We start from the raw sequence: 72,089 nt of genomic DNA, 5'->3' as shown, positions 1-72,089 counted from the left end.
AGCAGTGACCACAGGTGCCTGCATACCACCAATCATACCAGAGTAGGAGTGTAAGGAGTTCTATATTTCATGGGGTTCAAACTAACATATCTGCTTGCTATATGCGTTTTTCCCTTTTCTTTTTCTGAAATGCTAAATGTTACTCACTTACAGCTTCACTGCCCTGGCCTTTGAGGCCAAGGTGGTTTTATGACTGTGGTATATTATGCTTTACATTTACTTTCCTGGTTCCCCTGGGAAGGAAGACATATTATTTTTTCCCAGGAGGAAGTGTTTGATCAGGATGGTACATAAGCTGGAGTAGTCAATAGGTGGCCTGCAGGTCAAATCCGGACCGCCAGACGCTTTTGCCAGTCGCAGCAATTCCTGGTTATTAGCCAATAGGATATTACGTATTAATATGGGCTGTCCTATATAGAGCTAGCGTTGCCTTTAGTTAGTTCGTGAATTGATTGGTCGCAGATTCCCTGTCTGGGCGTCTCAGTACATTTTGTGGACTGGGGCAAGAGCGAGACTTTGTACTCCTCAAAAAACAAAAAAACAAAACAGGTCTTGCCTCACCCAGGATCACAGAAGAGGGAGGACATGGTCCCTCTCCCTGTCCGGGTACTCCCTCCCCTCCAGATTCCACTGCTGGGTAGGGCAGTATCTCAGGCAGTGGTAGTGCCCCCTCAGGGCACAATAGCAGCAACTACACCAGTACTACATCCCTGGGCAGCGGCAGCAGGCTGTCGGACCCGGGCGGTGAGGGCACGTCATCCCTGGGCTGCAGCAGCAGACTGGCGGCCCCAGGCGGTGCGCACACGTCATCTCCGGGCGGCAGCAGCAGCAGCAGCCTGACGACCCCGGGCGTTGCGGGCGCGTCCTCCCCGGGCCAGCTCCTCCCCCTCTGGCTCTCGGGACGGCACCCACCCCATATCCTCCGCCAGGTACTGCAGCACCATGAGGGCAGTCTGCTCGATGGACCCTGGGTGGTGGCATTGTTCCCAGGTATCCCACCTCCCCCAATCTCTGCATGACAGCGTGTTGATGGCTAGGGGAAGGTCATCAAAAAAATTACCCTCAGGGTGTACAAACCAGTCCCAGATCTCCCGGGATGATGGAGAACTGGGTCGTGGCGGAATAAGAGAGGGGGCTACTGGCCGTTCTTTTCTGGCTTGATTATGGGGGCATCCTTTCCAGCTTTGGCCGTCCACCTCACAGCGACCACACCAGTCCACCAGTGGCTGGTCAGGACAGGATGGCCAGCGGTGGTCCAACTCCCCACACCAGGAGCACCAGGGAAAGAGGCTAGCTGGATCCTCCAGAGGTGGGGGTGACAGCTGCTATTGCTGCCTATGCAGCCGTCGCTGTCTGCTCTGCTTTCCCATTTTTTTTTTTTTTAATTAAACCGGTGGTACTGCTCCAAGCCTCCTGGTGGTGCTATCCCACTGCTAACACCACGTGTGGCGGGGTGGCCAGCAATGGAGACTCGGAGACAGACCACAGGTAAACAAAACAAGACTTATTAAATAAACAACATACTCTGGCATGAGGGCCAACCAAAAAGATACACCGAACTCAAAGAATAATACACAGGATGGACCTGGTCTTCACTGTGCAAGAAGAACAAACATTCACGCTCAAACAACACACACATAACACTGGACAGGTTTCCTCCCACACCCAACTCTCGATCCCTCCTTTTCTAATGGGAGGCTGAGGCCTCCTTATATACCAGGTGGCTGGGGTTGATTGACCTTAATTGATCAATCACCCCAGCCACCTGCAGTCCATGAGCTGGCAGGGACAATTAACCCCCTCCCTGCCACATAGCTATCTTTTGCACCTGTATTGTAGTAACGACAGCGACTGTTTGTTAGTAAATTAGCAACTGACTTAACACACTTTGTCCTTAAATTGACGCACAGTTTCTGTAAATCAGAAGCGGTTCCCTCTATTCCACTCTCTTGACGCCTGTGGAACTGCCACTCCAACATAGAGGATTCATCTCTGCCTTTGCCTCCCACCACTCTCTGGATTTCCTTGCTCTCAGAAACATGGATCTCCTCTGAGAACTCAACCACCCCTGCTGCCCTATGCTCTCTGTTCGTCCTGTCCCACTCCCACCGTCTTACTGGGCAGGGAGGAGGAACAGGACTCTCCACTTCTCTCCTCTATCATGACAAACAGCTTTGAATTCCAAGCAGTAGAACTCACCTATCCCTCTCACCTCTTCCTTCTAGTTCTCTACCATCCTCCCGGCCCATTCGCCTCCTTCCTGGATGAACTTGACTTTCTGGAGTCTTCTCTCCTCCCTCCCCTCACTATCCTCACCTACCATCCTCCTGGGAGACTTCAACATCCACCTCTCCAACCCCTCCCACTCTGCAGGATTTCTTCCTCTCCTTCACTCCTTTAACTTCTCTCACTCCACGTTTCCCCCAACTCACAGGCCAGGCCGCCAGCTTCTCTAGCTTCTTCTCTAGAGCCTGCTCCACTTCAACACTCTCCATGACACCCATGGACATCTTAGACCACCACTTCATCTCCTTTCTCTCCCCTCTCTCCCCACCCCACCTACTCCCTCTGTCACCTTCCACCGTAATCTCTGGTGCATCTCCCCCTTCACCCTTGCCTGCACTGCTCTTACTCTCTTACCTTCTATTGACTGTTTTTCCCATCTGTCCGTCAACTGCGCTACCTCCTCTTTGTTCTCCTCCCTCACCTCCTCCCTTGACTCTCTCTGTCCTCTCACATCTCATCCTGTCCGTCCCTCCACTCCTCAGCCTTGGATCTCTTCCATCCTCCACTCAACCTGAACAAGTCTGCGTGCCGCTGAACAGAAGAGGAAAAGGTTCAAACTCCGAGCTACCCTCGAACTCTACTGCTCTCTACTGTTCACATTCTCCTCCTCACTCACCTCAGCCAAGAAGTCTTGCTTCCAATCACTCTTTGAATCCACCGCCAACAAGCCCCGCAAACTCTACTCGACCTTCTCCTCCCTCTTTGCCCCCCCTCCCCCTCTTCCTCCCTCATCTCTCACTGCAGATGATTTTACCTCCTTCTTCTCCTCCAAGATCAGATATCCGCAAGGTCTTCAACAGTCCCCCCTCCTTTCCTATCCCGCCCAAGTCTCCCACCGACCAAGCTTCCTTTTTTCATTCTCACCTCTCTCGGACTCTGAACTTTCCGCTCTCCCCCTAGGTCACAAACCTACAACGTGTGCCCTGGACCCTCTCCCTACTCGCCTCCTCCAAGCGACTGCTCCTGATCTACTCCCCTTCATCTCGTCCCTCCTCAGCTCCTCACTCCTCTCTGGCTGTTTCCCCTCGGCATTTAAACAAGCTGCTGTCACCCCACTCCTCAAGAAACCTACCCTTGACCTCACCTTTCCTCAGAACTACCGCCCCATCTCCATACTCTCCTTCCTTTCAAAGACCCTTGAGTGTGTTGTCCACCATCAGCTCTCTACATTTCTTTTCCATCACTCACTCCTGGATCCTCTGCAATCTGGCTTCCGCATAGCTCATTCAACTGAGACTGCTCTCCTGGCAGTCACTGACTCTCTCAGCTGTGCTCGGGTGGCCTCCCTCTCCTCAGTCCACATCCTCCTTGATCTCTCTGCAATATTTGACACTGTCAATCACTCCATCCTCCTCTCCTGCCTCGATGACCTTGGAATCTCTGGAACTGCTCTCACCTGGTTCTCCTCCTACTTCAGCGACCAGACCTACCAAGTGACATGGCGAGGTTCTTCATCCATCCCCCAACCTCTCCTTAGAGGCATACCCCAAGGCTCTGTCCTGGGCCCCCTCCTGTTCTCTCTCTACACTCGCTCCCTGGGCCCCCACATCGCATCCCATGGTTTCTCCTACCACTTCTATGTAGATGATGACCAGATCTTCCTGTCTTTTCCCTCTTCTGACCCTCTCATCCCCTCTCGCATCTCTTCCTGCTTGTCCGCCTGGATGCACTCGTATCACCTCAAGCTCAACCTCTCCAAATCGACCACACTGCACCAATCTACCTTCAGTCCCTCATCTCTCCATACATCCCCTCCAGACCACTGCAGTCTTCTGGTGCCAGAAGACTAACTCTGCCTCCTCTCCACTCCCCTTCGTCGAGAGCCACTCCTTCTCATCCCTGACCCCTAAGTGGTGGAACAACCAAAACAGCAGAGTCCTTGACCTCCTTCCAGCACTTATTCAAGACACATCTTTTCCAACAGTACTTGTAATATTAGTCCTTTTATCACAGCTAGATAGCACTTCACAGTTTTATTATGCTTCTTGTGTTTTTGATTGTTTTCCTCCTTGCTCCCTTTCCCGTAGCCCTTGACTGTGACCCTACATCTTGACAGCTTTTACAATCCAGGATGTAAGACCTCATATATTGTATACACTTCTGTAAATTGGAATTTGTAAAATGTATTATGCTTTGAGTTGCACTTGTGGCAGTGTGAGAGGCAAGGCTGTGGTCAGGGCGGTCTTTCAATGGAGGAGACTACAAAACATCTCCTCCAGGACTCCAAACCCCAGAAGCCAGCAGGGCTCCTGATGGCCATAGCCCCGCCCACCACTTCCCCTATAAAAGGAAGCAGGAAGCGAACCTGTGTGTGCATGCTTGGCTGGGGTAGCAAGGTGCACAGGAGGGCGAGGGCGAGGGCGAGGGCGAGGGCGAGGGCGAGGGCGAGGGCGAGGGCGAGGGCGAGGGCGAGGGCGAGGGCGAGGAGGGATAAGTTCACAGTTGACGGATTCACTGGCTTTTTCTGGACCTGGACCATTCTCCCTCTTAAACCCCGGACTGTCTGACAACCTCCCACTGGTAACGAACTTTGATTACGGACTGTGACTACGAACCTGCCTTGCCCCTGTCGTGCTTCTGTTTGCCCGGTGTTCAGCTCCATGGACCCGGGCATTTACTCTTATTGTTATTGTTTGTTTTGTAGTTCGGGATTATTTACGTTTAGTTAGTGCTCAGACAGAGCTAGGTTTTGTTTTGCTTTTTGACACTGTGCCTGCCATTTAGGGAAGCAAAAAAACAACAGCAAGCCTGTTTTGTACCCTTTGCCTGCCTTCCTACTGTGTGTTTCAAGAACAGACCCCGCCTACATACAGCCCTTTCTTGTGACGGGCCCCCCAACCCATTACACACTATATTAGCTCTTTGCTTTAGTTTTAGCTCCAAGAGCTATGTTTCTTTCTATTTCCCTCTTTGCTTTCCTGATCCCTTTCTTAAGATCTCTTTGCAGTTCAACATATTCTTTGGATTTTGTTTAGTCTCTATCCCTTTTGTATGCACTATACAACAATTTCTTTATCTTGATGTTTTTGGCATACTTCTATTAAACTATTTTGGCCAATGTTTTTTGGTACAAATTTCTCCTGAGCCTCAAGTAGTATATTCTTAAAATATAACCATCCATTTTCAACTGAATCTGTATCCAGTGTGCTCCAGTCTAAGTGCCGCCTCATACCTTTTCTAAAATTGTAGACCATTGTTTTAGACTTGGTCCTTGTTTTTTGAAAGTATGCCTCAAAGCTAACCATATTGTTATCACAGTTTGCCATTGGTTCTCTAACTATTGTCTCTCCAACTATATCTTGGTCATTTGAAAATATCAAGTCAATGCACGTGCTCTCCCTGGCCGGTTCCCTGACAAATTGAGTTAGAAAGCAGTCATTTACCATCTCGACTGTTTCTGCTTCTGTAGTCCCGACTGGGCTTTCCCAGTCTATCTTTGGGAAATTGAAATCCCCCATTTTAACAGCCACATCCTTGCTACATGCAGTCCTGATTACACTGTACAATGCTATTCAACAACTTATTCCAGGTCTGAAGGGAATGTCCTTTCAACTTGTATTCATCCCCATAATTTTCTTAATCCATGTTTCTGTCACTTCTACAACATCATAGTCACACGCCAGCACTGTGGCTTCTAGGTCTAACATCTTGTTCCTTATACTCCTGGCATTGAGGCAGAGCCGGGCGGCCCTATACGCAAATTATACAAGAGCCCCGCCTCCCCCTCTTGTCAAAGCGGGTGTCAGTGATTGGATGAGTTCATCCTGGAAGGCAATCATTCTGCAAACTTGACACTATAGTGGCCACATGCTTCTAAATGTTACAGTTCTTTTATTCTCTTGGTTCCCGTTCCCCAGTCAACTGCTGAACTTTTTGTGACTGAGAAACAGTGCAGCTCTTTCTCAACAGCTGCTTTAAGTAGCTTTTGTCCATCTGCCACCAATTCACACCTAACTGGCCCCACCTGGCTCCTCCTGGAATAGAATTCCTGTTAGTCCTTGGCTTGTCTACTTGATTAGTAGGGAAAGTCAACAACCATATCCGAGTTTAGTGGAGTTGGTTAGTTGAGGTCTAGAACACGTTGTCTTGCACATAAAAGATCCACAGTGTTCTTTCAGTCAATTCAGAACTCTTGAGACTGAGTCTACTGAGAGTTTACTAACATTCAGACTGGGGAGGAAGCTGCACTAATACCAATTACCGTAAAACATATAAAAGTATGTGTCTACACCTGCCGTATAAATAAACCTCAGCACTGAAGTTCAGAAATGAAAATAACACAACTATTGTATTGTCATCTTAAGCATGTGGTTGCTCTCTCCTTTTTTAAATGTTCTTTATACTGAAACATTCACATTTTGATAATTATGATGGAATACTAAAAATGAAAAGCTCAGTCCTAGTTACTGTCCTAATTCCTACTATTTTACATATAATATTTATACAGTCTTGCATATATGACAAGGTTTATATGTATTAACCTACTTTTTTCCTTATAATGTTTTAAATTATTAATTTTTCATATTTTGAAGGAATAAAGATGGAGCAAAGTATAGGTAAATACTAGAGGATCTGTTTCATTCAGCTAAAGATTAAACTGAGTGCAAAGTCACCTTTCAGCAGGACAGTGATCCAACGCATGAGGCCAAAGTTACACAGGAGTGGCTAAAGAATAGGAAAGTGAATGTCCATGCATGTCATGAATTGAATCCTATGGCGAATCTTTGTAAAGACTTGAAAACTGCTGTCCGAGTTCTTAAGCTATCCCCAAGCAACTTGAAAAAGTGTGCAATGTTGGAAGAGACTTGCCGGCTCCAAAATTTGTCTGGGCCGGAGTTTATCTGCTGTAGGGGAAGAGCATAATGATTTAACTCTGTTACACGCTTGCATAGTATGACATGCTTTTTTTGTGTGTAATCCCTTGAAGCAAAATAACAACAATGCATCCAGCAACCCATGTTGTGTTTTTCTTTTTAATTTACTTTATTTCACCATACTCAAACACCAGAAAAAAAAAGAAAAAAAATGTCATTCAATTAGGAACATTTGGTGTTGGTGGTAGGTGTGGCAGGCTTTCGGCGAGTTCTCCAGTCATCTTAATTATTTGTCCTTGTCAGCCCAGTCGTCATCTTAAGAACCAGTCACAACCTGGAAGATACAAAGGTTTCTTGCCCCTTAGACACTTATTGTATATCATGTAGATTCTGCTCTTACTTAATGTTGAACAATTTGGCTTTTAGAACTTTTTGAGATTGTCACACTGGATTGACATATATTTAAATCTGGCCAACTGCTTATGTGGATAGGACTGAAACTAATTTACATGCTGTTCATCAGGTACAAATAAATGCTACAATAATAATAAACCCCCCATGTAGGTGAACCACTATCTCTAAACACTCGCACTGTACTAAACTGATTACTAAGGAGCTGCTGCCAAGTTTAAGGAGCATTTTAAATTACACGTGCACCATTTGGAGGCAGTTAAATGTACATTTGAGGCTTAGAAATCGAAGATAGGAAGTGGGCAGTTACAATTTGGCATTATCTGGTTCATGGATCATAGGAGAGAAGTATATGATTTTTTTTTTCTTATCCTGGACAGATGATTATGTTCTTTACTAATGAGAACTAATTTAAAGTCTATATTTTATCATCAGCTTCAAAGGTTGTGTAGGCAGGTGTTAGAATAGAGTTACTAAATGTACTAAATGTGTTACTCATTAATTGAATCCTATGGCGAATCTTTGTAAAGACTTGAAAACTGCTGTAAATGTTACAATTGATACTGAATGCAATGCGTTTGACCTTGGAATGAGAATGGCAAGGAAACAGAAAGCCATTGATAGTCAGTTTTACACTGAAATGGTCACATTTCAATGAAAGTGCAATGCAAAAATCTTAATTAACAGACCTTTGAACCTGTTGTATTTCGCAAGTGCAACTTGAGACAGCTGAAAAGAAAGTGCTGATGTAGCATTAAGCATAGTGCCCATGATTTGCACCTCATACAGAATAGCTCCATTCTGTATAGGTTACTTTGACAGTCAACAATTGTTTTTGGCTCATCGTGTAAACGAGAGGGAACTAAAAAGCATACCATACAGTTCAATAGTATGAGAGTAACTTCTGATAAATGAAAGATAAAAAACATAAAATGTAATATCTCCTCAATTATAAATTATCAACACCATACAGTTAGGATGCCACCCCCAATGACATTTCATTAATATATTTAATGTAATGCCTCAGTTTACGAGTCCGCTGTTTTTATTTTATCTGTTTTTCATTAAAGCCCCTATGTACTGTAATGTGGGAATTTGATTTCAAAAAATGTAAGTGAAGTAGTTTTTTTTGCTAGTTTGCAAAAGTTGTATTTTGTAGTAGGAAGCTGTTCTTAGTATGTGATAATCAGTTGCTGACGTTATTAGTCAGGTCAGAGGAATGAAAGGAACTTACCCTGTAAGCATGACTCCATGACCCCTTTCCAAGCATGTTCTGTGACCGAACTGTAAAGATGTACTGGGCATTGGGATTCAGACACTCTGCTTTGTAGAAGCATTTCTCTATACCAGAGACCAGCTTGCCTTGATCCTGTGGTATATCCATGGTGGAATTGAGAGAAACTACTTCTTGGAAATGAACATCAAAAGAATTAACACCCTCTCCAAGGGGAAACATCCAATTGATCTGAGAGAGGAAAACACAAAGCACATTGGCAGTAGCTGAACAATCATTCGAATCACTGTAGACATGTAGACATTTTCTAAATGACGCATAGATGTAATTGAAATCATCAGCATCATCAGGTGTGACTTAAGTATTAATTATTATTTTTTAATTATAGGAAACACTTCTATACATTTGAAACATAAACATCTATATGTATATATATTTATAATGACTATGCATCTGCTGTATAGTGGAAACACCATCATCAATCACTCCAATACATCAGCGGTGCAATATACAGTTTTGCACTCCAGATGAAAAAGCTGAAGACCTAAATCTAATAAGGGCATACTTATCTTTTAATGAGGGCTAACTGTCTTTTTACAGATCTAGAGAGGGATTAATGTACTATGAATGCAAACATAGGGGAATTTTTTTTTTTTTTTTTGTACATTACCTGGACTGAGACTCCATTCACAGTGTGCCGGTAGATGAATGGTTGTTTGGGCAGCTGTATGTCATCCTTGATTTCACAGACTAGATTGCTCAAACCATCCTTGATACTTTTAAAGTCTACCGTTATTTTTTTAAGTGGTTCTTGTTTTAAAGTCTCACAGGACTGGTAATTCCTCTCTAAAACCTTGCCGATCTGGAAGATGGTATTATCAACGCCCTGCAGGAACACTGTTTCGTTCTTCTCCTTCAGGGACTCTTCAGAGAACTGAACCAGACCCTCCAGGATAGAAACATATTTAGAGGAATCGCTGATGAACTGCTCAGCATCTTCTTCAGTTTCCTTGTACAACTTCTCAATAGCTCCTTTTATCTCCTCCTCTTTTTCTTTGAGCTTCTTGTGCAAGTCCTTGAATCCTTCAGTCACCCTTCTGTTCAGCTCCTTCACTTGTGGCTTAAGTCTGGATTTTAAAAATCCAATATCTCTGATGTCAGATTGACACAGTTCTTTTGCTGCAGAAAAGGAAACACTGATTTATTGTAGGGAACCCCATGTTTAATTTTGTTTATGCTGAACCTCTACACTTTCTTTAAAAAAACATGCTACTGCTTATATGAGTGCTGTATCTGTATCCTACTGGTTTACTGTGAATTGTGATTACTACAAAGCAGTTAATCACCTAAATTTAAGATCTTCACTTAAATGAATTCAGGACATGTTAAATACAAATACATAATCAGAAACATGGATTTAAAAATATTCAGGCTCCTGTGTCACAGATGTTCCATGAAATATCCATTGTAAGTTTAGTTTTTTAGTTATTCCAAATGGGAATTAATTTAGCTGTTGACATAGTGTTGCATACGAGTGAAAATGGCAGTTCATAGGATTAAACTGACATACCTTTCATTGCTTGATCTAGAGCTGCATGTAAGCCTCTTGATTTGTTGACATAAGCCTCGGAAATCACTGGAGTGTCAGAGGTGACATTCATGCACTCTTCACAAATGGTTCTTCCATCAGTAAAGCTGTAGTGCGTCAAGATCTTTCCAGGGTGGCAGAAGCATGCTAATTCACCCGGGTTTTTAACAGGTTTGATCAAGGTGTGAGACTGAAAAGCAGAGTTGCTGTGAAGTTTCCTCAGACAATTCTTGCAGAAATTGAGCTTGCAGGTTTTACAAAACCTTTCGGAAGGCTTCTTGTCCTTCAGGCATAGCTCACAGTTGACAAACTGTTCAGCTGCCAGAGGCTGCTTCCTTTTAAAGCAATTGATTTTTGACTGAACTTGCTCTTCACAGTGTCTTCTCACAATATTCCCCAGAACATAGTTTTCCGGGAAATCAAGTGTGCCGTTTTGCGAACAGTGGTGTTCTACGCTGCAGACTGGACACCTCACAGTCTTTGCTTTGCTTCCATCGCGGGAAGCCTTTTTCTTCATAACTCCCATGCAGTGCTTGCACACACTGTGATTACATGGCAGAATGTAAGGCTGGGAAAAAAGTTTCTTGCAGGAGGGACAAATAAGGTGTTGGTAGATGGATCCCTTCACCCTGTTCACTCCCATGGCAGAACTGTGTGGAAAAGATATAGCATGAAAGCAAAGGTGCAATGCAAGATTACACTAATGTGCTGCTGCCAAATGAAGGGATTCTGAATTACATGTGGTCCCTTATGTACTGTTACAGTATCAACTTATCCCTAGCTGAGCTTCAATAGTTTAATCTCCAGGGTTTTACCTTTCCAGCATTAGCTCTTGAAAGAAATAACCCTTACCTTCACTGGTAGCTTCCTTTATTTGACTCAATTCATGTATTTTCATAAGAAAAATGGCTACAAAACAATATTTATTGGAAACAGGTTTTCTGGTTCTGCTTAGTTATGTATTGTTAGAGCTTCTATTCTTGTATTGCAACTTCTCCTATGCCTTCCCCTCCCTTTAGCTCATATATGTATATCCGCACTTGTTAGCTCATCATACTAGGATGTTTGCTAACTGATTTTATTACTGCACTTTTGTACTACTTTAAAAATGTTTATTGTAACTAAATCGCTAATACATAAATAACAATTTGATAACCGAGATCAGACTAGAAGTACATGCATTATTGTTATTCATTATTGTGCAAACCTTGTGAACTAATATTACATATAACTTACATATTACATCACCGTCGAGGGTAGTGCGTTTAGGGAATTATGCGAAAGCATATGCCCTCGACTACACCACTGAACATCGAGATTTACTGTTTTAAAGTATACTATATTTACATATAAGTAACCCCATAAAACGAAATAAATTATAACTCACCCTTTTTCCGATTTCTCGCTCGGTTGGGCAAACTGATATTAGACTGACGTTTAATAGCGTTTCTAAATAAGTCCTGCTGCAATTCATACAGAGAATAAGAATGTTCACCTACTCCCTGACATGAAACAACACGCGTTCCGAGTTCGGTGATTGTGACGTCTTTGCCGCTGCAGTAATGACAATCATCACAATAGCCTGAGCTTAGACATGTTACATAAATAAATACATTACATTAAATAATGGAATTTAAAGTTGATTTGAGCTTACACTTGTTTACAATCTGAAACCACAATACTTGGCCGAAGTCATCCTTGTAGAATTTTCACCGTCAACCCTCTGCAAGGCGCATCGATAATGTATACATGAATTAAAACCATAACACAATAAAAGAAAACCATTCGCAGATGATAAGGTTCCTGTATAATGTGATTTCTATAATTATCTGATACTAGTTTTGCATTTTCTCTTCTCTGCAGAGCTAGGTACTGGTGATGCTGTAACGGATGTGCAATGGATGTATTGTTTATTTGTTTGAATGTAATAAGATGTGTGTGTGCTTATAATGTGTAGCTATAAAATACCTGTTAACTGTTGATTGCACACTTGCACTTTATCAACTTGTGTATTAAATAAAGTAGCAGCTATTGGAGTGAGCATTATGTATTTTTTGGTTGTATTTTTTTTCTATGCAAATCACTGATTTATTAGTTAAAGTGTGTTATTTTCTCGGTTGGGATTGATTGTGGAAGTCATTATTTGCTTTGGAGGCTGTTATTTAAAAGTGTTATTGTGTTGTGAATTATCTTTTTATTTAGAAGTGGGGGGGTGACAGTATTTACTTTAATGTATCCCAGTGCTTAGGGTCTAATGGGATCGCTCTTGGTTAAAAATCTGCTGCAATAGTTTAATAGTTTTAAAAAGTCTTGTTGTTTTTATACTTGGTTGTCCTCACTTCACACACTGTGCTGTCTTGATTTTTAAGGAATCTGTTATTTATTTGGAGTTATATTAGCTTTAAATTTGCGTAGTCATTAATTCTACTTAATTGGTTGTTTAAGATAGTCAATTTAATTATAGGGATAACGAGGGGGTTATCCTTGGCTTCCATCTGCCAGGAGATGTTTTTAAAAAGGGAGGGTCCAGTTCTGATGCTCACGTGCCCATTGTAGGCGCTTTCGGCAGTGGACAGGAGTCAGCATGTGCACCCTGACTGGTCTGCGGCTACGCAACCCCATACGCAACAAACTGCGATGCACTGTGTGTTCTGACACCTTTCTATCAGAACCAGCATGAATTTTTCTGCAATTTGAGCTACAGTAGCTCATCTGTTGGATCGGACCACACGGGCCAGCCTTCGCTCCCCATGTGCATCAATGAGCCTTGGCCGCCCATGACCATGACATTATTGTCGCCGGTTCACCACTTTTCCTTCCTTGGACCACTTTTGATAGGTACTGACCACTGCAGACCGGGAACACCCCACAAGAGCTGCAGTTTTGGAGATACTCTGACCCAGTCATCTAGCCATCACAATTTGGCACTCAGATCCTTATGCTTGCCCATTTTCCTGCTTCTAACACATCAACTTTGAGGACAAAATGTTCACTTGCTGCCTAATATATCCCACCCACTCACAGGTGCCATTATAACGAGATTATCAGTGTTATTCACTTCACCTGTCAGTGGTCATAATGTTATGGCTGATTGGTGTATATATATCGTGTGGAAGCAGGAACATTCATGCCGCCTCCGCACAGCATCCAACTCAACTGAATAGTACAGTGGAAGAGCTCCATTGTCCTGACAATTAGCCGTCATACAAATTAACTGTATACACCATGGGTAGCAGGAGCCAGCTCGTGTGCCACATGTGGGACATCAAAGCGGTGGCCGCTTGCTCCACTAGCACAGCTAAGAGTGAGGTTGAACCAGCTCTATAATGTCATCACAAACGAACTACAGTGAGGGAAAAAAGTATTTGATCCCCTGCTGATTTTGTACGTTTGCCCACTGACAAAGAAATGATCAGTCTATAATTTTAATGGTAGGTGTATTTTAACAGTGAGAGACAGAATAACAACAACAAAATCCAGAAAAACGCATTTCAAAAAAGTTATGAATTGATTTGCATGTTAATGAGGGAAATAAGTATTTGACCCCTTCGACTTAGTACTTGGTGGCAAAACCCTTGTTGGCAATCACAGAGGTCAGACGTTTCTTTTAGTTGGCCACCAGGTTTGCACACATCTCAGGAGGGATTTTGTCCCACTCCTCTTTGCAGATCCTCTCCAAGTCATTAAGGTTTCAAGGCTGACGTTTGGCAACTCGAACCTTCAGCTCCCTCCACAGATTTTCTATGGGATTAAGGTCTGGAGACTGACTAGGCCACTCCAGGACCTTAATGTGCTTCTTCTTGAGCCACTCCTTTGTTGCCTTGGCTGTGTGTTTTGGGTCATTGTCATGCTGGAATACCCATCCACGACCCTTTTTCAATGCCCTGGCTGAGGGAAGGAGGTTCTCACCCAAGATTTTACGGTACATGGCCCCGTCCATCGTCCCTTTGATGCGGTGCAGTTGTCCTGTCCCCTTAGCAGAAAAACACCCCCAAAGCATAATGTTTCCACCTCCATGATTGACGGTGGGGATGGTGTTCTTGGGGTCATTCCTCCTCCTCCAAACACGGCAAGTTGAGTTGATGCCAAAGAGCTCGATTTTGGTCTCATCTGACCACAACACTTTCACCCAGTTCTCCTCTGAATCATTCAGATGTTCATTGGCAAACTTCAGACGGGCCTGTACATGTGCTTTCTTGAGCAGGGGGACCTTGCGGGCACTGCAGGATTTCTGTCCTTCACGGCGTAGTGTGTTACCAATTGTTTTCTTGGTGACTATGGTCCCAGCTGCCTTGAGATCATTAACAAGATCCTCCCGTGTAGTTCTGGGCTGATTCCTCACCGTTCTCATGATCATTGAAACTCCATGAGGTGAGATCTTGCATGGAGCTTGAGACAGAGGGAGACTGACAGTTATTTTGTGTTTCTTCCATTTGCAAATAATCGCACCAACTGTTGTCACCTTCTCACCAAGCTGCTTGGCGATGGTCTTGAAGCCCATTCCAGCCTTGTGTAGGTCTACAATCTTGTCCCTGACATCCTTGGACAGCTCTTTGGTCTTGGCCATGGTGGAGAGTTTGGAATCTGATTGATTGATTACTTCTGTGGACAGGTGTCTTTTATACAGGTAACGAGCTGAGATTAGGAGCACTCCAGTATACCTGTATAAAAGACACCTGGGAGCCAGAAATCTTGCTGATTGATAGGGGATCAAATACTTATTTCACTCATTAACATGCAAATCAATTTATAACTTTTTTGAAATGCATTTTTCTGGATTTTTTTGTTGTTATTCTGTCTCTCACTGTTAAAATACACCTACCATTAATATTATAGACTGATCATTTCTTTGTCAGTGGGCAAACGTACAAAATCAGCAGGGGATCAAATACTTTTTTCCCTCACTGTATATTGTTGTTCATTTGTACAACATTGTAGATCTGGTGTGGCCTCACTCCTAGCTGGGCTAGTGGAGCAAGCCATGTTATGTGAAGAGTGCATGAACGGTTTCCTGCATACTGCAAAGTTATGGTTTGATTGTCCTGGTAGAGCCTGCTGTTGTCTTGAACCAGCTCCGCTAATAGGTGACAACTGCTCCCGTGTTACGTGGTAGTGCATGAACTGCTTCCTGCAACCCGTGATGTGTATAGTTGTTATGACAGCACAGTGGAGCTGGATGCTCTGTACCGTTCAGTGAACGTGAGTTTTCCTGCATGAATATTCCTGCTGCCATGCTGTTTATAATGTTATGTCCAGCCGTGGTTTATAATGTTATGTCCAGCCGTGGCTACCCAATTGACTAGCCAGTTGTGTGTTATTCAGTAGTCTGTTGCCCAGCTGTGCAGGATGACGGGTTCACTGACACGTTAATGCGTGGAAGGTGCACAAGTTGCTTGATTGCCCGATTGAATTATTTTAATTGATTATTGAAATTGTTCATGAATTCCACAGTAACACACAATTACTCTTACTCCCTTTGGGTGTTTTCATTGTTTCAAATAACTGGGGTTGCAATTGCAACCTTTCAATGAACTAAAATAAATAGTTATTTATTCACTTGTTAAAATCCATTACATCTCAGTGTTGATTAGGCATTTGTTTTGCATGTGCTGGAAGCAGGTTAATATATTTGCAATTGACATTAATTTCTTTGCTTGAATTTTTTTTTGCAAGATCACATACCGTTAAAAAAATTCCACTATACAAATTAAACACTGCATTACACAGAATTAAACGATGTGTCTCACTTCTGTTTCCGCTGTATACTCTGATACTATTTCATGGTAGTCTTAAGACTGATATTTAATTAATTTATTTAATTCATTCATTTTCATGAAAACATACAATGGAAATTATGTGGAACATGTAATATGTAAGATAAATTCTCCAGGCAGGGCTAGACAAACAACAGTTAATAAATAAACAATCCACTTTATTATCCTAATGTTTTGTTACAGTAATGCCTACTCTTATAAAAATGATGTGACAAACCTACTTATTAACATTCTCAGACAATTCCCAGTTACCTGCCCAGAGTATTAGTTTTGTGGCAATTATAATAAAGTGAATACAGAACAATATAACATTGTAGCCTCATATTGTAAAACATTATAAAATTGCATTTATATAACAAATGACAATATACCGGCAATTTAAACATTCATGAATTCCACTATAGCTAATAAATAATAAAATTATGTCTGATAAGCTATGTATTGCAATGTCAAAAATGGACCTGGATAAAGCATTTCTGCAACAAACAATCTTTCTGAAATCATGTTTGTCAAAACCAAAATACAACCAAACTACAACCTGAACGTTCCTGTAATGAATTGTATTACCTGGGTCAGCATTAACTTTGGTAAGATGAGGACCCCCCATCAAGCACCACTCCACCAATCATCATGGTGTGGATCAAGTTGTGAACCATCAGAGCTGCAGACTATAGAGGTGGAACTGGATTCAGGAGCCTGCAGACTGAGGGGTCTGTGTTGCTCTCCGTCACAGTGTTTAAACAGCTGAGTTTCTTATGAGCCTTTCTAAATATTTTATTCTCTCTGTGGTTTGTTTAAATGAGAAGGAAGTACAAGACATGGTTTGGCAAGGTGAAAATGTATACTCTTTCCAGGTCATCACAAGACAATACAAAGGTGAGATGAGCTTTTCTTTTTACTTTTGATCTACACAAATTGCAATACATTTTAGTTTCCTTAAACATTGGTAGGTGGAGGGGCAGACGAGGTGTCTGCTCCAAACATCACAGTAAATTGTTCATGTCAAAAGAACAGTGGGCTCAACTGAATATTATGACCCAATCCAAACAGAATGAAATCTGCCTGGACTCCCGTCACCCTAGTTCATGTTTAAGTCCTGTCTTCCTGCTTGGATATTCTGTGGTTGTGTTGAATCCTTTTTGCCAAGTGCATTGTGGCTCTTGTTTATGATGAAAAACACTGTTTGAGTGCAGTCTGGTTTTAGTCTAAAGGAAGAGTGAATGAATCATATGAAGTCGGATCCCCAGTCATGATCGATTAATCAGTATATAAATACATTTATATATACAATGGCTAGGATTAAATCAAAATTTGAACCACCCACTAATAGAAAACTACAGAACTGTACTCAGTTGCGGCTTCATTTTCAGTTAGATGCCACTTTCTTCTAATCATAAATGTAACCACTATGATGTAAAGGTTTGTAGTTTGCTATTAGTGGGTGGATCAAAGTTTTGTTTAAATCCGACCCGATATATAGAAATTTGATTTTGCTTATCTGATGTACTTACTGATGTAGCACTACAATAAACACAATGTATGTTTTTATACTTATTTTATTCTAGGCTGAAACAGATTTACAAAGTTATGGGTTACAGTGAACAATCTGCAGATATATGAAGATTTTTAAATTAAGTTTCTATCGCTTGGAAAGCATTTTCGCTTAAAAGCCTACACTGCTTTTTATTAAATCTACTTAAAAAAAAATAGTTTTAAAAATGTAAAAAAATGTAATGCTTTTAAATGGCTGTTTTTAATTGATTGAATGTATTGAGTGCACACCTGTAAATATCTAAAAAACAAATAAATGTCATCCATAGGAATATTCTGAAACTTTAAAGAAGCTTCCAAAGATTACCTGTTTCCATCAGGTATAAAAAGACACAAAACACACAGAAGCGATCCTTTTGTAGTCAAAGCTGTCCCAGAATTGTAGAAAAAGGTCATACACAAAGTTATGAGTTATAATGAACAACTTGCAAAGATAAAATGATTTCAGTTTTTTGTTTAAAATATTATTTGTAAAACTATGTGATCTTTCTCTGTGTAGTTTTGTTAGTATTAAAATAGTACCTATTTTCATTTGAGAAAAGCACTTGCATTTCTTCTGTTAAATCATTATTTTGTTAACATGCATCAAGGGTACATTTGTCCACACACAGGAATACATAGAAAATTCACATTGACTTTGGTACAATGCAAATGGTGTAATATGTTTATTTTTTAGAAGAAAATAAAGATTCAGGAAGCCAACTCCCAGCTAACAGGCTACATGGAGATAAGGCATCAACTTAAGCACAATAAAACAGTAACGTGAAAGGGTGGCAGTTAACCAACAGGAACACCAGAAATCAAATCAAACCAGGGGTCCGGGGCCACAGTGTCAAGCTCTACTGGAACATGGAAACAACAAACCAAATGGAAAGCAGGGACCACAGGTGCCTGCATACCACCAATCATACCAAAGTAGGAGTGTAAGGAGTTCTATATTTTATGGGGTTAAAATTTACATATCTGCTTGCTATATGTGTTTTCCCTTTTCTTTTTCTGAAATGCTAAATTGTACTCACTTACAACTTCATTGCCCTGGCCTTTGAGGCCAAGATGGTTTTATGACTATGTGGTATATTATGCTTTACATTTAGTTTCCTGGTTCCCATGGGAAGGAAGACATATTATTTTTTCCCAGGAGGAAGTGCATGGAGTCCTTGATCAGGATGGTATATAGGGTGTATTGAGAAGAGTCATCTTTGAGAATTGCTTCAGATCCATCTATGTAAGTTGAATAAGACTGTATTTGGCAATTAACTGCAGTGTGTCTTTGAAATATGTATGTATAAAGTAGAACTAGAGGAGGAGTTACAATACTTTTAAAACTTTAAAATTTTAAATAAATATAAATCGCAAAATCATTATTATTCCATATTCCTATCAGGCCAGTGTTGACCTTGTCTGTGCTTCATTTGGGGGTCGCACAAATTTACCAATGTCTAAATGGGGTCGAGCTGGGAAGCCTGCACTCCCCCTGTACACATGTACATCCCCTCCCTAGTGCTCCTGTATACATTATACATCCTGTATGCAGTAATAAAGTGACAATTAAGCTTATCCCAGCTGTGCTTTGCTGCTCTCCTCCTCTCATTTAGTACTGGCTCTCAAGGCACAGATGAACGAGAGTTTACCGTCACATGACAGGTCATTCCAGCTTCCGTTGGCACCATCTGAAAGAGCACAGTAGACAGATTAGACTGAACTCTGCATCACAGAACTGACTATAGCACTGCAGATAGTCTGTACAGTCACTGTCAAAAGCTTTCTCCAAGTCAAAACGTATCATGTTGTCCGCTTTAAATGATCTATGATCCGGTTGCTTGCTCAAAGAAATCTAGCAAGCTGGTAAAGCATAATCTACTTTATCTAAATCCGCGGAGGATATTTCTATTATCAATATTTTGATAATATGATCTTCTCCATGTTTTTGCAAGTAATAGAGCCGGCGGGTGATTGGTCTGTAATTCTATGGTTTCGTTTTTTCCCCTTTCTTGTTGACATTTTCCAATCAGTAGGTACCAACACTGTTTTGATACTCAGTTTGAATATTTTAGTCAGAGGTCTATGACTATCTTCCCTAATTTCCTTGTGTACAATTTGGAATATGCTACCTGACCCAGGTGATCTGTTTGTTTTAAATTGTCCTAACTAACTTGAGGCCTGTTAAGGTTTCAGAAGCTAGAGTTCCTCAGCCACTGTGCCATTTCTGCAACCCTGCCACTTCCTCGATATTGTGTCTCTCCTGAACATTGTGAAACCATTTAATCTGTATCATCCACATCAATCTCTGTAAGTCACATTTCTATGACTCCTTCAATTGTACAGAGCTGATCTATGTGTTTCAGAGGTGACTCGAATTTGTCCAGAGCATGTGCATGCAGTTTTCTGAGTTTAAGTCATTGGGTTCTCCAGCGTTCCACTTGGTAAAATCCCATTTGGTCCCGACACTCCAGCGCCACAGGATGTCCTGCACAGACAAGCAGAGAGGAGAGAGGGAGGAGAGACACAGCAGTGGAATATCTCCACATGTATAAAACCCTGGCTGACACTGTACCATCAGTGGGCAATGTTGGGTGTATGTTTTGAGTAATTATTGAGTAGTAATTATACTTATATAATTCCAGTGTATTTCCAGTGCAGTTACTAATAGTAACAATGTATACAATGTGTAATTGTCAGCAAGCTAACAATGTGTATGTGCTGACCCAGGGGAAAAAGTACTACAGTAATCAGCCTAGTATACTGTAGTAAACAGTAGTAAGCCATGATACATTAATTTGTTTAATTTTATTATGATACTGTGGTATATTACCTGGGTTTATTGTGGTCTTTAGCAAAAACAAATGTTAAATGTTGCAATACATTTACTCCGAATATGCAATACATCCATCCATCCATTTTCAAAATTGCTTATCCTGGTGAGTGTTGTGGGGATGCCGGAGCCGATCCCGGCAGGCATAGGGCGCAAGGCAGGAATACACCCAGGATGGGACGCCATCGCTGGGCAACACACACACACAATAACTACAGGGCAATTTAGCATGGCCAATAAACCTATCCTGCATGTCTGGATGGTGGGAGGAAACCCACATGGACATGTAGAGAACATGCAACCTCCACACAGACAGGTACCCCAAGCTGGGACTCAAACCCAGGACCCCTGGAGCTATGAGGCAGCAGCACTAACCTCCGTACCTCCCAATATGCAATACAGTTGTATCTAATATATTTTATTATGGTAATGTGATCTACGTATAATGTTTCATTTTTTAATAAGGTAAATATTGTAGAACAAGGTTGTGTACCATAGTAATGCACAATTCACATTCATTCATTTTCAAAGCTTCATCCAGTACAGGGTCACAGTGAGCTGGAGCCTAACCCAAATGCAAAGGGTGCCGGCAGGGCACACCTCAGACAGGACGCCAGCTTATCACAGTATTGTTAGCACCACATCACTGTATTTCAATGAATGGGTAAACACCCAAATATTTTACCATTTAAAAACTTTATCACTCACAATTGTGTTGGAGTAAATATAATAAGATTTTTGCAAGACATTCATTCTATACTATGGTGATAGTGTAGTGATTAAAGTATATTGTTTTGACTACTACCACAGTAAACTGTGTAAGTATTATGAAATACTTCTGTTAAAATCCCATAATACTGACTACAATACCAGGGTGTTTTCCATGGTACCCTTTCACCTGGGTACATATGCAGATTTACAATAATGTATCAATAAGTACACACAGTAACACATTACCCACATTGTAATTCTGTGTAGTTGCATGGTACCTTATATACACCAGGCCTTTCTCCTAGTGGGCAGCATGCTGCTCCTGTCAGTAAACACACTGCTGAGACTCAGGCTGCCTGCAGTGAGAAGGACAATACCTTCTGGCAATCACTCCCACCGATCTAGATGTTTCTCTATTGGGCTACTGCTCTTGACCAGCTGCAGGAGGAAAATGTGCTCTTGTGCACTATGCACACTTCTAAAGCAGAATTTAACCAACGCATTGCACTGCCATTCAGCATGGACCCCCAGCTCTGCAAACAATGTCCTCAGTGCAGAGACAAGGGGCAAGGGTATGTGACACCCCTGGGGAATATTGGGGAAATGTGGCACCCCCACATACACAACTGCCCACTCCCAGGGTAGGGATGGGCGAAAGGTCACAGCACTTCTGTGTCTGACAGTGTCAGTCTGTGGTTTCCACTGCACTGCAGCACTCCCTGGCTGGACTGCACACCTGTCCACTGAGGAACTCAGCATAGTGTACAGCTGTTTGGCTGCTGAGGGGGTGGAGGTCAGAGTCAGTCCTGATTCTGTATCCCTTAAACATTGTCTCATACCTACAAAGGCTGCTTTCCTAAAATTTTAAACCATTGTTTTAGACTCAGTCTTTGTATCTCAAAACACAGCTTTGGAACGAACCAATAATATGCTCACAATTTACCATTGATTCCCTAACTTCTATTCTTCTGACTCCGTATTAGTCAATAGGGAAAAAAAATAGATCAATACAGGAGGATTTTTGGAGAATGAGAGGAACCGCCCTCTGGGACAGCTGCTCTATGTGTTTCAGCACAGAGAGGACCTGGACCCTGGACGCTAATGTTTTACAGGAAGCAGCACTGTGTTTCTGAGCATGGGGACTCGTCTTACTTGACCAGTGCATGCAGTTTTCTGCTTTTAACCATTGGGCTATAAAGCGTTCCACTTGGTAAAGTCCCTTTTGTTTCCGTCACTCCAGCCCTACAAGCTGTCCTGCAGAGACAAGGAGAGGGAGGAGAGACACACAACACAGCAATGAGCAGTTCTGTGAGAGACCGCTGTGTACAAAAACCTGGCTGACACTGTACCTTCATGGGGCAATGTTGGGTGTAAGTATTGAATAATTAATCAGTACTGAGTAATTATACTCAATATTTAAAAAGAAGTTACTACATATATATGTAGGACCAAATGGACCCCACGTGTGGCATATAGTAATATGTGAGTATTTGCATACATATAAATCTTTATAATATCTCTACTTCTGAAAAAGTTATACACAGTGTTTTAATAAAGGAAAATTCAGAGAAGCCAAACCTGCTACTGCAAATACATCTATTGCATTTATGACCAAGTGACATTGCTTTTCTCCTTAATGTGTACTGATTTGTGTTAAATTCATGTAAGTTACTACTAATACTTATATTTCAGTACTATATATGAACAACCATACCAGCAATGGTGTAGTATGTGAAGTGAAAGAAACACAGCAAAGCATCTTTTCTCTTACTCTGGGACACAGCTGAGGTTCAGAGCTACAGCTTGCTCTGGGGGGCAGCATTCTGTTATTGAATTACAATTTAATTTGAATGTTAAATGTGAAATGTCCTTTATGTATCCTGTTCCCGTTGTTACATGGTAGACATATCACCTAAGGTACACAGTTTCACACATTTACGATAATCTGAATATGCTTGTTTTATTATGGTAGAAGTAGATTTAATTTGACTTTCACAAAATCAGAATCAAAAAGCTTTAATGATTACCACAGGATTAAAACATAAATACCTCATGCACATCATCTGAGTTCTTATGTTGAGCATATGACCCTAACCCTTACCCTAGCCTTAAACCTAACCATTCCTAACCCTGTTATGCATGTGATTAACATCAGAACTCAGATTAATTGGTATTCTGTGGTATTCATATATTAATTCATGACGAATCACCTTATTTTAAAGTGTGACCATGATTTCAGAAGATATTGTACAGAATGACAAAAGTATGCCAAACAACTATTTGCCACTCCGTAGTGTGTCACCAACTCAGGAGTTGTATTCAGTGTTACAGGAAACTCTACAAGTAAATGTGAGGCTGAAATTCCTCTTTGTCTGGCAGTGCTATCGAAATCACGTCACCTAGTGTTTGAATTTAGCACTAGGACACAAACCTCAATTTCTGGTCATCATGCAAAGATCATGAACTTGTTCTGTTACCTGGGGTCCACAGCATAAGTCTACAACACAGAGACAGAAGTAGGGCAAAATTATTTTATTACAAGGTTTAAAAAAAATATTACAAATTGTCGAAAAGTTAAAGTTACAAGCCAAAGCAATCAAAAAGTAAATATCCACGACACTGTCCAAAAGAAACACTCCCAGATATCTCTGCAGCAAGCAAAAAAACATCCAGAGAGCTATCCAATCCTCTACAAGAAGGTGATGTATCTGAAGACTCTCTAAAGAGTGTCGATAAGCTAATGATTTGCTATAGAACTCACATATTAACTCATATGTGGTCTGTTCAAAAAGGTCCTCTACTGTGACCTTTGATCTTTCCTTAAGGTCAAAGTGAGAACTGACTCATAACTTCTTACACATTGCAGTTGGCATATACTTTCTATGAAAAAGCCCTTTCCGATTACCTTTGACCTTCTTGTTAGGTCAAATGCAAAACCCTCACAAATCCTTCCAGAGAAAAGCTATGAAGCTGCTTTAAAAATACAATTCTATAAAAGGTGTTTAACATATTGAACTGCTTATTTTTATCAGATACTCTTTTAAATGGCAGCTTTACAATGCAGATTAAGTTTCTAGAAACTTCTTAATCTAGTTATTATTTATTTATTTATTTATTAGCAGACAAAATATATATTACAAAATATAAGAGAATTAAAAGTGCAATAATATAGTACAGATCAAAACATAATAAATGATGCAGCCGGGCCACCAGTGTTTGGGGGGACAATTTAACATTCTCTCGACATTAAAAATAAATGTGTATGTTACTGTGCATCTCATTGTGTGTTAGCTAATCTAATCTGAAATAAACACCCAAACACAAACAAAAAACATGAGCTAACATCAACAGCATTTTCAACAACATTTTCTGACATTTCTGGTTCAACTCCAACGTAATTTACTGTATGACACTGGATTAAACAATGCAGTCAAACATTTTTTAATAGGAGAAACTAGACACACTTTTTAGCGTGTGGCTTTCCATATATACAGTTTAACACTACACCGACATCTTCTTTCTGGTACTGCTAACTTCTGTAATCTGATCATTTAACCAATTAATTCACCTGTGCAGATTCTGCGGAATACGTAATATATTTTTTTTTTCATAAAGACAATGACTAGAGTCAGCTTTCTAATGATGTGAAGCATTTGACCTTGATGATGAATGCTACTAATGGATTCATTCTGCATTCTGTGTTTTGCTTTGTGCTTTTATGCCCAATGGAAACGGGTGAAGCTTCGATAAAGCTTCTATATCTAACATCCAGTCAACAGAAAATGGATGAAGATTATTTTTGCAAGATGCTTTGTGAGATATGTACTGGTCTGAATATATTTGAATATTTAAAACAAACCATTTAAAAGAATTATATTTTTTTCCAGTTTATTACCAAAAATGCATAAAAACATTTAGGCTACAGGTAAAATTCAGAGCAGTGTGGGCTTTTAAGAGAAAGGTCTTCCAAACGATAGAAACTTAATTAAACCATCTTCGTATCTTTGCAGGTTGTTCATTGTAACTCAAGACTTTGTAAATCTGTTTCAGCCTAGAATAAAAAGAAATACAAACATCACTTGTATTGGTCAAAGTACATCAGATATATTCATATTTGAACATATTGTATGTATACATCTATGCATTTATTTACTGATTAATCCATCATGGCTTGGGATCTGCCCTTCCATTGTTATACAATTCATTTACTCCTATAGACTTCAACATGAACTATGGCTAGGGCAGTTCAGGAAGATTATGTTGTTTTGATTGTACATTACATTGTTTGGATTGGGTCATAATATTCAGTGTTATTTTGACATCTGCCTTGAACACTGGACCTTTAAAATTCCATATAGCTACATCAATCAAATAATAATTTACTTATGGGAGGCTTGACTGTGTGCAGCTCTAGAGGACTCAGAAGCACATTTGTAGCAGGAGGGAAAACCATTGAATGGGAACATAAAACAGTGCTTTGCCTACTACGAAAGGAAGGATAACAAACTACAAACAAATGACTGCGTCAAATGATGAGTGGATTTATAAGTAAACCTAAGAAGAATTCAAAACAGCTGAACTATGATAGACTCAAGCATTTGGCCTAGCTTGGACTGGTCTGGTTGGAGGTGTCTCCAAGGTCTCAGTTTTTGCTAAATTAAAAGCCAATGAGAGGATGGGATGCAGCTACGTTACCATGCTGTTTAGCCAGCCAGTCAGAACCCCTCTTTCTCTGGGAGATAACATTCCAGCCCTGTAGCTAATAAAGGACTGGAAAATAGCCCATTCTGCTATACTTCTATATGCATGTATTCTCATCACTGGATACTTCTAGTTCATTAATTCCTCTTCTCAAAATGTTCCATATTTGGCACACAGCGCCAGAATTACTAAAATCTGCAGATATGTTGCTTCCAATCTGTAGACTGACTGCTGAACCAAAACTAAAGTGAATCAATATCTGATCAAAAACATTTAGGTAATTTACATTGAATTCAACACATAGACTTAATTCCCAGCAGCAGAAGCCTTTCAATACTGTGTTTAATTTCAATAACATTAGCAAACAATACCAGGTCTGCCCCCACCACATCCCATTATATTAAGGAAACTGAAATGTATTGTATGTATTTTTTAAATCTAAAGTATAAAGAAAAGCTCATCTCACCAGCGTATTGTCTTTTGATGACCTAGAAAGAGAATATGTTTTCATGTTGATGCCGGACCATGTTTTGTACTTCCTTCTCACCTAAACAAACCACAGAAAGAGTGAAATATTTAGAGTGACTCCTTAAAAACTCAGCTGTTAAACACTGTGATGGAGAGCAAAACAGGACCTTCAGTCTGCAGGCGTCCGAGTCACCATGGATCGAGTCTGAGTCCGAATCCGAGTTACCATGTCCTGTGTCCACTTCTTTGATTTACGAGATACAAATCTGAAGTTGAATTTAATTTATGATTCTTAGAAACCCCAGATTAAAAACATTAAAAGTTTTTCTGTTTTTCATTTTTCTGTATTGTTTATTTATGTTTCTTAACATTATCAACATTAAATTAAATAAAATCTAAACTCTGTAAGAGACCATTTCCAATGTCAATTGTTCTAATGATAGCTTTAATAAAAAAATAATTATATAATATTATAGATTGCATTGTATTTTAGTGCTTGAGAAGTCTTGGATAAGACTTATTGTAGTGTATTGCTCTTATGTTTTGTAAGTTGCCCTGGATAAGGGCGTCTGCCAATAAATACATAAATAAATAATAAGGACAAACAATAAATGATAATAACAATGTGTTTTTCTTCAATTAACCCCTGTTGGCCTTCTTGTTACACTTAAAAAATATAAGTTGTGATCAGAGGGCACTTCCAGTTCTGGATTTACACGTAAGATGCCTGTTGTTCCCGGCTTTTCTTCGGCTTTGCACACACCATATAATCTTTGATTCAGTATGTATTTTAAATGTCCTAGTCTAGTAGTGGGGGAAGAGTTAGACTTTTTTTTTATGACACAGACACACAAAACTGTATTTAATATATTTGTTAAAAAAAGGGTATTCTAGATTTAGGGTCTAATACAGAGATGTGTAGACATACACATATTCAATGTTAACCCTTTACACTCTGCACCATAATTTTCAGATTGCTCAGATTGATCACTGAAATAAGTTGTATTTTTATGAAAGCTATACATATACTCAGGGGCGTTTCTAGGCGGTCAACATAGGCGGTTGCCTATAGGACGCCATCTGCAGAGGGGGCGCCGATATTTTAGGTTTATGTCTATGTATTTGTTTATTTATTTTATCATTTATTTTTTCAGTCACTAGTTTCAACATGTATATATTTATTTCCCATTTGTTTATTTGCTATTTGCATTTCTCAGTGCGCTTCTACATTTCGCAGCGTCTCTTTTTTTTTCAATGTGACAAAACATTGAACTCTGTCAATCAGAGCTAGTGGGCGGTAGCCAGTGTGCTTATTGTGCTATCCAGTGCACATAATCATCTTCATGTTCACGTTCATAATCATCTTCATAATCATGTTAATAATCATCTTCATGTTCACGTTCATAATCATCTTCATAATCATCTTCATGTTCATAATCATATTCATCTTCAAATCATCTTCATGTTCATCATCTTCATAATCATCTTCATGTTCATAATCATATTCATCTTCAAATCATCTTCATGTTCATCATCTTCATAATCATCTTCATGTTCATAATCACGTTCATCTTAATTTTGCCACTGATCACCCTGCATAGTGAACAGTGCGCAGCTCACACTTTAAGCTGGTCGGAGCCGCTATGATTTTATTAAATACGTTTTATATTTACGACTCGAGCGGCGCCGATCGTGGAGAGTGACGTAATCAGCAGCCAATGAGAGCTGAGCTCACTGGAGAAGAGAAAAGAAACAGAAGAATTAACATGACAGGAGAATAAGATTTTCATACGTATTTATTAAAATACTTAAAAACCAATGGTTGTTTCGGGGCAGGTCATTTTAAAATACTATACGCTGTTTGTGTTTGCCTGCACAGACGAACACGAACAGCAGCAGGGGCTTGTGGTCGCGTTCTTTCCGCAGTTTTGCGCAGATATGCAGAAAACCACTGATCCCATTGGTGGAGCAGCGCAGATCTGCGCTACACAAACGTGACCTGTAAATGTCCATGTCCGTGTTTGTGGACCTTTTCTCTGTGTGGATCACGCGTGTTTCTGCGGGATATGGGAGTGTGGAGGCTGTGACGCAGATCCACGACAAGGATTTCAGATCAGTCGCGAAGTGTGTGACACTGTACTTAAGCCATCGGGTAGTGTGCGCTCCTTCACGACGCACAGGACTTGGTGAGAAGGTGACAACAGTTGGTGCGATTATTCGCAAATGGAAAAAACACAAAATAACTGTCAGTCTCCCTCGGTCTTGGGCTCCATGCAAAATCTCACCTTGTGGAGTTTCAATGATCATGAGAATGGGGAGGAATCAGCCCAGAACTACACGGGAGGATCTTGTTAATGATCTCAAGGCAGCTGGGACCATAGTCACCAAGAAAACAATTGGTAACACACTACGCCGTGAAGGACTGAAATCCTGCAGCGCCTGCAAGGTCCCCCTGCTCAAGAAAGCACATGTACAGGCCTGTCTGAAGTTTGTCAATGAATATCTGAATGATTCAGAGGAGAACTGGTGTCAGATGAGACCAAAATCGAGCTCCATAGCATCAACTCAACTCGCCGTGTTTGGAGGAGGAGGAATGCTGCCTATGACCCCAAGAACACCATCCCCACCGTCAAACATGGAGGTGGAAACATTATGCTTTGGGGGTGTTTTTTTGCAAGGGGACAGGACAACTGCACCGCATCAAAGGGACGATGGATGGGGCCATGTATCGTCAAATCTTGGGTGAGAACCTCCTTCCCCCAGCCAGGGCATTTAAAATGGGTCATGGATGCGTATTCCAGCATGACAATGACCCAAAACACACAGCCAAGGCAACAAAGGAGTGACACAAGAAGAAGCACATTAAGGTCCTGGAGTGGCCTAGCATAGCAACATGCATTTGAGTGGATAGAAAAGAAAATCATCATGAATTGTGGGTTTCTGTTTAGAACAGCCAGAAACAAAACCATTGTGGATAAGGGTGTTATGTTTAGAAGTTGTTTCAGTTGAATGGATGACAAGTATATTGCAAAATGATGCTGGGATTGGAGAAATAAATTAATTAGACAGGGCAAGCTGTAACAATGTAGACATCAGAGTCTCATGACCTCTCAAGTCCTGTGTTTGGGATATAATTCCCTTAAATGACCAAAAAATATACATAAACAACATTTGTATTAAAATATCAGTGCTTGAATTGACACAATCAGTGCATGAAGTGACAGTTGCTATATGCTTCTGAAATTACAAGATATTATTTGTGTATGGAAAACGATGAAGTTGCTATCATTTTCCTCCTATATGTAAAGGTCTGAATCAGTTTCAGGCCTTGGTTTTTTTGGGCACAGAAATCACTCACCTCTGCATTGAGCAGGCAGTACACAATAAAGATGAACGTGCCCTGCTGAGAGTTGATGATGACGAACATGATTTTAAAAAAATGGGTCTCTGTCAGGAAGCCCAAGACCCAGCTGCAGCCCAGTATGAGAAACTGCACAAAGCACTTGAAAGTCATCACTCTAAACAAAGAGAACAAAACAAATATCTTCAAGTATAGAGTGGTTTTAAACTCTTTATCAATCTGATTTAAATAATCTCATGAAACACACCACATTCAAAATGGTTTCATTGCATTCATGAGCCCACACTGTCAGGGACTCGGGTTCTGGAACAGCCGGAAAATGGACGACTCAGGTGTGGGAAAAAGGCAGGTCATTAACAGGCGTGAGTCGAATACCGGTGAACAGGGCAATGCAGGTAAAACAAGAAAGCGTGGTCAAGATAGCAGGCTTGGGTCAGTTGATCAGGCAAAAAGAACATCAAAGGGAATCCACAAAACATTGTGTCAAGAAACAGGCAAGGGTGAGGAAACACTAGCAGTCACTCAGTGGAAAGCAGACTCATAAATGTTGCTAAATGCAGATAAGACTTCACAATAAAGGTATAGCTGGATGAGGTTTAAATACACTTGGGTGGATGGTCAGAGAAACAGGAGATGGGTGAAGGTAATTAATCAATAATGAGGAAAAGACAAGGAAAACCAAAATGAAAACAGGCACATGTGTGGCATCTGGCAGTGGACTTGGCAATTAAGCTGTGGGCATGACACACACCTTAAAGGAACAATTCAGAAATAAGGCAGCATTCATAGCTAATTGCTTGAAATCTTGTTGATCAGGCATTATACAACAGATATCATTGTCCATGGAGTATTTGATGTCTTTCCTCACCTGGTATCTTTAATTTTGGACAGGTCAGCATTGAGCTCAGACAGAGATGATTGAATGCACCACACAATTGCAATGAAGAGAATGGTGTTAACCTGGAACAAAATAGATGATTGTTTATTACTGCATTTCAGTGATATTATTGTAATGTAGATTGAAATGGCATTGGCGTGCATGGATCACAGCCTTTCCTGATAAAAAAAAAAAAAACAGCGTGGTAATATACCCAGTGTTCTGCATCACTAGTACTTGCATTTTTTGTTTTTCATTATTTATTACTGTGATTTCTCTCTATAGTAAAACAGTCCATATTTATCCCACAGTTAGGAAAATATGGGGGGTGGTTGGGGAAATCTACAATGTTGCAGTGAATGAGTGTAAACTATTGAAAATGTATTTAATTTTCGAAGTGACTTAACAATGATTCATGAAGGCACTATATACACTCACCTAAAGGATTATTAGGAACACCATACTAATACTGTGTTTGACCCCCTTTCGCCTTCAGAACTGCCTTAATTCTACGTGGCATTGATTCAACAAGGTGCTGAAACCTTTTTTTAGAAATGTTGGCCCATATTGATAGGATAGCATCTTGCAGTTGATGGAGATTTGTGGGATGCACATCCAGGGCACGAAGCTCCCGTTCCACCACATCCCAAAGATGCTCTATTGGGTTGAGATCTGGTGACTGTGGGGGCCAGTTTAGTACAGTGAACTCATTGTCATGTTCAAGAAACCAATTTGAAATGATTCGACCTTTGTGACATGGTGCATTATCCTGCTGGAAGTAGCCATCAGAGGATGGGTACATGGTGGTCATAAAGGGATGGACATGGTCAGAAACAATGCTCAGGTAGGCCGTGGCATTTAAACGATGCCCAATTGGCATTAAGGGGCCTAAAGTGTGCCAAGAAAACATCCCCCACACCATTACACCACCACCACCAGCCTGCACAGTGGTAACAAGGCATGATGGATCCATGTTCTCATTCTGTTTACGCCAAATTCTGACTCTACCATCTGAATGTCTCAACAGAAATCGAGACTCATCAGACCAGGCAACATTTTTCCAGTCTTCAACTGTCCAATTTTGGTGAGCTTGTGCAAATTGTAGCCTCTTTTTCCTATTTGTAGTGGAGATGAGTGGTACCTGGTGGGGTCTTCTGCTGTTGTAGCCCATCCGCCTCAAGGTTGTACGTGTTGTGGCTTCACAAATGCTTTGCTGCATACCTCGGTTGTAACGAGTGCTTATTTCAGTCAAAGTTGCTCTTCTATCAGCTTGAATCAGTCGGCCCATTCTCCTCTGACCTCTAGCATCAACAAGGCATTTTCGCCCACAGGACTGCCGCATACTGGATATTTTTCCCTTTTCACACCATTCTTTGTAAACCCTAGAAATGGTTGTGCGTGAAAATCCCAGTAACTGAGCAGATTGTGAAATACTCAGACCGGCCCGTCTGGCACCAACAACCATGCCACGCTCAAAATTGCTTAAATCACCTTTCTTTCCCATTCAGACATTCAGTTTGGAGTTCAGGAGATTGTCTTGACCAGGACCACACCCCTAAATGCATTGAAGCAACTGCCATGTGATTGGTTGGTTAGATAATTGCATTAATGAGAAATTGAACAGGTGTTCCTAATAATCCTTTAGGTGAGTGTATATTGCATATTGCTGCTGGGATTGGAGAAATGCATTCTTTAGACAGGGCAAGCTGTAGAATGAAAATATCAGAGTCTCATGAAACAATATAGTCCTTGCTTTATCCTGCTATCCTGTGTCTGGTAAATAATTCCCTTAATTGACCAAAAATATATAAAAAAGGACATTTTGCATTCCAATATCACTGCTTGGATTATCCCAAGTGACACAAGTACTGTATGCTTCTGAAATTACAATATATTATTGTGTGAGGAAAATGATTCAATTGTCTCCATTTTCCTCCAATATGTAAAGGTCTGAATCAGTTTCAGACCTTGGGGTTTTTGGCACAGAAATCAGGTATCTGGTATCTTTAATCTTTGACAGGTCAGCATTGAGCTCAGACAGAGATGATTGAATGCACCACACAATTGCAATAAACAGAATGGTGTTAACCTGGAACAAAAATAGGTGTTTGCATTTAAATTATATTATTTTAAGGTAGGTTTAAATGGTAGTTGGGTTCATGCATCACAGCTTTTCCTGATTAAAAACAGTTTTCTGCATCATTAGTACTAGATATTTTTTATTTATTTTCATTTTATTAAAACAGTCTCTATGTGTATTTTATTTTGGAACTGACTTAAGGATTCGTGAATACACTATAAATAAATAAATACATAAATAGGTAGATTGATACATAAATAAATAGATAAATAAAAGTACATACTGTGATGAAAAAGCAAATTGGACCAAGAGCACTCCAGTAAAAACCTCTTTCAAGTGTCAGCCAGCACCTACAAAACGGAAGCAATAATAATTTCAAAAAAGTTCAAGTAATTTTTATTTGTTACTGTAAAGATATTTGTGTATCAAATCCTTATTTGTGCTCAGATTGTGACCTCTTAACTTATATGTCAGCTTGGACATAGGCATCTGCTCAATAATGTTATAATAATACTAATAATTATAATTTTTAGTCAACAGTGACATCATTCTGAACATATAACCAGGTATATAGAAACCCTCGACTGCCTGTTAGGTCGTGCTCTTCCTAGTTGACAGGACTGTAGAGAGAGGAAAGACTTACTCATCCTCCCTCCCGTAGCCACCTGGAAACACTCCTGCAGACACGGCCACAATGATGGCAGGGATGCCGTACCCAACCAGCAGTTGGTATCTCCTTCGTAGTGCTTGGTGGCGACTGGGTTTGATGACCTTCAGGTTTCTCACTTTTAGGAACAGGTACACAGCCTCCAGACTCATCCAGGTGAAGCAGGCCAAGAAGAGGTAATGGAGGACTGCTGCTATCACTGCACACAACACCTGCACATGGGCATTATGACTGACATTTATTCAGGCATCAAGAACAGTCTCTACGCAAAGGGTCTTTCTTAATCAACCAAAACTCAAACATCCAGCAATCAATGCTGAAATGAAGAATCAAGGGAAGGGGAAAAGGGCCAGCAGGATTTGGAGATCTGCCTCTCCCACACTCAAACCCAACCCACTCTGCCCACTCTCCCATTTCAAATGTATTATGAAAGAGGGACATTTAAAAAAAATATATAATAATGGTAACACTTTAGATTAAGGTATCATTAACAAATTATTCATAAATAATAGAATATAAAGTTAAATTCCTGCTGCAGAACCACTAACCCCTTGAACCACATGGCATACACTACCAATAGGAGTGTTGCTGCTACAAATTTGACACAAATCAGCCCAATTATGACTGTAGTATGACGATACTACCACAGTTCTCACAACCGATGTTATGGTGATCTTCATTTTGAATAAAAGTTTACATTTGCCAATCCCATAAAATACTGCATGACTATTGTACTCATTTACAGTAATACTATTCGTGGCTCTGATTGGAATACTTAATATATCAATGTATCAAATTACATATTGTGATGCAATGTATATATATATTAATATGTGATTTATAACACATGATTGAGAACACCAGTGTTGCAGTATTTGGCAGCACCCTTTATATTTATATTTTATAAAGGATTATTGATAATTCAAAAATTAATTTATAAATTGTTCCTAACTGTTTAATAAACTAGGTACGAATCATTTATTAATGACATCGTTTCTTAAGTATTACCAAAATTATAATAATATCAGTATGTTTTTCCTAGAAACAGTGATCGACACATTTAGGAGTCCGATTCTGGGGACACTGAGTATTCATTTGAGGTATTGTTTAACTCGTAACGTAATGTAACTACTGTGAAAGGGTATACCTTCATTTCACTCCTGCGTTCCACTGTTACAAAAATAAAGTGTGCCAGGAAGAGGCAGATGCTCAAATGCAGACGAGACGTGGTGCTGATCCTGGGGTCCGAGTGGCAGCAGATGAAAGTTATAATGGCCAAGCCAAGGAAGAACAGGCTCACGGCCACAAGGACATATTCAACGATGTTTAATATTGGATTATTCTGAAACGCAAAATGATATACTGTTATTTTCATAGTGTTTTTTTGTTGTAATATCTTGGTCACATTATAAGCCAGACTAATTTGAGACACTATGTTAAAATGTTTTTGCAAATTGAGGTGCTTTCTGATTAATACTATATAAATATTAGACACTTTCCACTGAGCCCTGAAGACATTCTTGCAACAAATGATGGAGAATAAATGACCAATACTAATTGCACTATATTTGTATGGCTACTGAATGAATAGCCCATACATCCCTTACAAGAGATCATCACAGTCAATCTGCATGGTAATTGTGTCATTTTCTTTGCTTTGTTGTGGATCCATCGACAATGGTTTAACAATGGTGTGCTACAGTGAACTATGAGGTGTTACTAATATTAATTTGAATGTCTTTCCGTAGTGAGGATTGTATATTCATTCAGACCTATGTTCAGATTATTTGCACTGTGCCATAAAGAAATACCTGCATTGGCTTCGTTGACATTATGACAGCAAAGCTGGACAGATGTGTGCAGCTGCATTCTGTGTGAGTTTCGTTTGACCTCGAAGACTTACAGCCTTCACGGGTCCAGTGGTCCTGTTTCCAGTAGACACAGATCACCTGTTTCCCTCTAGTTTTGTTCTGCAAAATGACGTCACATGCATTAGTCACTTCTTAGTGGCATGTCAGTCTAAGCTTTTTTGTTTAAATTGTTGGAGGTCTTATGGATAAGTGAATTGCTTCTGTTATAGACATAATTGTACTGTTGTAATTAGTGTGAAGTTACTTTAAATGTAAATGGAATACAATGTTGAATAGGGAAAGTATCTTAAAATACTTGATTCTTTCTATTGTTTACCACAGTTACATGTTGCACACAATGCATTGCTTATGATTTGAGGCAGCACATTTGCAGCAGGTCAGCCCTGTCTGGGGGTGCAGGGTTGAGGACCTGTGTCAGACCGGTACCCTATACCTGATGATCACACACAGCTATCAGTGCTGAGCCAGACTGCATTGAGCACATGCTCCTCAGCTTTCCCTGTTTAACTGGCTTTTATTTCACAGTCGAGAGATGCCAGCACCCCACTCTCACAGTGTACAGCCCTGGCATGCATTGACCACTGAATTTCACTTGTTTGTTCTTCCTTAATTATTCTGGATGTTTGTCTTAGTTTGTTGTTTCAGACCACAATCAGTACATTGCGCTTGAAGACTCCTCAGGGGAACATTTAATTGTATTTATTTAAACTAAAACAATAAACAATGAAACGCCTCCTTTCCTTTTTTCTGTTGACTAATTTTATATTTGAATACACACATGAATGAGAAATAGAATTAAAGCTTTCATGAAAATATACAATATAAGTCTTTCTTACACTTCTCTTTACACAACTATGTCAATAATACTGTCACAACTGTACTTACCATCTTGTTCTGAAAGGTAAACTTCACAGGGTGTGGAAGGTCAGTATAGTTTCTTTGCCCAAGCATGCCTGTCACCACATGGGAATTCATTTCTGCTGACGACAGGTTTTCCTCCTTGAAGAACGACTGGTCTAACATATACTCCATACGTGTCAGTGAGAAAAGAGACAACTCTGTGGATGGAGAGACAAGGAAATGTTTGTAATTCATGAACTGGATAGTTGGGGGCTGATTAGCATTTAAACAAAATGTACTGACAAAGCCCAATTGATCACTCTGAGCATTTTACTGGACACAGACGTTATATTCCAGATCAAGCAATAACAGAGTGATATAGCAGCTACATTCATTCTGTGTAATACACAAAACAGGCTTACATGAAATGTAGGATCTCAGCTGTAAATAAGTAGAAGAAGGGCCGTATTAAATCAAAACTTTGAGCCACACGCTAATAGAAAACTACAAACCTGTACATCAAAGTGACATCTTACTAAAAATGAAGCCACAACTGAGTACAGTTCTGTAGTTTTCTATTAGCAGGTGGGTCAAAGTATTGATTTAATCCCAGCCCAAGTACTACTTGATTGAGAGTTTACAGTTAACCACTAAAATGGTATTCTTAATATAGAATGCAAATTAAATATCTACACATAACACTCTAGGCTTTTTTAAGCCTTGATGGCTGTTGTCTATACATATGTCATTTAAAAATGTTTAAATCAAATAATCATTATGTATCATGACTACCAGAGTGAAATTCCTATCATAACTAAGAGCACACTGAATATATTATCAGTTTTATTGTGGTCTAAAGTTGTATGTAAGAATCAACCATAGACGTTAATTTAAACAATTACAGGAACATTATTATTTTTATTATTATTTATTTATTAGCAGACACCCTTGTCCATGCCTTGGCCCACTACCTTAAAAAATATATGTCTGGTTTCCCTAATTTAGAACTACTCATTGATCACTGATAGTCCCCAATTCCTTTGAACTGAGCATTCAAGTTTCACCAGCTTAACTATGATTTAAGAAGGAAAATCATACATTTGCAGGGAGTCTATTTTAGTACATATGAACTTCATTATGAATACACTCATACAACCCAGTAAACAGTACTATAATATCAGTGGACTGCATGATGAATTGGTATTTAGTAAGACAAATATGAATAAATATGGAGTATGTTATGAATATCCAAACTAGGTCTGTCTCAGGCTGGAGACACTGAAAACAGACACTGAATTCTAACGGGAGTTATACAAAGTCCAGGTTTGTATTTAATTATGGTGTACATTTCCTATAGCCTGATGATGCAGTCACCATAATTTAAGTCACTTTATAATGTTAAATGTAGATTTCTTATTGAACCATTGTAAAAAAGACTAATGTATCTGTATGTATTTTCAGAGATATGGCTACTGAGCCACTTCACATTAAGCTGCACAAAAGGCTTCTGCCATTTCACAACAGCTGTGGGCAGCGGGCCAACCCAACACACAGTGTACTTTGTGAATATATCTTATCTATTGCGTCAATACAGTTCTCACTTCTAATTCATGGAACAGAAATGCAGTGAGGAGTGAATGTGTATAATTATGCTGTAACTCTGAGCACATACTAGAACCTGTTACCAAATGAGATAATTTCACTGGTTACCTCGATCTGTTGTCTCTGCGACCCCTTCCAGATTAATATCCATGCTGCTGTTGCTGACATTCAAAAGCACATGGGTTGAATCTGTAGCTATGTATTTCACCTCTAAAATGAATGAGAAAACAAGAAAATTAGAAGAAGAAAAAAACACTTAAAAATGTATACTAAACCGAGCAGAGCTTCAGCTAGCTGTTTTGGTTTTAAGACACAAACTGACAACCAGAAGTGGGGAAAAGGTTTCTGACTGTTATGTACCAACTATCCCCATGACAAAAACATTTAGAAAAACTGCTCATTTTAATGAATGTATTTATTTGGTGTAAAGTGGAGGCTTGGAAACTAGAGACAAAAACTAAAGCAGTTTCCAGTAACAGTAACCAGCTTCCTGGTTGAACATTTTTTTAATCTGCTTTATGTAAATACAGTGCCTTGCAAAAGTTTTCAGACCCTGACAGTTTTCACACTTTGTTGCTTTAAAGCTATGTAACACTTTTCCGTTTAAACCAGAGAATAATGACAGACTTGAGTAAACACAAATGAGTCAAGTTCTCATAGTAATAAATTGCGTGTGTATTGTGGACTAATGCCGGTTAAAGAGACCAAAGGAACAAATGTGGTTTTTCTTGATTAAAAATAAAAACACAACAGGAAATCAAAGACTACTTTGAACAACACAAGACTACTGTTGGGATATTAGAGATCCTATACCTACCTACCTTCTGTACAAAAACGAAAACCCTAGTCTTGAAACACACACACGCACACAAAGAGACAGCCACACCTTAAAACCAGACCCCTATGTAGCTTCCTGATCAATATGAGGCTAGTCAGTTATTTTCCATCAAGTGTGAAAGCCTGTAGGTCATAAGGCCACTAGAAGAGGGGGGGATAGAGTCTTAAAGTGGAGGCCAAGTCTTAAAATGTTGTCAGCTTATTCTGACAAAAATAGTTAATGTAACTAGGGTTACAGCCTGTGGTCATGACACATTGAAGTAGGAATTCATATGTGTTAAACAACTGAAGACACACATTCAAAGCAAAAACAAGAAGAGAGAAGTAAATCAATAATTAATATGTTGGTGTGGCAAACCTAAATTAATTCAGGTGCACAAAATGACTTTAACAAGCCACAAAATTACTGTATTTGAATGGCCTCTGTCTGTGTGTAATACTTCCATGGTCAGGCATTGAATTTCAAGACCACAAGACCAAGTAGCATTCAAAGCAAGTCAGAGATAAAATGACTGAAATGTGTTTGCACTAAACAAATAAATGCAGAGTGGGAGATTTGATGGCCAAACTAATTGAGCCACTAACATCCCTTTTAAAAGGGCTGTGGAAGATACGAAGCATTCTGCGATGAACAAAGTAAACCCATGAATGTTTACTACATCCTGTAGTAATACTGAAGCACAATTACTGCATGATGAGGATGTTGTGCATATAAATAAATATATATATATATATATATATATATATATATATATATTTTTTTTTTTTTCACCTGTAGAGTCAAGTTTACAGAATTGTTTTCTCAACAAAAACTGCATATGATATAAATAATAAATAAGCTCATATACCAATAATATAGTCTACCATACAACAGTCATCTGACTAATAATTGCAACGAATTTCCAACTTTTAGTGCATTAAGTCAAAGTTAAGAGACTTACGTCTTGAAGCGCACCTAACCTACTGCTATTCAAACATGTGTCTCAGTTCACATTACCCAGGAGATGTACAGCTTAATAATTAGAAATGTGTACATTTCCCATGGCACCAGGAAACATCTGGGATATCCATACATTAACCATCTAATTGGAAAATGTATAGATTTCCAGGGAAATGTACTGTATAGATGCTGTTTTGAAGGCAAAGGGTGGTCACACCAAATATTGATGTTATGTAGATTTTTCTTCTGTTCACTTACTTTGCATTTAGTTAATTGATAAATATTATCTATTAGCATGTCTATTTTTCAAAGCATTCTTACTTTACAGCATTTTTTCACACCTACATAAAACGTTTGCACAGTACTGTATATGTAATGATATATGTAAATAGCATATTTTATGGACAGATATATATACACCTATCAGCCATAACATTATGACCACTGACAGGTGAAGTGAATAACACTGATTATCTCGTTATCATGGCACCTGTCAGTGGGTGGGATTTATTAGGCAGCAAGTAAACATTTTGTCCTCAAAGTTGATGTTTTAAAAGCAGGAAAAATGGGCAAGCGTAAGGATCTGAGCGACTTTGACAAGGGCCAAATTGTGATGACTAGACGACTGGGTCAGAGCATCTCCAAAACTGCAGCTCTTGTGGGGTGTTCGCGGTCTGCAGTGGTCAGTACCTATCAAAAGTGGTCCAAGGAAGGAAAAGCGGTGAACTGGCGACAGGATCATGGGTGGCCAAGGCTCACTGATGCATGTGGGGAGCGAAGGCTGACCCATGTGGTCCGATCCAACAGACGAGGTACTGTAGCTCAAATTGCTGAAAAAGTTAATGCTGGCTCTGATAGAAAGGTGTCAGAACACACATTGCATCACAGTTTGTTGCATATGGGGCTGCATAGGCACAGACCACTCAGGGTGTCCATGCTGACCCCTGTCCACTGCTGAAAGCGCCTACAATGGGCACGTGAGCATCAGAACTGGACCACGGAGCAATGGAAGAAGGTGGCCTGGTCTGATGAATCATGAGTTCAAGGTGTTGACTTGGCCTCCAAATTCCCCAGATCTCAATCCAATGGAGCATCTGTGGGATGTGCTGGACAAACATGTCCGATCCATGGAGGCCCCACCTCACAACTTACAGGACTTAAAGGATTTGCTGCTAACGTCTTGGTGCCAGATACCACAGCACACCTTCAGAGATCTAGTGGAGTCCATGCCTCGACGGGTCAGGGCTGTTTTGGGACCTACACAGTATTAGGCAGGTGGTCATAATGTTATGGCTGATCGGTGTATAGATATCTTATTTATAGTTTAAATAGTTGTTTGCTCTGATCAATGCGCTGAGAAAGAGCCTAATTGAGATGCCTCTGTTAATAGGCAAACACAATACACTAACACTAATGCTAATTATCATAATTGCTTCATAATTAAATGTATTGAATAATGCTTTTCCCTAGCTTTAAAATTGGGTGTTACTGCCTTCCATTACTTCCTTGTACCATGATCAAACTCAGGCCCAATGTGTGTGTAGGTATTTGCATTGCTGTATATAGAACTGCTTCTTTCACAGGCCCTCTGGCCTCTCATAATTGTATGTAAGAAATCAAGCAGTTCTGTAAAATGAGAAGCTTTAAAATGTACTTTTATATTTTCCCTACCTATATCTGGAGTCTGTAGATAATATGATTCATTCAACTTGCTGTTGTTATACAAATTTTTCACCAGCTTCTCTGCAGCATTCAGGATCTGTTGTCCAGCCTTTGGCCTCTCATTTTCTGTCATGTTTTGCCACAAAGTAGAATCATTTAAAACTTTCTGTAAATATTTAGCTCCTTCCTGAGGAAGAACAAACAAATAAACATAAATACTTTTGTAGATTAACGCAAAATTAAATCTATTTAATAAATATCCCTTTCAAAGCCTGATTCAAAATATATTAATATGTTGGAACAGGCTGAGCCCCATAGTCCTGACATCACTGGATCCAAGCTGCCCTCAGTCATAGTTGACTGGGAATCAGATCGCCAGTGAGGTGGAACACACCTGGATAAGTGCTTTCAGGGATGGGTGAGCTGAAGTCAGTCAGAGTTTCCCCAGCACAAGAGTCTCTAAAACTACTCCTGAAAAGACCCAATCCAACAGGTATTTTAGGTCACCTTTAAATAAGGAATTGAATTAATTTAATTTAATTTTGACCAGTGAAGAAGGTGTTTTGGTTAATAATAATAATAATAATAATAATAATAATAATAATAATAATAATAATAATAATAATAATAATAGTTTAAAGGATAATAAAGGACACTCTTAACCTGTTTAGACAATCAATAACTAACACATGTTCTCAGTCTTTATTTTGAAATTGTCTGTTTAGGGTGACCTATCAGACTTACTGTATCAGCCCAGGGTATAGGGGTCCACTGTCTCAGCCTGGCAATGCTCTCCCTGCAGTGCTATTGCTCTGCTGTTTGTGATGTAAAATGCTTGTTTGAAACAAATTTTACAGGCCTACTCACCGTTACTTTCTGCTCTTTGTTGCAGTTGACACATACTCCTTCAATTCCCTCTGTCAAAAGACTTATGAAACAATACTGATTTGTGGAGTTTGTGGCAGTCTGCAGAACACAAGACAAATGCCTATAAATGTTATTCCCCATAATGGTTAAATAATTTAGGTACACATTTTCGAGGAAGGCATCCAAGGGTCTTACAAATGCTTACAAACACAAGCTTTTCACTGAACACTTCTTGCATAGTGAGAAGGTCACAATTAATATATTTCCTTAATTCAGAAATGCTGTTAGTACAAACAGTGTATGTGAGAAACTTAAATGATAAAGGAGCATAGGATGCAGGAGCATCGAGAGGGACAATAATAAAACAAATCAAATGTATTGAAAGTAGGATTATATGCATTTTCAAAAGTGATCTCAATTTCATCTTTTAAAATGGCACATCTAAATAACAGCAAAAAGTAACCTTTCATAACATTTCAGGTATTTGTCAATGAGTAGATACACTGTGGAGAAGACATATTTTGAATACTGCAAAGAATAAACATAAAAAGAACCTACAAGCACAGAGTCCAAAGCTAGCAATTATGTTACACTGAATCTGTTGGATATGCAACTTCTTTTTAAAGCTCTATTATGTATAAAGCAGTTTTCACTAGCAGACTTATTTTTCCCTTAAAATTAATGGCTTCCTGTCCAGAAACATTTGGGCTCTACAAAATGGTCACACACCATCTTGCATTGAAATAGAGATTCTTCTATTTGGACCTTGCTGCTGTCCACCAACGAACTCCATGCAACTTGCCAGAAATTTTACAATTTTGCCAAGAAGACTAGGGACAGGATTAAATAAAAAAAGTTTGCAAATGTTCGCGGAAAGGTCGCAAGAGGCAATCTCGCAGTTCAGCTCCTCGCTCAATTAAATCTACAATGTGAGGAGCTGCGAGGGGGAGGAGCCTGTTCTGAGGGCGTGGATTGTGGGATGGGCAGGCAGCGCGAGAGGTACCGGAGCCAATCACAGTGTCTGAAATTGGAGAGAAACCGGAGCCAATCACAGTGTCTGAAATTGGAGAGAAACCGGAGCCAATCACAGTGTCTGAAATTGGAGAGAAACCGGAGCCAATCACAGTGTCTGAAATTGGAGAGAAACCGGAGCCAATCACAGTGTCTGAAATTGGAGAGAAACCGGAGGTGGAAGAGCAGGACGGGCTGTCAGAATAAGGGTGAATGAAGCAGAGAAACACAGCGATCTGGCGCTCCGTGGTGTGCATTAATCTCCCCACTGACACAACACTACAGGCCTGTACTTCATAGCGGTTACAACTATGAGTAGAAGAAAAAATAATAAAATAAAAACCAAAGCCGCCATTGATGAAAGCTCAGTAGTTATTATTATTATTATTATTATTATTATTATTATTATTATTATTATTATTAGCAGACGCCCTTATATATGCGTTAACTATTAACAGTGATGTGTTGGGTGAATAATAGTTCACTGTAAATATTTTATTCAGCGTCCACTTCCCAGCTAACAGACAATGTTGCCACAACATTTGACAACATGAATTACGTTGCTACAACGTTGTGGCTACATTGTGTGTTAGCTGGGTTATGTAAAGCGGTGCAGATTAAAAAGCTGTGACGAAATGCTACGAAACTCATAGTGCTTACATTTATCATTTGAAGAAACTAGCAACTAAAAATAAGTCGCAACTATTCATCGGAAATCAGCTGTTTGCGCCGTTTTGTTGGAGTTTCTGTGTGAATGAAAGTCTGTTGTGACGCCCGGATTCATCAATAACATCAGCAGACATCAGTGTGAGTCCTTATGTACAGGTGCTCCGCCCATAAAGACTTTCTTCTGTCATAGTGGAGCACACACATGTTTTAAGTAGTTTTAGCTCTGTGAATATAACTTATATGAACACATTACAAGTGACATAAACCTCCGAATAAATAAGTACAGTGTTACGCCGCCTGCTCTAACGTGTGCCTGATTGGTCTAGCGGGTGTGACACAGTACTGGAGCTCTGCGTGCCCGAGCTGCGGGTCCGAGTCCCGAGAGGGAAATATCTGTCCGCTTTATTTTTTTTAAATTGCCATGGAACCGTGCCATGATGGTTCATATATGATCGTGTTATACAGATATTTTTACACTTGTGCCATTGCCTAAATTGCATTTCCATACATAAATACTCTTTACAATACACCTTGTAATATGCCCGTGTGTGTGTGTGCAATCCGACCGCACTGAGCCTGCTTCGTGTACTCTGTGAGTGTGTCAATGTAACATGTATAGTTATCACTTCCACTTCGTATAATGTGCCTGGGATAAAGGCAAAACGTTGACCGGCCCCTAGAAGATTATCTGTTCATGTAGTTATTATTTTTCTAAAACTTAATTTGTTTCCGATCCTAAATGTATCCGCTACGTTGGGCAATTTTGACTTAATGGATTATTTATTGTGCACTGATTATGTTGGCTTGGAAGGTACGCAATCATATATGACTGTAACAATAGTCCATAAATATCATCCAGACGTCTCCATGCTTTACCTATTTGTGTAAACAGGGCCGGCGCTACCTATAAGCAGAGTAAAATACTGTTTATTAGGTTGAGTATTTTACATTTCTTAAAATAAAACAATTCCAATTTTAATACTTGTGATTAAAATCATTTAAAATATCAATTCTTAAAATCACTTAAAATTTTTAAAATCTTGTGATTTTTAACAAAACTAAAACAATTAACTTTAAAATAAACGTGCTCAAATCAAATAAACAAAACGTGATAAAAGCAAAAACTGCACACCAACAAAAAAGTCAAATACATTGAAAATAACTGAAAATGCATTAGACAAAATAAAGAAACAATTAAAAAGGAAAAATAAAAAACAAACAAAAAAAGTCTAATGCATTTTAAATTAAACCCAAAAACGGTCAATGTATTTGACAACAAAATATAACAAAACTCTACCAAAAACCCTAAACAATTGTGATTTAAAAACAACTAAATCTTTAAAAACAATTAAGATTCGTTATTTAAAATCTTCTTTTAAAAACAATCATTCATAAAATCTTTAAAAGATCTTTAAAAGATCTTGGACTCGGGCTCCAGCAGGGGGAACTAACTGTCCCCGGAGGTGGGTCCCATCATGGGATCCTGAGCTCCCCCAGATCTTGTATGCGCCAGTTCTTAAAGGCTTCCTCCTTGCCCCTCTGATGGACCTCCAGATTGACGTAGTCTTTCACAAACACCATGCCCCTCCGCGCGATGACGATCGGGTCCAGCTCCTGCTTATTAAACAAACAGATGTTCCGTCCCTCCCACAGTGCCTGCTTCACTGCGCAGACGACACGCCACCAGCACCTCAAGGTAGATGTAGAGATTCCCTTGGCTGGACCGTATAGGATCTGCTGGGCGGTCGCCCGCGCAGGAACGGCGAACCTGTGGAGGAACGGAGAAAACAGGAGCCAGACCCTGTGGGCGGAGGGGCACTCACTAAAGATGTGAGCCTCCGTCTCTTTCCCCAAGCAACCCTTATAGGGGCAGGTGTCATAAGGAGCTATGCCCCTTCTGTGCATGAACACTCGGGTGGGGAGACACCGACTCACAGCCATCCAGGAGACATCTTTCTGCGTATTCGTGAGGCAAACGTGCGTAGCGTTAGCCCAGATAAACCGGCAGGTTTCGGGAGGGAAATCTTCTATCCGGCTGGTCTCCTGGGCAGATCTCATCTGACTACAGATGGTCTTGTAATCCCAGGAGGCCAGCACGACTTTATGGAGGCCTACTTCGAGCGCAAAGGCTCGGAGCGCCCTGTAGAACGGCGGGGGATCCCACGAGTGCGGCCTGGTGTTGTCCATGGCGCAGAGGCCGAATGGTCTCAGGCTGCTGGCAAAATAAAAGCGGTTCATGAAACTCACCTTCTTGCCAGCAGCCTGGATGTTCTTAACCACATAGGCCAGCCCCTGCGCCTTTATCAGCCGCACAACGTCCGGGACCCCCCTGCCTCCATCCAGGGTACCCTTCACCATCTGCACTCTTTTCAGCCTCTCCATTTTGCTCCCCCAGACAAACCGAAATATAATTCGGGTCACTAGTTTTGCGATAACCTTGTCTGGGGGGAAGATCATTCCTACGTAGAGGAGTATCGGGAAGAGGATGGCCTTTACGACCAGCACCTTACCAGCCATCGTCAAGGTCCTTGTGCTCCAGCCGTGGATCTTCCTTTGGACCTTTGCTATGGCCTCCTCCCAGCTCCGGGTGCCCGTGTTGAGCATGGGTAGGGGGGGTATGATGAAAAAGAGGATTCATTCTGCAGATTCTCCCCCCCCTGCCGGCTCCTCCCCCGCTCCAGAGTCCCCTCCCTCTAATTTCTATACGCCCCACTCTGACTCCGGAGAGGAGAGTGGTGGGCCTTCTCCACTGCCCCGAGTGGGCAGCCTGGTAGATGAGAGGCCCCCTAGAAATAACATTCCTCCTGCCCCACAACTGAGACTCTCCCAGGGGAGGGGTCAGGTATGCCCTCCCGGCAGTAGTGGGAGAGCCGCAGGACCTCAGGAGATGAGAGTCGGCGCCAGTGTCCTTTCCCAGAAAGACATCAGGGACGTGATGGCAAGGTCACTGGCGCTGGGGGAGGAGGCCTGCGGCGGCAGACAGCCGGGAAGGGAGAGACCACCCCCTCCCCCACCATTAGTTAAAAGAACGACTAGCGGGGTCTATACAGTTTTCTCCCCAGTTGTACATAAAGCCTCTGCCCTGCTATCTGTTCGTCGGGCCTCGGCCTCAAAGGAACCAGGGAGAACCTCCAGCACCACGGGCCCTGAGCCCAGTGGAGTTTTGCCCGCCTTACCGGGTGGCGGGAGCCGAGCCCCCCCCATAGTCTTCCTAGAGGATCAAGCGGTGAGGCAAATGATTGAAATGATGGGTGCTAGCGCTAAGCTAGGTGAGGGAGAAGAGAGGAGTGGGGAAGAGAAAGGTTTCTTTACATGATTGTTACGGAGCGGGTAATTGCCCTCACAGCCATTATGGCATTAACCATTATTTCAATTAATGTGAGGAGCATTGCTGAGGTGAAAAAGAGGACCGATGTTTTAAACTCTCTGGCTGGAATGAAGGCGGATATTATCTGTTTGCAGGAGTGCGGCATCCCGTTCCAAAAAGAATACAAAGATCTCCGGGACACTTGGACCCTAGGAGAATCCTTCTGGTCGGGGTCCAATGTGTCCCGAGCGGACGGGATTGCCGTACTCCTGAAAAACCCCTTCTTAACAGTTAAAACATTCAAGGTTATAGAGGCGGGCAGACTGGCCAGCCTCGATTTTAAATACAAGGGGGCTGTATTGAGGCTGGTCAATGTCTATGCCCCCACCAGCCAGAGAGAGAGAGTCCTCTTTCTCCCTCAGCTACGCCCGCTCCTGATCGGCACCTTGCCAGTTATCATTTCAGGTGATTTCAACTGTGCTCTGAGGGATGTAGACCGGAGTAAGCCCCGCAACGATAGATCCAGCAGGGACCTCGCTGCGTTCGTGGAGGACTTTGAACTCTGCGACGCAGGTCGGGACCTGGTCCCCTTGTTCACCTGGGTGAGTTCTTCTGGCTCCTCCTTCTCCAGGATAGATCTCGTCCTCCTCAGCAAGCCACTGGAGAGGACCGCCATGTCTTCGGAGGCGGTCTTCTTTTCAGACCACAGGCTCCTGACGACAGAGGTGCTCATTCCGAGCACACGGGAGTCGGGGCCTGGGGTCTGGAAGCTCAACACCTCTCTGCTCGATGACCCTCGTGTGATTAAGACCTTTAGCAGACGCCTCGAGGAGTGGAGGACCCTGAAGGACCTTTTTGATTCTCCCATAGAGTGGTGGGAGATGATGAAGAAAAGAACCAAGGGCTACTTCATTCAGCTGGGGAAACGGAAAGCTCGCGAGAGGCGGGCGAGATATTCCCATCTAAACGCCCGCCTCCAGCGCCTTAGTCTTTTACAGCTCAGAGGCTTCGACCTAGCTGAGGAGGTGGCCCGGGTCAAACTGAGTCTCTCCGCCCTCTATCGGGAGGAGCAAGAAAAGATCAAGGTCCTTTCCAGGGTCCGCATCATGGAGGACGATGAGAAATGCAGCCGCTTCTTCTTCAAGAAAACGAAGGAGAGGCGGCCTGCAATGTCCTCCATGATCGACTCCTCGGGGCAAGAGGTGGAGGGCAGAGAGGCTGTTGAGACAGTGGTGCGGGATTTCTACAGGGAGTTGTACGACCAGAAGGTGGTGGATCAAAATCTGATCCATCACTTTCTGTCCCTGTTGGAGTCCCGCAATGAGGGGGACGAGGAGGAGGAGGAGGATCCAGAGATCACCACCACTGAACTCTCCCAGGTGATAAAGAGTCTTAACTCTGGAAGGACACCGGGTCCCGACGGGATCCCTGCTGAGTTCTATAAGATCTTTTGGGAGGTGCTTAAGGAAGATCTGGGCCAGGTCCTGGGGTCGATGTACAGAGAGGGCAGATTGGCCCCTTCGATGAAGAAGAGTATCCTCTCCCTTCTTCACAAGAAGGGAGACACGAAAGATCTGAGGAACTGGCGGCCAGTCAGCCTCCTGTGCACCGACTACAAGATACTGGCCAAAGCACTGACGCTCCGGCTGCAGCGGCCACTCCCTCAAGTCGTGGGTCCCGACCAGGTCTGTGGTGCCCGGGGGAGATCGGCGGCCGACAACGCCATGCTGCTCAGGGATGTCGTGGCCTACTCGAACGAGAGAGGGCTTCCCCTGGTCCTAATCAGCTTGGACCAGGAGAAAGCCTTCGACAGAGTGGGCCACGAATACCTGCAGCTTGTTATGGAGAGGATGGGTCTCGCTCTTGGCCTGAGGAGGTGGGTTAAGATCATCTACAGCGGCCTAAGCAGCAGGGTCCTTGTGAACCGCCACCTGACCGAACCATTTCCGGTCAGGTCGGGGGTCCGGCAGGGTTGTCCCCTGTCGGCCCTGCTGTACGTCCTCTGCTTGGAGCCGTTCATGCAGGCGATCCGCCGGGACGTCCGGGTGACAGGTTTCCATCTCCCGGGTTCCGGCGGAGAGCAACTGAAGGCCCTGGCCTATATGGACGACGTGGCCGTGGTCTGCACGGACGCTCCGTCCGTGGCCAGGGTCGAGGAACTGCTGGACGGCTTCTGCAGGGCGACGGGGGCCGCTGTGAATAAGGCCAAGAGCGAGGTCTACCTCTCCAGGGCATGGCCTGTCGGCCGGGGCCTATAAGCAGAGTAGGCAATTGCCTAGGGCCTCGGGCTTGGAGGCAGGGCCTCCATAAGATCCCTATACGCAAGTCCAGGGTCCCAAACTTTATGGAGGGTGCGGGGAAAGAGCTGAACAGGTAAAAAGTCAGGATGAGACACAAGAAATCCCAGAGGGGATCTGACAACTGTTGATTGCCGCCCTGCTGAAATCGCACTGGATAAACTGATATTTTTTTCTACACTTACACACATTAAAGACAAACTGTACTGTCGCGACTCACACGAGTGGAAACTGGGTCTCAGTTATTGGATTCTTCCATATCCAGTCCTGGCCAATCAGAGTAGAGGACTGTCAGGCAGCAGCGTCTGTGAAGCCGCTAATTGGTAGTTTCAGTTCAAAACACACAGCAGTTTCTATGAGGTGATAATTACGATAAAATAAATACATAAGAGTAACTTGCAGCTCCAAAATGTCATTGACTGGGAAACGAGCTCGCCATGACTCTCTGCTGCAATATTTTTGAAACGCATTAACAAAAAATACATTAAATGCGAAATAATGCAGTGACAATTTTTGCAATTGCAAGAAGTTCAGATTTTTTTTTTTTTTAATTCTTAACACAACAACTTTATTACATAAATTCGGAAACATACCTGTTCATTCAAGTTCCAGTGAAACTAAATATATAGCAATAGCTGGCTGTGTGTGTTTTAATAATAATAATAATAATAATAATAATAATAATAATAATAATAATCCTGTTATTGCTAGTTTCACAGAAGGGTGTTTGGCTTTTAGATGGGTTAACATTGCAGCTGTAGATTTGTGGTATATTAATTGCACTGCACATATTAGACACTTAACATTGTTTAAATTTACTTTGTCAAAGTATTTCCACGCAGAAACTCTGTGAGAGGAAGCCATTTGTCACGTTCTTGTAGGGCCACAGGTCTGCGCAGATCTGCAGAATTGCACCAAACCCATTGGTGGAGTCACGCAGATCTCTCATTGTCAGCCAATCACAGACAAGAAATAACGACCCAACTCCAGTCCAGGGGGAGATATGGGAGTAGCGCGGGGTAGTAGTGTAGCGATCTCGAGCCTCACTAAGAGGCCTGGGCCTTTGCCAAACATGTGAGCGAAGTGCATGCACTATCAGTATACCATCCTGTGTACGCTTTGTGGGGGTTGGGTCCAGGGTCACGCTTAAGCCTAACCCTGCCTTCCTCCTGAAGGTGATATCTTCCTTCCATGTCAACAGGCTGGTAGAGGTATGGATTTCCATCCTCCTCTATCTGCCCTTTGCAGTCACGTCTGTGCTACATAGATTGCACTAGGCAGTGTAGGCACTCTGAACAATTTTTTAGTATCCTATGTAGTGTGGGCGCAGGGACAGACATTGTCAAAACAGTGCCTATTGTACTGGAACTCTTCCTTCCTTGATTATTGGTGACCTGGGCAGTTGAGCATGACCTTTGGTCTCGGCTCCTGCTGGGGATAGTCTACTAGTTGAGCCCAGCTAATGGTCATATTGACTGGGTTTACAAGTCACTGTCACCCCCTTATAGCATCCTGGTGTTGCTCCTGGTCCTGCAGATAATGTCCAGTAGAGCTGACTGAATTCTGCTCTTGGACCTGTTCAGGTTGTCCTACCCATCCTGCTTTGTATATAGTTCATTGGTGTCAAATGGATGTTACTCAGGTGCTACCAAAAGACTGCAAGGTCGCTTGGGAGTTCAGACTTCCAACATGTTAACAGGCTTAACCCATCCCCCATCGAGTAGCGTTCTATTTTTCAGATAACCAGGATTGCAATCACAACCTATCATTATTCACTCTCACTCTAACCACTATAAAATGCCTGAATAATACCTTACCTTTGGGCAAGTTACTTTCCCTGGAAAACTGGTATTGTCTGAAAAAAAAAAACAGAAATATGTAAACTTTATTTATCATTATAAAATAACTAAGAAAATATGTCTTTACAATGAATGCCTTCACAAACTGTGATATTTTTTGTTGTGTTGAAATTGCTTTAAATTGCTCTGATCTGTGCTTTTTCTAATCTATATTAATGATCTGGACTCTGGGATAGTTAGCAAACTTGTCAAATTGCATAATGATGTTCCATTTTGCATTAACATTTAATTATTTCCTCTAAATGATGTCATAGAAGAGGGACTCATGGTTGGTGACATCACACACGTACACTCGCTTGATTTCTATCACACAGCATCACAGCAGCCTGACTGGAGTCTGCCCTCCCAAATAGTTTTATTTAACATATATGTAGTTAAAATATCAACTACTGTTACATTTTGTAAAAATAATTAAAACCGGTAGGTAGTGTGGCACTGATTTGTTAAATAAATAAATAAATAATACATTGGTATCAAACTACCGTGAAAACAATGATGCACAAATGTACTCAAAGGTATACTTTATTTATTTTTGAGAATGTACAGTTAAAATGGTCGGAGTATTAATATGGAAAAGGGCATCTGCTATGAAAATAATAATACAATACAAATAATAATATATGAATGATTATGGGATTCTCCATTTTAAATAGGAGATAACGGTAAACAAGATGCTTCTTTCTGGCGTGTTCAATAAACATGTCCATTGCTGACCACAATGAATCACAACAGGACAGACTTACAGTTTTTATTGTCTTGCTCCTACTCCCAGAGTACTGAACAGTAGCATAAACAACACCATAACATTAAGATTGCTTTCATGCAGTGCAGATTTCCACAGTTCTACACAGATCTGAGCTGCTCCACCAATGCAATAGGTACCATTCTGCACATCTGCGCAGAACTGCGGAAATCTGTGCAACAGGAAATCGACCTAAATCATGAATATTCAGAAAATAACGTGAGCACTACTAAATTATTTGGGGGCGGTGCCACCACTGCAAAATATACTGACTGTTTTTCGAAAGTGCCAGTTCAGACAATTGAGGGGCGGGCTGGCAAAAAAACACAAAACAATGCAGATCGCTTACTTGGCGTGACAACCTATACGGCCAAAAGGGAGGTTTCACTGGAAGACACAGCAAAGATGTGGCAAAAGGTTCTCTGCTCAGATGTGACCAAAAGTTTACTTTTTGGCCTAAACTTAAAACGATATGTATGATGTAAAGCTAATACTGCTCATCTCCCTGAGAACACCACCCCCACGGTAAAGCATGGTGGCAGCATTATGGGGATGCATTTTATTGGCAGGGACTGAGAAACTTGTCTGGATTGAGGGCAAGGTCAATGGAGCCAAATATAGGAAAGTCCTTGAGGAAAACTTGCTTCAGTCTGCAAGAGACCTTGGACTGGGGTGGGGGGTACAGTAAGACAATGATCCAAAACACACAGCCAAGGCTACACTGGAATGGTTAAAATGCAAGAAGCTGAGTGACCCAGTCAAAGCTCGGACCTCAATCCAATTGAACATTTGTGGGAAGACTTGAAAGTTGCTTGTAACCAATGATGCCCATCCGACTTGAGAGAGCTTGAGCAATTTCCCAAGAAGAATGGGAAAAAATTACAGGAGCCAGATGTGAACAGCTGTAGCGACTTAACACATTTCAGTTTTTTTATGTTTAATTAACTTTTGTTTTAATTAGGTTTATGTATATGTGGTGTTCATTAAAGGTAGAGAATCCCAATTAAATCAATTTTCATTCCAGATTGTAAGATAACAAAATGTAATAAAGTACTTGGGGGTAATTACATTTGCAATCCTATGAATTGATTGTAACTTTTTGGTATGCATGTATCGTATTTTTTATTTTTTCCCACAATATTTCCTTCAGTAGTGTCACAGGGCCCCTTTTCATGTTCCTTGCTCATGACTGTGTTTGGTGGCGGCTTGCTCCTGGGTGTGTTGTTGAGTTCCGGCCATACACAAAGGAGGAATTAGTAGAAGTTTGACATAGTTGAGAGGGTTTATTTTTTTAAATAGGCTTCCTAAAAGTCCAGGCAATTTACCTGGATTATAGTTGCCACACCTTTGACAGGATATTATGTGGTACAGTGGTATTTGTCATTTCTTAGGTAAGGGTCTCTATGTTAGTATGTTTAGACTTACAGGACAAGACTATTTTCCATTTACAGCCATTAGTTTTGTCAAATCACACACAATGAATGCCCTGTTATAACAGCAATAAATGATGGGAAGAGATACAAACCTGTATACAAGGATTCCAGATCTATTGTACATTTTGCGTTTTTCCCAGTTGATGATCTGAACCCACTCTTACACTGACAGTGGTAACTCCCATTTGTATTCAAGCACTGTGAATATTCAGGACAGTACCCAGCAGCACACTCATCTACATCTGCAAATGAAAAATAGATCTGCATAAGCATTATTAGATTAGACATTAGATGTAATAAGACCACAAAACAACCTGACAAGTTCACTCTTGGTTTGCTCTAATGACAGGCTGATTGTGTAATAAAATAAACAGGATCTGTCCCTTCTCTAAAACTGCACCCCATGTAAACACAAGTGATGCATTCTTAGCATGGTAGTTTTCTGTAGGAAGTCTGCTTACAGGCATGTAGCCGGAGTTATCGATAAAAAGGGTCTATTTATGATTTATTAAGCGCTATTTGTTTTTAGCACAGTGGCCTTAACTGGTGACTATAAGTAATGATATCTAACAGAAATCTTGTTGATCACAAATTGTGCTCAGTGACTTCTTGTCTATGATGAATTATCAGTTAAAATTGTCACAGGTGATGAAAAGCTCCTGATGAAATGTTCATGATTAATTATTGGTGATGAATTGTCATAGACCCACATTTATGTTTTATATAATGATATTTCAGTCTTCTGCTCAGGAAATCGATGGTTTGAATAATTGTTTTACATTTCAAGAGACCTTCTGAAAGTGTAACATAGTATTAAGTTGCTTTATGGAATTATACTTAGTTCAATTTCCATATTTTATTTGTGATTTACAGGCTCAAATTTCCATAGGTTTGGTTGCCACCTCAGCACCACCGTTATATTTTAGAGCCACTCCTTAACCACCCCAGTGAAACATTTCTAGAGCCGCCCCTTCCTTCATGCCATCTCACCTGTACAATGTCCAGTCTCATTCCCATAGTTACTGAACCCTGACTGACAGTCACACCTGTAACTGCCAGCTGTGTTTGTGCAGTTGGCATTGCTGCCACAGATCGATGGATTTTGGGAGCACTCGTCTACATCTGAAATGGAAGCAAGATCCTGCTGTAAATACTGTCCCATGCTCATTGTAACATTCCTATCTGGGATACCGTGCAGTATTACTGCATCAATCAATATCTCGCAAAATTTCTGGATGCTTAGTTACTGGGAATCACTGTGAAAGGTTTGAGAAAAATTTCCATTGAGCAGTGGTTCTCAAAGTGTTGTCCCTGATGGTCCTCCAGGTAGCCTACAGACTGAAGAAAATGCAGGTTGATCCAGAAATAATGTCAAAGTTCTTACCTTTTGTTTCAGACATGAATGAATATTGTTCTTATATTACATTTGAAAGTGAAGTTAGGTAAACTGCCCTGATTAAATGAAAGCAACATATTGTGTTTAATGCTTTTTATTAACAATATTGTTTCCAGCTTGAGGAAAGCAATCCCACTTAGCTGCTGCACTCTGACAGTCTGTTGCAATGCACTATTAGTCCCATTAGGATGGCAAATGGAAAAGGATGAGGTGCAATGGCAGTTTTAGTGTCTGTGATGCTGGGATAAGATCTAAATGCCCCCTCCATAAAAGCTGTATCTGTGTTAAAAAAAAAATGTGGTTCTTTTAATATGAATAATTTTGTATTACTGGTATTTAGAGATTAGCAAATAAGTGTTGTCACTGGGGGTGGGGGGCTGGGTGGTCCACGTAAATGTTTGCATCAGCTGAGTGGTCCATAGGCCAACAAAGTTTGAAATTACTGTATTTGTACTAAATTGACAAAATATTGTCTCCCCTTAGAGCAATTAATTTGTATTGTGAAATGACACAGAATTATTGCCCCATTAGAACAGTGATAAATGGTGGGAGAAGAAACAAACCCATAAACTGTGATTTCAGAGCTCTTACCTGTACAGTTGAGTGCAGTGTAATTTGATAAGAACATGAGCTCAGTTGATGGATAGAACCCACTCTTACAGAAACAGATGAACCTTTCTGTTATATTGAGGCACAGTAAACAGTTTATATCAGCATGTATATCTGCACATGAAAAGAAAAGAAAGGTTAGATCTGCATAAGGCCAAAAGAGAACCACAAAGGCTCACTTCTGGTTTGCTCCAATGACAGGCTGATTGTCTACTAAAGTAAAATACATCTGCCCTTCTCTCCAACTGAAATGAAATCTATAGTGATGCAAAAACCTGTTTTAAAATAAACTGACTGCAAAATGTCATCCAGTTGTTTACCCCAGAGACTCAGTTTCAGGTATGTGGCTGAGCAACTTTGTTATTGTCAGTCCTAATCTTAATTTCCAGTCAAGCTTTTTTTTCCTTCTGTTACTCTATTTTGCTGTGGGTCTGGTGTTGTGCACACATATATAATATATACATGGTTCTCTGTTCATTACTTCCATCGTATTGAAATCCTAACTTTATAAAAGCACTTGCCTAGGTTAGACTGTTTTGTTATATAGCCTATCTACAAGATCATTGTCACAGTTTCTGCTCTCCTTTATATACCCCTCACTGCCCTCTTTCTTTGCGAAGTGTTGTCAGCTCTCCCTGCATCACCAAGCCTTGCGCTCCTGGTTCCTTGCTCTCCTTAGCTCCTTGACCTGATTCTAGTTCACACTGATGCAACCAGTAAAAAACATTACTTGCAAAGCCAAATCAAGAGGTTACAAAAGACTGGACCCTTGGAGTGCTTTTTTATTTCTGTATGTGGATATGAGTTCCTCTGCAAGTGGGTTTTATGAATGTGTGTTATCCTGTGTTTTTTGAGGCTGTGATTAATACCTTTAGAAAGCAATAGAATACATTATGCTTTTGGAGTCATAGTCTTTTCACACCTACAGATATTTTTTACAGCAATACGAATGGTTTTGCCAGCAATTTTAAAGCATAAAAAGCAGCTTACCGAAACATAATCCATTGTCAAGTTTTTTAAAACATCGAAGAAATGAAGAACAAAGATGTATCAAAATCCATGTGAGGCCTAAAAAAAAAAAAAAACAGTTCAGAATTTACTTGATCAATTCACAGAGTTTGTTTTATTTTCTGATTCCAGCCTGAGTCTTAATACTGGACTGGCATTATCAGAGTCATCGAGCAGCTGAAAGACTTTAGGGGGCAGAGTTAATTTTGTAGACAAAATGTATGACATTTTTTTTCAACTATCTGTTTTCCATTTAGTTAATGAAGATGAAAAGCTGAACACAATTGGGATCTATAGCATGAGCTGATGAATGAGGAGTGGGTAAAGTGAAGGAGAATCAAGAGTTTTGAGAGTGCGATCATTTCCAATAAATACAAATATTTTATCAAAAAGAAATATAATTTTACTGTTATTATTATCATTATTAGTTAATCTATGCAGCACTGTGGATTAGTGGTTAGGGCTCTGGACTCATAACTGGATGGTTGTATGTTCAAATCCTGGGTTGGCAGTGCTGTTGTACCCTTGAGCAAGGTACTTCACTTAGATTGTTTCAGTAAAATGCCCAGCTGAATAAATGGGTACAAATCACCCTAGATATGAGTGTCTGTCCAATGACAAATAACGTAATTGTAAGCTCTACATTTTGAAATTTAGTATGTCCATGAATCAAGTGTTTACAGATGTATAGCTATGCATGCATCTGTACCTGAAATAATAAGGTTTTGAATATCGAACTGCACAGTGTAACGTGTTTGTGTTTGTATATATATATATATATATATATATATATATATATATATATATATGTGTGTGTGTGTGTGTGTGTGTGTGTCATGCTATTGGACCATGTGTGGGGCACATGCCCCCAACATTAATTCCATAGTTCATTTTATGTCTAACCTATGTAGGAAAATTTCAGTAAATATTATTTATCTTAGATGATCCCTCGCCACTTCAGCCACAGTATGCAATTAAGCGACAGCCCATTCATCAGCACATGTGCGTCATCGACTGTACTTTGCACACCGGTGTTTCTGTGGCACGTTGTCTGAAAGGCAGTGAGGTACAGTAAAACTGAAACTATACATGATATGTATAAAACCTTTTCAAATCCTACAACGTATTTTGGCTGTGATTTGTTTTGCAATACTTTTAACATACGTAGTAAATAAGTTACACTTTTGAGGGCATTTTTAAATACATATTTATATCATGGAGGGTGTGGTGTACACAAAAAAGGTCCTCCCTCTTAGGAGAAAATGCAGAGAAGTTGTGCTTCCTGCACTATAACCTGCCACTGTTGGATCGGCAGTATTGAGCACTGAGCAGGACATGCGAACCTCAGGAGAACCTGACGCATGTAAAATGCTAATATTAGCTGCGCCAGTACTTAACACTATCTTATTATTTGTTCTAATGTATACAACATGCACATTTTTCTGTTTGTTTGTAAAATTATTCACATACCTTGTCATTTGTTCTAATGTATAGAACGTACATTTGTTGTCCTTTATTCTCCCTCATGCTAATGTATTTAATTACATGATTTGTGGTTGTTATTTATGATGTAAAATGTAAACAAATGTAAAATGTAAAAATACTGCCTACAGTACATGAAAGTTAGAGATGTATTACAATTAATAGTCAGATGACACTGTTTTATGGTAGACTGTATTATTGATTTATTATATGCAGTTTTTGTTGAGAAAACAATTCTGTAAACTAAAGTACAGGTGAGAAAAATAAATAAAGACATAAGGTGACAAATTAAAGGAAAAACCACGGGCACCATGAGATGGCAGAACAGCTTCAATGCTCTTGGCACAGATTCTACGAGTCTCTGGACTCTGCTGGAGGGATGAACACCATTCTTCCAAAAGATATTCCCTCATTTGAGGTTTTGATGATGGTGGTGAAGAGCGCTGTCTAACACGTCGGTCCAAAATCTCCCATAAGTGTTCAATTGGGTTAAGATCTGGTGACTGCGAAGGCCATAGCATATGATTCACATCATTTTCATATTCAACAAATCATTCAGTGAGCCCTCGTGCCTTGTGGATGGGGGCATTGTCATCCTGGAAGAGACCTCTCATCAGGATAGAAATGTGTTACCATAGGATAAAGGTGATCACTCAGAATAACCTTGTAATGATTTGCAGTGACTTTCTTTTCAGGGACCCAAACCATGCCAGGAAAATGCTGCCCACAGGATGACAGAGCCTCTGGACCCCCTCACTGTAGGGGTCCAGCAGTCAGGCCTGTACTGTTCTCCTAGTGTTGCCACACCTGCACTCACCCTTTTGTCAAGAATATGGTGAAGGATGACTCATGTGACCAGATCACTTTTTTCCACATCTCTGTAGAGCAGTGCCTATGGTTTTTGCACCGCTGAACTCTCAAATGTGCATTTGTCTTTGAAATGAGGGGTTTACGCACTGCTACCCTACTATAATATCCCTCTCTGTGTAGTTCTCGATGGCTTGTTCTTGCTGACAGTCTGATCACGTCCTGCATTGACAATCTTGGTCACCTGGGAAAGAGTTGCTCTTCTGTTTCTCCTTACATATCACAGTAATGCATGAGCATAACGGTCATCGAATGTGCACTTTCGACCACACTTTCCAACCCTATTTACTGATGTCTTTCCCATGTGTGGCGGTTGTATGTAATCCCAACTTTAAATTAGATAAATTTTTTAGATGAAAATAAATATTTAAAAGATGGAATGACTTAGTTGCATTTTCTTAAGTGTTATAAATGTGTGCTTTTAGTTATGTTGTGTGCCAGAAATCCAACATATTAACTTTATCTGTCTCGCATCGGAGCAGCAATGTTTCACTATTTGTTTTAAAAACAATTATTAAATGATAGCCTAATACAATTATTAGTATTGGTCAGTTCACATTATCAAAGCGTTGGAGCCCAACAAATCGTACAATACTGTCCGAATACTAAATGAAAACTACAATAGCCTACAATGGTAAAACTAAGAAGGAATAAAGGTATACAATAGGAAAAACTAAATCCTGAAATATAATTTCCAATTTAAGGGGCTATGGGTAGTCAAACTTAGCAGGACACTTGATTCTCGCAGCACTTGCTCATGACCCTACCGCAATCACACATCTCAATTAGTTTTATGGCAGGAAAAGCTTTACCGTTATAAGTTTAATATATTTTGAATTATACTGAATAATAAAACGTATCACCACGTTTTCAGAAAATTGTCAAGCAGTGGGTGGGGCGGTGTGAACCTATGCCTATACATGGGAGATTTTTTATATTATTAGAAGAAAATGCGAAAATGACTGACAGGCTTCTTGTCTTGTGCTCCTGTGAAAGAGATACTGGGTTTGATCCGCTTCTGCTCCCTGCGATTGAAGCTCCAGAGTTACTGCAACTCCATAGATAGTTGTTATGGAAATGTGATGATGCTACAGCTGTGAACAACCTGACAGACACCTATAACAATGTTTCATTTGTTTTGAAACAATTGAAATTGTTTTAGTTTCTATCACAACTGTAGGTTATTAAGCACAGATTTAAAATGCGATGAGGGGGTGACACTGCAATGAGGCACACATGCACTATACAGAGCTGTTTTGAAAGCTACAAAACAAAATGAAAATGTTTATAGCAAAAGTTTTTCCTTTTTTAATCTAAGGGGTATATATAGGGTTTGTAAAATGATTTATAAATGATTAAGGATAGTTTATTAGTATAGTTTCATTCATTTTAGCATCTTATGTTTTGGGAGGGTCTATGTTTGTAATGCTGTTATAGATTAAAATTGTGCAACACTTTAGGGGTTGCAAAATGATTTATAAATGATTAACAGCAACTTTTTTGACAGACGTTTTTAATAACATGTGCCAGGGAACATGTGTACACCACACGCTCCATGATATAAATATTACATTTAAAGGTCTGCAATGCAGGGTGAGCTCTTTAAGGAATCTATGTAAAACAACTATGTAAAACATGTTTTGATGACTACCAGCAAGCAATAGCAGTATTAATTGCCTTTTGTTAAATAATTATGATAGGTGACCAGGTTTATGTAGTACCTCTCAAAACATATTCTGGATGTAGAAGAAATTACACAAATCAATAGCAACTGAATTCACATGGTTAACAAGTATCTACAGGTCTCGGTGGAAGGTATGGGTATCATCTATACACTGGAATATGTCATGTTTTTATCCCAGTTGCACATTTAGCAGGATATAAAAAGTGGACAAAAGTTGCTGACCCTATTTTCTTTTTTAATGTATCATAATACCTGTTAATGTAATGCAAAATATATAACACAATGATTTACTATATCATAATTAGAACAGAATAGTAGCAAAGCATATCACAATTCAGAGATACATGAGTTAAATTAATTTATAAATGGTACTTATAAGCTTACCTTATACATAGAGCTATAACATATGGTATACGAGGCACCTCATCCCCTATCTTGAAAGCCCAAAGAGGCACAACCCACCCCAGTGGCACCCCATCATGGAAGGCTAACAGTGCACCCACACCACAAGGTCCGAAAAGCCATCGCCACCCAAGGGTTGTTGATGTTCCACCCCCAACCCCCGAGGGACAGTGAGAGGCCCCCACCAGAGGGAAGACCACAGCCAGCAGCACCAATTAAAAACTTTCTGATCTCCTTACTGTTGTAACAACTATACTGCCTGGAGGGGAGACAGCTATTAGGCCTGGGCCTTAAGCCATGGACCCACACAGATTTATTTTCTCCTACATTATTATTATTATTATTATTATTATTATTATTATTATCATTATTATTATACATTTTATTATTATTATTATTATTTCTTGTCAGACGCCCTTATCCAGGGTGACATGCCATCCATAGGAGTTTTAGTTTTTCTCTCCTCCATGCCTAATGGTTGGTTTACTTTATTTTAGTTCATTTCAATGCCACCTATCTGTTTTATTTATTAATCAATAAAAATTGATTGATTAATTGAATTGATATAAAGTAGTATTCTTATATATATATATATATATATATATATATATATATATATATATATATATATATATATATATATATATAATTTGTATAATAAAATGTTTTATAGCAGCTAATGAATGGCATAGCAGATTATGATAATAGATATTGATATTGATATTGGCATGCATGTGTCATGTTATAATGAAGTATGTAATTAGATATATTATAATTAATAAAAATGTTTAATAATATATTTATAATTGAAAATAATAAGATCTAATAATTATTAACAAAATATCAATGTTTAAATAGATTATTTATAATGGATACTTAAAATAAAGTTACCAGAAAACTAAATAAATGTAACAAACATGTACTTTCAGTTTTGTTGTTTGTGGAGGTTCAGTGCCAAGAACTTTAAGTTCACGAGTTGTTTAAAACAAATCTTAAACAACCAATCATATTATCAAACGTTGTAGCCCAAAAATGCTTCCCATCCTTTTCTAAAAATTGTAACTACTTTTACAAACCTAAAATAGCTTACAATGATGACTATGAAAGAAAAAAATACCCAATTGTAATTTCCTGTTTAATAGGCTATGAGGAGTTGAATTACACTTTATTCTCACAGTACTTGCTCATGGATAATTTATTTGACAGAAAAAGCTTTACCCATATACATTTTATATATTTTTCAATAAGTTGAATAAAAAGAAGTAACCCCATGCAGTTTTTAACTGTCCGCAGGTGATTTTTTTGCATTGAGTTTGTTCAGTGACAGTTGTAATAGAATTGTGTCAAGCTGCATAGTATTAAGCACAGCTTTATACAGATATATATATATATATATATATATATATATATATCTGCATGCTCCACAAAACGAACTAAATAAATGTAAAACATTTAATGTCATTAAAGATACAAATAATAGTAACATAAAACATATAGGCATTATGTCTCACATTCTTTTGTATTCTACTGCTACTGAGTCTTAACTTCCCTGGCCACACACTTCATCACCCTCGGATAGTAATTTTTATCATTGCCCAACACTATTACATATCTGTTTAAAAACACACAACTGCACACAAATTCACATTTTATCTATACTAAAAATGTCAAAACAAAACCCAACTTACAAATATGTGATTATTATACTGTTGTTATTATAATAAGTAGTAATAGTAGCTGTAAAAATAATAGTCGTCATCATTTGACATGATGAGTAGACCTATCTTGGTTGTGAAAAACATACTACTGAAGGGAAAAAAGTGAGTTTTAGAGTTTAGAGTTTTCAGTGGTTCTTGAAGTGATTAACATAAAAGTGCCAAATAATAAAAAAGTAGCTTAATAAAGATTGGTCAAACTCACCTAGTATCAGCAAATGTGATCTCATGACTGAAGATATCTGCAAAATAACCAATTTGGCAGGAAGGTGAAGAATTGGAATACAATTAATACTTTTATCCAGTTGAACTGTTATAATCCAAATCACAATAAATACTTTTATCCAGTTTAACTGTTATAATCCAAATCACAATGAGACCCTAAAGTTCTCCACTCAAAATAATAATGAATAATAGTTTAATAAAACTAATCAAGCAATGTTCAAAATGTAACTAACATCAACATCAGTGACACATGCACACTAGTCTTCTTTTCATTATATATTCCCTTAAAAAATATCTCAAATGTGTCAGAACTGAAAAGTACTAAGACAGCACTAAGTCAAAGCTAACTGGCACTTGTGAAAAGTCTGCAGTACTGTTGGGTGCTGTTCCTGTTTCTAACTTGGTCTCACACTGTGCGTTTCTGGGCTTACAGCACTGTCATACAGCAGTTATTCAGTGGTCTGAGCTGCATGTAAAGGCATGTGCCTGACACAGTCGTGACAAACTATGGAACTGTACACTGACACTGAGAGGGTGAGGTGGAGATGGTCCTCTTCTGCTTTACCTTTATACATCTCCCTTTCTTATATTTCCTATTTCCTATCCAAGAAGTACAGATAACCCACAAACAAAATGTACTGGCCTTGTATTGTGTGTGACTTGCTGAAGTTCTGCACAGGTTTTGAAATGACATCTTTTGTCTTTTGTACAGTGGTGAATAAAGTACAAAGGAATTAATGTTGTCTCCCAAAGCACCCATAGAGGCAAGTCATACATTTGATTTTAATACAGAATACAAATGATCAGACAGATGAGTTTCTTACATTTCATGGATTGTGCAATATTTGAAACTTCACATATTTAATAGCATAATAAGGGGTAATGTACAGTATTTACAAGTGAAAAGTACTGAATTGTGTGTCAAACAAGAAAACACAATTCCTGATCCAATTTAGTAGGCAGTATTTTTTTTTAAGTGCCTTATGTTTGATGTTTATGTCATGAGCAGGGCATGACTGGCCTTAATCACTTATTATTTAATTATTGTTTGTCTTTTTCACTATTCATTAATATGTGCACTAAATTATTATATTTCACAGTTTTTCTTTGTTATTTTCACTTATTAATAACCTTTATTTTATTCTTTATTCCTTAATTGTTTTTGAATTGGTTTAAAATTAATTTTTGATTGGTTTGAATACGCCACCCGGTTGCATTCCCAAATGGACTTCCACCTCCTTGATTACCGTCACCTGCACCCAACTCTATTGTTCTGCCTATGAGAGCAGGGAGCGCTGTTCATTCAGCAGATACACACCCCAGCACTTAATATAAGCATGCGCTGGAGGAAAGAGTAGGGGATCAGACAGTAAAGCTACAGACTCAGGGGAACTGGATTAGAGGAAGAGCTGTGAGAGCCAACTACAAAGAGTATTGGGAACAAAAGACGCAATATTTGGAGACCGTGGAAGAAAGGCAGACCTTCCCTGTGTGGATAAATACTTTGTTTTCCCTTTGATGGAAAAGTGATTGTAACAATACGAGATTTTAGATACTGAACTTAGAGCACTTTTTTTCAGACACCACGGAAAGTGGTAAAGGACGGTTGGGGTCCTCCTGGAACTGTAACTGCAATTTGCACTGTTTGATTGTTACTTCGTGTCCTGTGCATGTGGAACCAAACCTGTGTAAATGAACTAATTACTTCCCTTCTGCTGTAGTTTCTTGGTGTCCGATCAAGCCTGCCCGGAGAGAGAATTCAAAAGGGGTTTCGAGTTCCTTTCTCACTTACAAATTGGGGCGGTGTGGTTGTTTACATGTTTTACACTGAACCCCCTCAGCTGTGACATTTACATTAAAGGAGATATGTGAATTAAAGTGAATCTGTTTCACTGACCTTCTAAGCTAGTGTTTCCACTGCATTTGACAGCAGTCATCAGTGGGTGGCATTAACCCACACCAAACACAGAAGAAATAGATCAGTATTTCTTAAAAACACCTCTATTAAGATTCCCTCATTCAGACAAGTAGGTGTGCTATCAGTTTATATTTACAGTCCTACTACATTTACAAAGGTGCTGTTTAGCACTTTTGTGGTGTGGCTGATCGATCTCTGATTCGTTTTTCAGTACAACATTTTTCATAACACTGCTGAAAGATTACACTTAAAATTACAATCTCTCATGAATTGCATGAGATCATCTTGTAAAATGCAAATAAAATATGGAACCTAAAATTCTAATTGATGTCTTACAGGCCCCATTTTTCCCTTGATTTAAGAACATAAGAAAGTTTACAAATGAGAGGAGGCCATTCAATCCATCATGCTTATTTGGTATATATTAATAACTAAGTGATCCAAGGATCCTATCTAGCCTATTTTTAAATGTTCCCAAATTTTCAGCTTCTACCACATCGCTGGGGAGTTTGTTCAGATTGTGACGCCTCTCTGTGTGAAGAAGTGTCTCCAGTTTTCTGTCTTGAATGCCTCCTTGCTGATCTGGAAAAGCTCCTCTTGTTTGATGTGGTCGATGCAGTCTCTCCGAGTAGGACATTCTCTTCAGACCTGGAATAAGTCTGGTTACTCTCCTTTGAACTACCTCTAAAGCAGCGATATCTTTCTTGAAGTGTGGAGCCCAGAACTGTACACAGTATCCAGATGAGGTCTAACTAGTGCATTGTACAGTCTGAACATTACTGCCCTTGTTCTCAATTCTACACTTTTGACAATATACCCTAGCATTTTGTATGCCTTTTTTATTGCTTCCCCACATTGTTTAGATGGGGAAAGTGATTTGTCCACATAAACTCCTAGGTCTTTCTCATGCGTTACTTCATCTAGTTCTATTCCTCCCATAGTGTAATTATAGTGGACATTTTTGTTACCTGCATGTATTACCTTGCACTTGTCCACATTGAATTTTATCTGCCAGGTGTTGGCCCACAACTGAATATTATCAGAGTCCCTTTGAATAACCTGTGCTGCTGAGATTGTATTTGCTGAGCCACCTATTTTAGTATCATCTGCACATTTGACAAGTTTGCTAACTATCCCAGAGTCCAGATCATTAATATAGATTAGAAAAAGCAAAGGCCCTAGTACTGATCCCTGTGGAACTCCAATAACAACCTCACTCCAGTTAGAAACTACTCCACTACACCCTCTGTTTCCTATACATCAACCAGTTCATAATCATCTACTTATATTACCCTGAATACCTACAGCTTCCAATTTGAGGATCAGTCTTTGGTGTGGAACCTTGTCAAAAGCTTTCTAAGTATATCATATCACTATATCACATATTCTGTTTGATGCTGGCCGAGTTGGCTCCAATTGCTTTGATATCTACATAGAAATATTTAGACCCAATAGTTACATGTAAATTGGCCTATTGATTTCACACCCGCTTGGACCGCTCCGTGTCTCAGCCCAGCTCACTCCACACAGGCATACACCCTCCGGGCTATACTGGGCTATTCAAGTCAAATACTTCCAAAGTTTGGAAGTGTTAACTTCTCTCAGATGACCAAGATAGCATCTGCAAAGCCAACCTTACTTTCAATTCAAAAACAGTTCCCAAGGGGATTATGGGATACTGTGTATGCATGCCGTTGCGAGGGCAGAGACACTCACAGGAGAGAACACGATGGATCAATAGAGCACCATGTCCACGGGACGAGTGCAAGCATCAAGACAAAAGGATCATGGAGTCAGTCAAGGGGCAATTGATACGCAGGGAGTTCAAAAACAGATATACAAAATATATAACATAAACACGGCCTACAAATATATAAATATTGTGATGGAGTGTACATTCCCAGATGTGAACTGGGAGGCTCTGGGACTCTGGGGTTGAGGAAGGTGCACTCCATCTTGGGTAAGGAGCCTGAAGTCAAGGCAGTAATTGCGGTAGAGCCTCTGCAAGGTGTAATTGGTTGTTGTGTATGGGCTTAATGGGATAATTGGAGACACATGGTGAGAAGTTCTTAAAAGCACATAGAAAGAGAAAGAGAGAACAAAGGAGAATGTGAATAAAGAGAGAAACACAGTATGGCCTGTGTGACAGAAAGCTGTCCGTGGTATGTTTATTGCATTTGTGTATATAGGGATGGGCAGAATTTATGATACATGTATTTTAAATACGTATTTAAAATACAAAATAGGATTTTGTCATTTGTATTTGATAGGGTTGATGGAAATGTCTTCATATTTTGTATCAAAATACGTTTGTTAGTGTTTTGTATTGTGTAGTTTAAAAATACTGTAAAATACTTTGTGAGAATGACATCATAAAAATGCTGCATCTGATTGGTGCCTACTTGTGGTGCCCAGGTTGCCAGCTTTCCATCGATTTTTTTTTTTTTTTTTAGGATAAATTGCTAAAAATTTTAACAGTTCATGTTAAGTTTTGGTGTTCGTTTTAGTAGCCTAGGCTAAATCGTTTACCAATTTATGTAATGTTCTAGCTAACTATTTGACCCGAGTAGCAGCCCTCACGGTTAACGTTAGCTTGCTACTTTCAGCCTATGTTAAGTTTTCGTTGGTTGTACACAAAAACTTTTCAGTGTTGTACAATATTACATTATAATGCCACGATATGGTGTAACTTATTAAATGCACACACGTGTGCCTTATTGTCATTAACAACGTTGTGCTGCAACGCCATTAAAGAGCAGGTTGTCAACCATCCACCACTCCTTGGCAAGCTCTGTTGCTACTTTCTGATTATGTTTCTGGCTACATTTATAATCAAAACATATTGATAATTTAATAATTGTAAGCAAAGTGCTAAATTTTTTGTTTTCAACCTCCAAATAAGTGTCCAATGATTGATAAATAAATAATTGAATGCTAAATGATTGTACCCTAATTGAAGTAGCTGTTTAGTAGCATCATGATTTTGCATACATGAATGACTGCCTGACACATAATTTATTATATTTATGATTAACAATCAAATGATTCATTACTTAGAAACTAGTTGCTATGAATAAAGGTCCATCAGTTGACTTCTTATGAATGACTTGTTTGTCATTGAGTCAGTGTTGCTGATGAAAAGTAGGCCCTTCATTACCAAACACCAAGTAACTAGAATTAGGATACAATTATGAGTCATTAGCAAACTGTTAGTTAAACATTAAACTGTTGGTTACTTTAAAACTAACCTTCATCTGGGTGATCACAGGGATGTGTGAATATTTGATCTGTTAACTGGTTGCATATGTCAGAATTATTGCACGAATCGTTTGGCAGAGGAAAGCTGTTGCTATCAAACATTGTCTACTTAATCAGTCAGTTTATAGATTGAATAGGCCGATAGAAGGAAGGTTTGCAAAGTGATTTCATGCTCCCCTGTAAAAGTATTTTTAGTATTTTTAAAATACAAAAATACAGTAGTTTATTTTGATACATGGTGTGGCTGCTGTATTTTGTAGTTTATTTTGATACACTTAAAATTAAGGTATTTGGTATCTTATTTTAAAATACATTTTGATGTATCTTTGCCCATCCCTGTGTGTATATTTGAGTACCCAGCGACAGGTTAGGTGTTTGCTTGTTTTTGTTTACAATAAATACAAACCACAGAGTTTCAACATATACCTGGGTGTGTGTGTTTCTGGGTTTAGGCAGCACAGGGAAGCTGATCCTTCATAATATATAAAATACAAACCACAATGAAATAAATACATCACTCATCAACAACATCATCATCACCATCAACCTAAAAGTGAGGGGCATGGAAGGGGTGGAGGGGTGGGTGGCCCTTAAATTGAGTTAAAGGCTGCTGTGGAATAAAGGAATAAAGGAGCCTTGTGTTCCAGCAGACTTGAGTCGTCTGCCCCCCCAGCATTGAGTGTGCAACATAACTCTCATATAATCTCAAAAGACCACCCTGTGTAATTTTGCCTTCTTTGAGGGAGGAACTCAAACCTGCTCGAGTGACATAGCAGAACTAAGTATGGCAACGTAAAGAACGGAGCAGATCTCAACATGTCCAGCCTGTAGAAACGCATACATGTGGGCAGCATAGACCAGCTCTCAGCAGTACAGACCTCAGATAAGGGAGTGCCTCTGAAAAGCACCCCAGCGCTCAGGCATCTGGAGGTCATATGACTCAAAAGCCAAGGCATTGGCACCCACAATCCAATGAGACAGACTGTCCCAAGGTGTGATAATCATGGAAGGCCCACAACTGGTCAGTCTGCTTCAGAGGATGCATCTTGTCCACATAGTACATCATGGCCTGCATAGGGCAGAGCAAAGGCAACCAGTGATGCCATTCTGAGGAAACTCCATTAATTCCAAAGGCTTATTAACATGGGAAAGAGACATTACCTGAGGAAGAAAAGAGGGGTTTGGCCATAGTGAGACTCTCATATCATCATGCAGGAAGGATGGACAGAGAGTGAATGTAACTCCCCCACCTGCATAGCCGACACAATGGCTAACAAAAGAGCTGTGTTTAATTATAGAAACATCAACCCTTTGGAGTGAATTTGCTGAAATGGGGTTATAATATTTTCAGTGTTTTTTCTTAATAACCTTGTTTTTGGTTTATTTTGTTCTTTATTACTAGATTGTTTTGAATTGGTTTATTACTTCACGTCTGTTTAAGTTATTAGACAATCATACGCTTCCAACGTGGACGTCCCCGCATCATCTCCTTGATTACCGTCGCCTGCACCCCTGACGCTATTGTCTTGGCTGTATAAGATACAATGCTGTAAACCTAAGCTTGCACTGGAGGAAAGAGCAGGGGATAAAAGACATTGACATTCTCATTTAGAATTTGGGCAATCGGTGTGTAGCCAGTCCGGGTTTTGACTGGTTCGAGTCAGCTACCGGTCTGGAAGGGACCGAAGAGCAAATGCGTCCCGGAGTAGACTGCTCATTTATCTGTGGGTGGTTCGTGGGGTGACTTCCAGACGAGAAGTTAAATAACCATATCGAAACAAGGAACATTTCTAAGTTACCCCAAACTTTTGAACAGTAGTGTATATATGTATGTATGTAAGTATGTATGTATGCACGAAGCTCCCATTCCACCACATCCCAAAGATGCTCTATTGGGTTGAGATCTGGTGACTGTGGGGGCCAGTTTAGTACAGTGAACTCATTGTCATGTTCAAGAAACCAATTTGAAATGATTCGACCTTTGTGACATGGTGCATTATCCTGCTGGAAATAGCCATCAGAGGATGGGTACATGGTGGTCATAAAGGGATGGACATGGTCAGAAACAATGCTCAGGTAGGCCGTGGCATTTAAACGATGCCCAATTGGCACTAAGGGGCCTAAAGTGTGCCAAGAAAACATCCCCCACACCATTACACCACCACCACCAGCCTGCACAGTGGTAACAAGGCATGATGGATCCATGTTCTCATTCTGTTTACGCCAAATTCTGACTCTACCATCTGAATGTCTCAACAGAAATCGAGACTCATCAGACCAGGCAACATTTTTCCAGTCTTCAACTGTCCAATTTTGGTGAGCTTGTGCAAATTGTAGCCTCTTTTTCCTATTTGTAGTGGAGATGAGTGGTACCCGGTGGGGTCTTCTGCTGTTGTAGCCCATCCGCCTCAAGGTTGTACGTGTTGTGGCTTCACAAATGCTTTGCTGCATACCTCGGTTGTAAGGAGTGGTTATTTCAGTCAAAGTTGCTCTTCTATCAGCTTGAATCAGTCGGCCCATTCTCCTCTGACCTCTAGCATCAACAAGGCATTTTCGCCCACAGGACTGCCACATACTGGATGTTTTTCCCTTTTCACACCATTCTTTGTAAACCCTAGAAATGGTTGTGCGTGAAAATCCCAGTAACTGAGCAGATTGTGAAATACTCAGACTGGCCTGTCTGGCACCAACAACCATGCCACGCTCAAAATTGCTTAAATCACCTTTCTTTCCCATTCAGACATTCAGTTTGGAGTTCAGGAGATTGTCTTGACCAGGACCACACCTCTAAATGCATTGAAGCAGCTGCCATGTGATTGGTTGGTTAGATAATTGCATTAATGAGAAATTGAACAGGTGTTCCTAATAATCCTTTAGGTGAGTGTATATGTATGTGTGTATATATATATATATATATATATATATATATATATATATATATGTGTGTGTGTATATATGTGTTTGTATATATCTATATGTGTGTGTGTGTGTATATGTATATGTATATATATATATGTATATGTGTGTGTGTGTGTGTGTGTATGTGTATATATATCTAATATGTAATTTGTTGGCAGTTTGTAAGCTGAGTTTTCATTAAAGGCAAAGGATAATAATTTCCAAAACATTACTTGAGGTAATTCTAAATTATATTTGAAATAACCTCTTTCATACAGTATTCATCTCTTTTCACATGTAGCACATTATACAGTGAGGGGAAAAAGTATTTGATCCCCTGCTGATTACAAAAATGTAAGATAAAATTGGGAAAGTTAAATTGTGTGTTTTGTAATTTGCGTTGTTTAGATTCTCCTTTCTTTATTCCAGGTGCTCAGTGGAAGAATGCTAATATACCTTTGGTGGATGCAGGGTGGCAGGAGTTAAATACAAGGACACTGCAGGATTACTGGCTATCTCTGGGGTTACTCTAATTCTTATTACAATGAATACTTAGCTTTGTTTGCTGGACTCCCTCACAGCAATGCTCAGCAACCCAACACTACTGGACTCCGTATTACAACATAATAAAATACAGATCACATGATGACTACAATAACATAGTAATTTGTAGTGTATAAAGTTATACCAATAACGTAATAACTTATTACATTATTTACATTACGTTATCTGCATGATTTATCTGCATGAAAAAAGTATTTGATCCCCTGCTGATTTTGTACGTTTGCCCACTGACAAATAAATTATCAGTCTATAATATTAATGGTAGGTGTATTTTAACAGTGAGAGACAGAATAACAACAAACAAATCCAGAAAAACGCATTTCAAAAAAGTTATAAATTGATTTGCATGTTAAGGACCCTGACACACACACCAAGTCTGGAATGCCTGCCAACAGTAAGACTGTGTAGAAGGGGCTCTTTTTCTCTGCAAGGTGGAAACCACCTAATGCTGAAAAGCCAAGCACTTTCATGTGTAGAGGAGGTTTAAGAAGCCACAATAATTTCAGCATTGTGCATGTCAATATTTGCCTTTTCCAGATTCCAGATTCTTTAAAGCCATGCCCATAGCCTACTGTGTTTCAACGAGAACACCAGCGTCGTCTTCATGTGCACTTTTCCACTGCATGTTAAACATCAATTCCATAAGGATATGATTCATAATGTGCATATCTCTCATGTGAAATTAATTGGTCATCTGTAGACACAGTGTGCTTAGCACAACATCAGAGATCATCCTTATAAAATGTATATTTATATCACATGTAATACACCATACAGAGGATGATATTTGC

The 72,089-nt window shown here is 40.0% G+C and overlaps 1 protein-coding gene across 1 annotated transcript; it reads right to left on the bottom strand.

Annotated features, from left to right (window-relative positions):
- Nucleotides 1-23,698: 23,698 nt before the first annotated feature.
- On the bottom strand, nucleotides 23,699-63,057 carry LOC136752620 (adhesion G protein-coupled receptor E3). Its single transcript, XM_066708104.1, has 18 exons — nucleotides 62,641-63,057; nucleotides 56,268-56,345; nucleotides 55,260-55,391; nucleotides 54,263-54,394; nucleotides 53,365-53,514; nucleotides 51,056-51,093; nucleotides 41,955-42,053; nucleotides 41,097-41,274; nucleotides 37,757-37,858; nucleotides 36,092-36,264; nucleotides 35,147-35,305; nucleotides 34,483-34,677; nucleotides 33,312-33,547; nucleotides 32,952-33,018; nucleotides 30,580-30,671; nucleotides 29,709-29,868; nucleotides 26,349-26,429; nucleotides 23,699-25,232 (listed from the first exon to the last, which is right to left on the bottom strand). Exons 1-18 carry the CDS (start codon nucleotides 62,663-62,665, stop codon nucleotides 25,197-25,199), a joined length of 2,133 nt encoding a protein of 710 aa, XP_066564201.1. The 5' UTR covers nucleotides 62,666-63,057; the 3' UTR covers nucleotides 23,699-25,196.
- Between the last annotated feature and the right edge of the window lie 9,032 nt (nucleotides 63,058-72,089).

Source organism: Amia ocellicauda, chromosome 7 (genome assembly GCF_036373705.1).
Source record: "Amia ocellicauda isolate fAmiCal2 chromosome 7, fAmiCal2.hap1, whole genome shotgun sequence".
NCBI lineage: Eukaryota > Metazoa > Chordata > Actinopteri > Amiiformes > Amiidae > Amia > Amia ocellicauda.
This window is presented reverse-complemented; position numbering and strand designations above follow the sequence as displayed.

What these genes read in the sequence shown, in the direction of transcription:
- LOC136752620 (XM_066708104.1), bottom strand. Translation starts at nt 62,665, where the DNA reads ATGAGATCACATTTGCTGATACTAG. An exon ending in GGAAAGTAACTTGCCCAAAG is followed by an intron (nt 42,054 to 51,055) that starts GTAAGGTATTAT and finishes TGTGTTCTGCAG; the next exon opens with ACTGCCACAAACTCCACAAA. An exon ending in GGCTACGGGAGGGAGGATGA is followed by an intron (nt 33,019 to 33,311) that starts GTAAGTCTTTCC and finishes TCCGTTTTGTAG; the next exon opens with GTGCTGGCTGACACTTGAAA.